Source organism: Dendrobates tinctorius, unplaced genomic scaffold (genome assembly GCF_039654945.1).
Source record: "Dendrobates tinctorius isolate UK_male_01 unplaced genomic scaffold, ASM3965494v1 ptg000243l, whole genome shotgun sequence".
NCBI lineage: Eukaryota > Metazoa > Chordata > Amphibia > Anura > Dendrobatidae > Dendrobates > Dendrobates tinctorius.
In genome coordinates this window covers 18,734,930-18,807,018 of record NW_027361910.1, presented here as the reverse complement: position 1 = coordinate 18,807,018, position 72,089 = coordinate 18,734,930, and positions in this window count along the sequence as shown.

Below are 72,089 nucleotides of genomic sequence, written 5' to 3'. Positions count from 1 at the left end.
TTTATTGCACTTTTTCCTTGAGTTTATCTTAACAAGTGTAGCAAGGCGACTTCCAAATACATGCTTTCCAGTCTTCGTAAGGTGCACCCCATCTCTAGCAAGTAGTCCATCGTATAAGTAGTTCACTCCGTGATCCAGAAATCCAAATCGTTGCTGACGGCACCATCGACGTAGCCAGTTGTTCACCTGAAAATTATTATTATTACCCTATTAGTATGTCTTTGGAATGTGACAAGAAACTGGAGATCCCAGAGGAAACCCACACAAACATGGAAGAACATACAAACTCCTTGTAGATGTTGTCCTTTGTGGGATTTGAACCCAAGACCCCAGAGCTGCAAGGCTGCAGTGCTAACTGCAGTGCTAACAGATCGTTTTACAATATTGTACTGTCAAGGTCAGATTTTAGTATCCTACATAGTTTGGTGTCATCAGCAAAGACTGACACTTTACTCTCAATCCCTTCCACTAGTTCATTAATAAAAATAAAGAGGTTTAAAAGAATGGGTCCTAGCACAGATCCCTGTGGGACCCCACTGCTGACTTAATCCCATTCAGAGAATGCACCATTTATGATGACGCTTTATTTCCTGTCATATAGCTAATTCCTTACCCATTTGCATACAGTTTCCCCAGTCCTTAATTCTGTAGTTTCAGTATAAGGCTGTCAAGTAAGGCCGGTCTAGGCCGTAGGCCGCTAAAGGGGAGGCCTGCATGACAGGGTTGAGGGGACAATTAGTGAGCTGGACAGGGATTAGTTATGGCACAGCTGGGGTTAATGGGTTCGAGGAGATATAGGGCGGGCACCAGAGGCTGACTGGCTTAGGAGGGGTAATAGGTGGAGCTTGATGAGGAGGGTTTTAAAGAGGGGGTTATCTTTGTAGGGGCAACCATTTGAGGTGCCCCTAATGCAAGAATAGCAAGCTCCCACCCACCCGTCCCTGTTTAGGGTTGGTGGGGATTTATAATGAATGGGCAATACGGTTGGGGTATGATAATCAGTTATTTCTTTTAACACTTAAGCAGAGTATAGGGCGGCACAGTGGCTCAGTGGTTAGCGCTGCACCCTTGCAGCGCTGGGGTCCTGGGTTCGAATCCCACCAAGGACAACATCTGCAAGGTGTTTGTATGTTCTCCCCGTGTTTGCGTGGGTTTCCTCCGGGCACTCCGGTTTCCTCCCACACTCTAAAGACATACTAATAGGGAATTTAGATTGTGAGCCCCATCGGGGACAGCGATGATGATGTGTGCAAAATGTAAAGCGCTGCGGAATATGTTAGCGCTATATAAAAATAAAGATTATTATTATTATTAGTATCCGCAATTTCATTGTTATTTGTCATTTCGTCATGGCAGCGTGGCATGGGGGGAGGTCCTCGAAGTTGGTGATAACAGCAAATGGCGGCTCGGGGGGGGGGGGGTTTCTCTACAGGTCCTGGACTCCCCCTTAGGTGGATTAAGTGGACGGGATCGTATTGGTAAAACTGTGTTCGTGGTGGACACTGGCCAGGAGAGTCTTGTTTCATGTCTTCGAGCTGGTGTTTAGCGGCTGAAGGCAGGACTCTACATCGGACCAGATTTGGGTTTTAATATGAGGATGTTTTTAATTTCGGGGCTTCGAGAACCGTCCCCTCCTTGGTAAAAATGTTTAAATTGATATGTTAATAAAACGGCTGCTGTGGACAATTTATCCAAAGGAGGGAGTTGTCTCATTATTTCACGCCTGGGACTGGCAAAGGTGGATGGATTGGTTGGGTGGCACTTGAGGGTATGGGGAGGCTCACAGGTATCACGAATACCCAATTGTCATGTGGTATAGTTTCAAATGCTTTTGCAAAGTCCAGATAAATCACATCAGCTGCATTACCAACATCCAGATTTGCACTTACCTCCTCATAGAAACCAAAATGTTGGTTAGACACTACCTATCTTTCATGAATCCATGCTGGTTGTCAGTTATTATATTATTCTCTGCATTATATTTCTACAGGTCATCTCTTATAATGCACTCCAAAATTTTGCACACTACTGATGTCAGGCTTACCAGACGGTAGTTACTTTATTACCTTTCTTAAATATCAGTACCACATCAACCATGCTCCAATCCTGTGGCACCACCCCTGTTACAAGAGAGTCTAAGAATATAACGTATAGCGGTCTGTTAATTACTGAGCTGAATTCCTACAGTATCCGTGGATGAATGCCTTCTGGGTCGGGGGATTTGTCAATGTATAATTTGCTCAGATGCAGGCATACTTCTTATGTTAAACTAGTTATATCAGATGGTGATCTTTGATTTTTGCCTTGTTGAATGATCCCTGGAAGAGTCAGTTCATTGGTGAACATGGATGAAAAGTGCCTGTTTAATATCTCATACTTTTCTTTGTTCTCTATTATTATCTTGTTATTATCATCTTTTAAGTGGCCTATGACATCTTTTTTTTCTTTTTGGCATTGATGTATTTATAAAAATTGTTGGAATTTATTTTAATGTTGCTTGAGATTTGTTTCTCTGTAGATAACATGATAAAGATGTCATTGAGATATATAATTAGTGCAGTGTATGTGTAGCTAACTGTACATGTCTTAGCTAATAATTAAAAAATTTTCATCAACCAGCTAAGGGAAAGCAGACTGCTGAGAAATGGTCATAATCATTTTGGAAAGGGGAAATAAACATCGAGCTTCCCAGGCTATTAATATCACCTCACAGTTATCTAATTAGCCTTTAGTGATTATTGAAAAGGGGGGGCCAAAAATGATGTACCCTCTATATTTTATAACCAGCAAAGGCTAAGCAGACAGCTGCAGGCTGATATTAATAGGCTTGGAAGGGGCCGTGGATATTGGCCCCCTCGCAGACTAATAATAGGAGCCATTAGCCCCCCGGAAATAGCGAATCAATTAGATGCGCTAATTCTGCCACTTAGCCTCGGCTCTTCCCGCTTTCCCTGGTGTGTTGGCAAGTGGGGTAATGTTTTTTGGATTCTTTTTGCAGTCGAAATGCAAGGAAAGAGTATACACTGCAAAACATGAATAGTACAAGAATTGTATCCATGTTTGGCACAAGCGTCTTGCCCATAGAGACCCAGAAGCAATAAAGAAAGTTAGTTCAAAAACAACTTGCTGATGGTATTACAGTCGATCTACGTAATAAGACAATGAAATGTACTAGTTATATTAAAGGCAAAATGTCAAGAAAATCCTTTCCTAAGAATAATACTACAAAATCAGAACAGCTTCTCGACTTTCTACACAGAGATGTTTGTAGTCCAATGAGTACTCAAACGCCTGGAAAGATGAGAAATTTTCTCACATTTATCTATGATTATTTAAGACTAGAGATGTGCCTGATGCTATCGCATCGGGAGGGAAGTGTGTGTGTTGGGTGTGTGAGTACATATGTGTACGTACATGTGTATGTGTACACGTGTGTGTCTCGCAGCTGCCTACCCACCCACCTCCGTGCAGTCACAGCCGGCAGGAAAGAGGGTGGTTTGCGGCCTGTGCTGGAGATGTGAGTACGTGTGTGTGTGTGTGTGTGTGTATGTATGTGAGTACGTGTGAGTACATGTGTGTATGTGAGTACGTATGTGTGTATGTATGTGAGTACGTGTGTGTGTGTGTGTGTGTGTATGTGTGTGAGTACGTGTATGTGTGTATGTATGTGAATACGTGTGTGTATGTATGTGAGTACGTGTGTGTATTGTAAAGCAGCGGTGTCCACGCTGTGCAGTTATGAGGCAGTGAACCAAGCAAGTTCAAGAACAAAAAGGTTTTTAATGTCCAACAAAACTCACTCAGTGCACAGCACGCTGTATCTTCCGGATCGCAGCCGGGAAGCAACAAAACAGTCCGTGGCCTGTTGCCATGAGCGACCGCATTGCCTGGGTATGAAAGGGGTGCCAGACCTTGGCTCAGCTTGGCCCTGTGTTGCCTCACACAGGGAGCTCTGCAGACCACTGCTCTGTCTCTGTGCAAGTCAAAACTGACACACCCAAAACCCTTTCTGCAGGGTTTTTTTTTTTCCTTTCTCCAATCTGTGGCCATAGGCCACTTATAAGACCTGGGCTGGAGGAAACGGACCAAACCCCACTACCTTCCTGCAGTCCGTTTAAAAAATAAAAGCCCATACTGGGTTTTCCTGAATAAACTCCTTGGTCCAAATAACTTGACCAGGCTCAAACTCACTTTTATTCTGCCCTGTGAGTCACAGGCACACTGCTGCGACGACAGGGCACTCCAGCGGATCTAATACGCTTCTGAGCGCATTCTGGGGAACACATAGTGACCCTCACATATGACTCCGGTCGCTGCCTCACATACCCCCCCCTCGATCAAGCTTGTGGGGTTGAACATTTGTCACCTTACAGGGGGCCCGTTACAGGGCATCTGCATTTCCCTGTGCCTTCCCCGCCCTATGTTCCACTGAGAAACTATTATTATTATTATTTATTTATATATATAACGCCATTAATTCCATGGTGCTGTACATGAGAAGAGGGGTTACATATAAAGTTATAGATATCGTTAACAGTAAACAAATTTACAATGACAGACTGGTACAGAGGGGAGGGGACCTTGTCCTTGCAGACTTACATTCTACAGGATAGTGGGGAAGAGACAGAAGGTCGGGGGTGCAGCAGCTCTGGTGGTGATGAGGCGGCAGCTCAGGCAGTGGTGAGGCGGCAGAATGGTCATTGCAGGCTGTAAGCTTTCCTGAAAAGATGGGTTTTCAGGTTCCGTTTGAAGGATCCGAAGGTGGTGGATAATCGGATGTGTTGAGACTGAAGTTTTGTAGGGACAGGAACCATCTGGTGACTGGGGCATTCCTCTCTTTTGCGTTTCTCATGCAGATGAGGGGGGAATGGTCCGTTACCAAACGAAACTGACGCCCGAGCAAATAATAGCGTATGGACTCCAAGGCCCATTTAATCGCCAAGCACTCCTTCTCCACTACGCTATAATTTTTCTCTGCCGGGGTCAGTTTCCTGCTCAAGTAGGTGACTGATGCTCATCCCCGTTCACCTCTTGCGACTGCACTGCTCCTAGACCTACCTCTGAGGCATCGGTTTGTACAATAAAGGTCTTTTTGAAGTCGGGGCTGATGAGGACAGGCTGTCCACACAACGCCGACTTCAGGGACTCAAATGCTTTTTCCGCCTGAGGATTCCATCGGACCATCACTGTCCTATTACCTTTTAAGAAGTCCGTTAGGGGTGCTGATTCCCCCGCAAAATTGGGTATAAACCGGCGGTAGTAACCAATGATGCCAAGGAATGCCCTCACCTGCTTAGTAGTTAAGGGCTTGGGCCAGTTTTGGATGGCCTAGATCTTGTTTACTTGGGGTTTGATCACCCCGCAACCGAACACGTAAACCAATTACCGAGCTTCCGTGAGCCCTTTCGCACATTTCTTTGGGTTTGCTGTTAACCCTGCGACTCGGAGCGAGAATAAAACTGCTTGCAGCTGGGACACGTGGGTCTCCTAGTTGGTACTAAAGATGACTATGTCATTTAAATAGGCCGATGCGTATTTCCGATGAGGTTCTAATACTATGTCCATCAGCCTCTGGAATGTCGCCGGAGCCCCATGTAACCCAAAGGGTAAGACAACATAGTGAAACAGACCCTCTGGCGTGATAAATGCGGTCTTCTCTTTAGCCGATTCTGTCAGGGGAACCTGCTAGTACCCTTTAGTGAGGTCGAGCATGGTGAAGTACTGGGCCTTTCCCAGTCTTTCAATTAGCTCGTCCACCCGAGGCATTGGGTAGAGGTCAAATTTTGACAACTCATTTAACTTCCTGAAGTCATTACAGAAGCATAACGACCTGTCCGGTTTCGGTATTAGCACAATGGGGCTAGCCCACTCACTCCGGGACTCTTCAATGACTCCCAACTGGAGCATTTGCTTCACCTCGACTGCGATGGCTTGCCTTCGGGCTTCTGGTACTCAGTACGGTTTCATCCGCACCCTTACCTGGGGCTCAGTGATAATGTCATGTTGTATCACCGAGGTCCGACTTGGCAGCTCTGAGAATACGTCCGTATTCCTCTGCACGAGGGTCCGAGCCTCCCGCCGCTGCTGTTTGGTGAGCGAATCATTTATTTTAACCTGTTCCCCGGCTATGTCCTTGGCCAGTGCCAGAGGGCCCTCTGTTGGTACGACCGGAGTCGCCTCCGTGACCAAACATTCCCGGTCCTTCCAGGCCTTTAGCAGGTTTACATGGTACAGCTGCTCTGGTTTCCTTTTTCCGGGTTGGTAAACTTTTATAGTTCACTTCCCCCACTTTCCCCCATATCTCATAAGGCCCTTGCCACTTGGCCATGAGTTTACGCTCTGGGGTGGGTACTAGTACCAACACCCATTCCCCTTCTTTAAAGGTCCTGACCGTGGCCCTTTTATTATACGTACTGCTCTGAGCGACCTGTGCATCCAACAGATGCTCCTTTACTATGGGCCACACGACCGCAATCTGATCCTGCATTTTTGCCACATACTCGATGACACTCTTATGTGGAGTGCCTGCCATACAGTAGCTCAAACGGGGAGAACCCTGTGGACGCCTGCGGTACCTCACGGATGGTGAACATGAGATAGGGCAGTAACATGTCCCAATCCCTTCCATCCTTGGCGACCACCTTTTTTAGCATGGCTTTAAGGGTCTTATTAAACCTCTCCACCAACACGTCGGTTTGTGGATGATACACCGATGTACGTAGCTGTTTTATTTGGAACAACTTGCCCAGCTCCTTGGTCACCTTAGACATAAAAGGGGTTCCCTAATCTGTCAAGATCTCCTTGGGTAGCCCAAGGCGACAAAACATGGCAAACAGTTCCCTGGCTATTAATTTAGCCGAGGTGTGGCGGAGTGGTATCGCCTCTGGATACCGGGTGGCGTAGTCTATGACTACCAATATGTGTTGGTGACCCCGGGCAGATTTTACTACTGGCCCTACCAAATCCATCGCAATCTGCTCAAAAGGTACCTCTATAATGGGCAGAGGCACCAAATGGCTCCGGTATTTCGTGGTGTGTGAGGTCAGTTGGCACTCTCGACACGTCTCAATACCTTTGGACCTCAGCATAGACACCTGGCCAGAAGAACCACTGCAGTATGCGCTTCTGAGTCTTTTTCGCTCCCAAATGCCCTCCCAGCATGTGAGTGTGAGCCATGTCGAGCACCACCCTGCGATAGGGCTGGGCCACCTCACCCCTGATTTTATCCACCCGGTACAGTAGCTCCTGGCATGGGAACTCCATCTCCGCATCCGGTTGCTGAGCCACCCAATTTATCTCAATTACACTTTCCCGTGCCCATGCCAAAGTGGGATCCTGGAGCTGAGCTGTCCCGAACTTACCAGAGGATAACTCTAGTTCAGGGATCGGTGGGGTCTCCTCGACCTCTCCTGCCAATACCTCTAAGGGAAACCTATCAGGGTTACAATCTGTCCCTAGGTTATCGACCCCTATGGCAGGTATCCCTGACTCGGCGCCTTCAGGTTCAGCGCACGGAATACCATTGTCCCTGAGAGGGTTAACACTGGTCTCCCATAGGGACCACAACAGGGGCAAGTCTCTTCCCAATATAGTCCCATATGGAAGAGACTTTACTACTCCCACCACATGTTTTACGTCCCCACACGAGGTGGAGAACGTGACCTCCGTGGTTGGGTACCCTCGGTGGTCCCCATGTATGCACACCACCCCCACCTTACGCCCATCAGGACTGTCCCCAGCAACCAGGGACCCATGCACCATAGTTACCAAACTCCCCAAGTCCAAGAAAGCGTCCGTCTGGTACTCATTAACGAGTACCTGGCACAGATGACGTTCAGTACCAGCAGGGTTTGTAGAGGAAGTGCAGACTGGCTGGGCATACATAGATACCCGGCGGGTATACCCGCAGTCCATGGGTTCGGTTGTTAGGGGGCAGTTAGCAACCACATGTCTAGGCTCTTGGCATCGCCAACACTTAAGAACTGGGGCACGAGGGAACCTTGGGGCCACGTTCGGGGACACGGGGCAGTTGACACTCTCCTTCCGAGATATCCCCTCAGTTTGGGCACGTTCCGTATTGCCCTTGGTGGAGGGTTGTGGACTTTTCCCAGGCTCCTGAGCTGATGGGGCCTTACGCGACAGCCGAAGTGGGGCAGTGTCCCGTATAAAGTCTAGTGTGGCTGTATACCTCTCAACCAGTCCTACCACCTGGTCCAGAGTGCCCGGGTCCCCTTGCCCCACCCAACACTGTATGGCGGCTGGCAGGGCCCTCACCAGCCGGTCGACCACCACCCTCTCTACCATCTGGATCGGGGATAAAGTCTCAGGCTGTAGCCATTTTTTTACCAGTTGCAGTAAGTCATAAGCTTGAGACCGAGTCGGGTGAGTCTCAGAAAAGGACCACTGGAACACCCCTTGGGCCCGCACATATGTATTAACCCCCAGTCGAGCAAGGATCTCACCTTTCAGCTTCCCATAGTCCAGGGCATCGTCCCAACTGAGGTCCAAGTAGGCCTTTTGTGCATCTCCCGTCAAGACGTTGGAGACCACCTCAGCCCACTGAGCTACCGGCAAGTTCTCCCGCTCCGCAGTGCTTTCAAAAATTGTGAGAAAAGCCTCCATGTTGTCCTCAGGTGCCATTTTCCTCAGCGCTGAACGGACCTTGTACCGGGCTTCCGATCGGTATGTGGTGGCTGGGATCCTGCCTCTTTCAGAGCCGCAATCTGCTGCCGAATTAAATTGTTGGTTTGCTGCTGTTCCTCTTGGAGCTTCTGCTGTCGCATTTGCAAGGCGGCCAACTGTCTCAGTATTTCCTCCATCTTATCAGTCAACTTAAGCTGCAGATTTGCAGGCCTAATATACAACATGCAGCATGCTTTGGGTATGTCTCAATTCACACTGCCCGCATTCTCCACCATATGTAAAGCAGCGGTGTCCATGCTGTGCAGTTATGAGGCAGTGACCCAAGCAAGTTCAAAAACAAAAAGGTTTTTAATGTCCAACAAAACTCACTCAGTGCACAGCACGCTGTATCTTCCGGATCGCAGCCGGGAAGCAACAAAACAGTCCGTGGCCAGTTGCCATGAGCGACCGCATTGCCTGGGTATGAAAGGGGTGCCAGACCTTGGCTCAGCTTGGCCCTGTGTTGCCTCACACAGGGAGCTCTGCAGACCACTGCTCTGTCTCTGTGCAAGTCAGAACTGACACACCCAAAACCCTTTCTGCAGGGTTTTTTTTTCCCTTTCTCCAATCTGTGGCCATAGGCCACTTATAAGACCTGGGCTGGAGGAAACGGACCGGACCCCACTACCTTCCTGCAGTCCGTTTAAAAAATAAAAGCCCATACCGGGTTTTCCTGAATAAACTCCTTGGTCCAAATAACTTGACCAGGCTCAAACTCACTTTTATTCTGCCCTGTGAGTCACAGGCACACTGCTGCGACGACAGGGCACTCCAGCGGATCTAATATGCTTCTGAGCATATTCTGGGGGACACATAGCGATCCTCACATATAACTCCGGTCGCTGCCTCACAGTATGTATGTGAGTACATGTGTGTATGTGAGTACGTGTGTGTGTGTGTATGTATGTGAGTACGTGTGTGTGTGTGTGTGTATGTGAGTATGTGCGTGTATGTATGTGAGTATGTGCGTGTATGTATGTGAGTATGTGCGTGTATGTATGTGAGTATGTGCGTGTATGTATGTGAATACGTGTGTGTGAATGTATGTATGTGAGTATGTGTGTGTGTATGTATGTGAGTGTGTGTGTATGTATGTGAGTACGTGAGTGTATGTGAGTACGTGAGTGTATGTGAGTACGTGAGTGTATGTGAGTACGTGAGTGTGTATGGGAGTACGTGTGTGTGTATGGGAGTACGTGTGTGTGTGTGTGTGTGGGAGTACGTGTGTGTGTGTGTGTGTACATGTGTGTATGTGAGTACGTGTGTGCATGTGAGTACGTGTGTGTGACGTCCGTCTGCGAGTCTGGGCTGCAGTAAGACAGCACCCCGAGCAACCCCGATACCCTTTACCCCTATACATGGATTTGGATTTACAGCAGAGCCCAAGAGGTAGCTGTCTGAATAAGAGCAGCGGACTAGAGCAGGACGGTCGCTAGAAAGGGGTTAAAAAACGGGACCAAAAGTGTAGTCAGGAATCCAAGTCTAAACCAGGCGGGCAGCAGAGGTACAAAAACGGCAGACAGTAGCAGAGTCAAATCCAGGCCAAGGTCAGAGTCGTAAACCAGGAGGGCGGCAAAGGTACAAAATCGTCAGGCAGGAGCAGAGTCAGAAATCTAGGCAAAGGTCAGAATCAAAGATAGCAAATAACAAACTAGCACACTGGGGAAACCAAGACTATATCTGGCGGCCTGCAAGACAGGCCCCAAGGTATTTGAAGGATCAGATCATTCCTCACAGGTTCACCGTCTGATGACGTCATTAGGACCGCCCCAAGGACCAGGCCAGATGGTGATGCACCAACACCTTCATGACGGACAGAGGAGCAGAGCCTGCACCCACCAGATGCCTGCGCCGGGGCCTTTTCCCTATTACCACCACCCACGGGCGAACCACGGCGCCTCCCAGTGGCCGAGATCGGAACAGCGGTCCTCGAGTCTGATGGCGACGTGATGGTCCGGTGCCTCCTAGTGGCCGAAGCGGGAACAGCAATCCCTGTATCCGACGGCGACGTGACAACGGTCCGGTGCCTCCTAGTGGCCGAAGCAGGAACAGCAATCCCTGTATCTGACGGCAACATGACAGTACCCCCCTTCTAAGAGGGGCTTCCAGACCCTCAAAACCTGGTTTATTAGGGTGAAGGAGGTGGAATTTCCTAATCAATCCCTTGGTATGAATGTCACCCGCAGAGACCCAGGACCTCTCCTCCGGACCATAGCCCTTCCAATGTACCAGATACTGTACGTACCCTCTTACAAGGCGGGAGTCAAGGATACCCTGGACCTCATACTCCAAGGTACCCCTGACCAAAACTGGAGGAGGAGGGGACTGGACAGGATGAATTGGGGAGCGGTACAATTTGAGGAGAGACTTGTGTAAGATATTGGGCAATTTAAAAGACTAAGGGAGTTTCAAATTAAAAGCTACCGGGTTGATCACCTCCATAATCTCATACGGCCCAATAAATCTGGGACCCAGTTTGGCAGACAGCACTTTAAGCTTAATATTTTTGTTAGATAGCCAGATTTTGTCCCCAACCCCCCGGTGCGGCCCCTTGGACAGCAGTCTATTAGCAGCCGAAGCTTGTCTAACCTGAGCCCCTTTAAAGTTTGTGTTTACTTCAGACCAGACAGTCTTCAACCGATGTATAGATTTTTCTACCCCAGGGAGCTCTGACATCCTGGCCGAAAAAGAACCAAAGCGTGGGTGCAGTCTGTGATTGCATAAAAAAGGGGTAGTCTTGATGGACTCCTGGTATTGGTTATTTAGGGCGAACTCAGCTAACGGTAGATGTTCCACCCAATCGGACTGATGCTCCGATACATAACAGCGGAGAAATTTCTCCAGGGCCTGGTTGATACGTTCGGTTTGACCATTGGTTTTGGGGTGGTAGGCAGAGGAGAAGGACAATTCAACGCCAATGCGTTTGCAGAACGCCCTCCAGAATTTAGAAAAGAACAGGGTACCTCTGTCGGACACAATATTCACCGGAGCACCATGCAGTCGTATTACATGAACAATAAACAACTTAATCAAAGTTTCAGAATTAGGTAATCCAGACAGGGGAACAAAATGGCACTGCTTACTGAACCTATCCACCACCACCCAGATACATGTCTCCCCTTCTGAGGGCGGCAGGTCAGTAATGAAGTCCATGGAGATGTGGGTCAATGGACTCTCAGGGGTGGGCAAGGACTGTAGCCATCCGGCAGTACAATTATGGGGGGACTTGACGCGGGCACAGATTTCACAAGCTAGCACATAATCTTTACAGTCCTTAACTACTGTCGGCCACCAAAAATTCCTAGTCACCAGTCTGGCGGTATTATTGGCACCTGGATGCCCTGCTAGGACAGAATCATGTGACTCCTTCAGAACTCGCAGGCGGAGTGTGGCCGGAACAAACAATTTTTGGGAGGACGTTATGTCAGGGGCTTGTTCTGGGGACCTACGGATCTCTTCCAGAAGATCCAAAGACACAGCTGAAACAATCCCGTTGGCCAATATTGGAACTGGTTCAGAGTCCTCGGCTTGTGAGGGGCAAAAACTGCGAGAGAGGGCATCAGCCCTTACGTTCTTAGTACCTGGACGAAAAGCGATCATAAAGTCAAATCTCGAGAAGAACAAGGCCCACACCTTGCCTGTCTAGGATTCAGTCGTTTGGCTGACTCCAGGTAGGTCAAGTGCTTGTGATCTGTGATCACTGTGATTTTATGTTTTGCACCTTCGAGGAAGTGGCGCCATTCCTCGAAGGCCCATTTTATGGCCAACAATTCCCGATTCCCTATATCATAATTCCTCTCCGTAGAAGAGAACTTTCGGGAGAAGAAGGCACATGGACGAAGTTGAGTAAGGGATGCCGTGCCTTGCAAAAGCACTGCTCCTACTCCAACCTCAGAGGCATCGACCTCTACCACAAAGGGGCCGTCTAGGTCAGACTGGATTAATATCAGGTCAGCCACAAAGCAATCCTTTAAAGCAGAAAATGCCTGAAGTGCCTCAGGTTTCCAATTAACTACGTCTGCCCCCTTCCGGGTCAAATCCGTGAGTGGTTTGGCGATCTCCAAGAAACCCCTGAAAAATTTATGATAGTAGTTTGCAAATCCTAAGAATCGCTGCAACACTTTTAGGGATTTGGGTTGTACCCAAGCTTTAATGGGTTGGATCTTAGCAAGATCCATGCGGAACCCTTTGCCTGAGACCATGTACCCCAGAAATTGTACCTCCTCAACCATAAAAGCACATTTCTCTAGTTTGGCAAACAAAGAATGTTCTCGAAGTCTCTGGAGAACAGAACAGACGTGTTGCGTGTGTGTCATAAGGTCAGCAGAGTAAATTAGGATGTCATCCAAATACACAACTACATACACCCCACAAATGTCTCTGAAAATATCATTCACAAAATTCTGAAACACAGCAGGTGCGTTACTGAGTCCGAACGGCATAACGAGGTACTCAAAGGGACCAAGGGGTGTGTTAAACGCGTTTTTCCACTCATCTCCCTCTCTTATACGGACCAGATTATATGCTCCCCAGAGGTCAAGCTTAGTAAACCAACGGGCTCCCATCAGCTGATTAAAAAGATCAGGGTTGAGTGGAAGCGGATATTGTTTTTTTACAGTGATTGCGTTTAGTTCACGGTAATCAATGCAAGGTCTGAGACCACCATCTTTCTTTTCCACAAAGAAGAACCCGACCCCAACTGGTGAAGTGGATGGTCTAATAAACCCTTTTTGTAAACTGTCTGCTATGTAGTCATTCATAGCCTGACGCTCTGGACCAGAGAGATTAAATATTCTCCCCTTAGGGAGATGGGAATCCGGAATCAAATCTATAGGGCAATCATATTCTCTGTGAGGGGGTAATTTCTCAGATTCCACTACAGAAAAGACATCCTCATAGTTTCTGAAAGCATAAGGTACAAAGGGGGTTTTAATTTTAACTTGGTTTACTACTAGCCATATGCAGTTATCCTGACACTGTGGACTCCAGCGCACAATATCACCAAGGTGCCAGTCAATGACTGGATTATGTTTGCGTAACCATGGCATACCCAAAATAACTGCAGCTGACAAATTATTAATCACAAAAAATGACATATGTTCAGTATGTAATGTCCCCACTGACATTGCAATTTCTGCAGTAACAAATTCCACTCCACCCTGGACAATAGATGTGCCATTGATCGCAGTGGTTTTAATAGGGGCATTAAGCCTTAGTAGTGGCACACCAAGATTCCTTGCAACCAAAGAATCCATGAAGTTTCCCTCAGACCCACTATCCACATAAGCCTTTAAATACAGAGATTTCTTAAAAGAGAGAGAGGTGGGTAAAAAGACTTTAGCCGCATCTGCAGGCAATACCGGAGCCCCCGGGCAGGCCTGACCAGAGCTGCCCAGGAGCCGATGTCCCAGGAATGTGGATTTCTGACGTCCAGCGTTTTCCCTGAAGTCTCCAGACTGCAGCATGCTTGTGTAGGAGGATGGCAGTGTTCCTCCAGACTGTGCAGTGAAGCAGGTAACAGGTGTTTTAGGCCAAAGAATCAGCTCAGGCAGGAGAAGGGAGAGAAAAAAAAAATTCAGGTGTTAGTGCCTTTATATGTACTGGATATATATAAAAGCGTTTTTTTGGGCCAGATATAATGTGACGTCCGTCTGCGAGTCTGGGCTGCAGTAAGACAGCACCCCGAGCAACCCCGATACCCTTTACCCCTATACAGGGATCTGGATTTACAGCGGAGCCCAGGAGGTAGCTGTCTGAAGAAGAGCAGCGGACCAGAGCAGGACGGTCGCCAGAAAGGGGTTAAAAAACGGGACCAAAAGCATAGTCAGGAATCCAAGTCTAAACCAGGCGGGCAGCAGAGGTACAAAAACGGCAGACAGTAGCAGAGTCAAATCCAGGCCAAGGTCAGAGTCATAAACCAGGAGGGAGGCAGAGGTACAAAATCGTTCGGCAGTCGCAGCGTCAAAAACCAGGCCAAGGTCAGAGTCCTAAACCAGGAGGGCGGCAAATGTACAAAATTGTCAGGCAGGAGCAGAGTCAGAAATCCAGGCAAAGGTCAGAATCAAAGATAGAAAATAACAAACTAGCACACTGGGGAAACCAAGACTATATCTGGCGGCCTGCAAGACAGGCCCCAAGGTATTTGAAGGATAAGATCATCCCGCACAGGTTCACCGTCTGATGACGTCATTAGGATCGCCCCCAGGACCAGGCCAGATGGTGATGCACCAACCCCTTCATGACGGACAGAGGAGCGGAGCCTGCGTCCACCAGATGCCTGCGCCGGGGCCTCCTCCCTATTACCACCACCCGCGGCTGAACCACGGCGCCTCCCAGTGGCCGAGACCAGAATAGCGGTCCTCGAGTCTGATGGTGATGTGATGGTCCGGTGCCTCCTAGTGGCCGAAGCGGGAACAGCAATCCCTGTATCCGACGGCGACGTGACAATGTGTGTGTGTGTGAGTACGTGTGTGTGAGTACGTGTGTGTGTGTGTGTGTATGTGAGTACGTGTGTGTGTGTGTATGTGAGTACGTGTGTGTGTACATATGTGTGTGTACATACGTGTTTGTGTACTTACGTGTGTGTACGTACATGTGTGTGTGTACGTAATGTACATGTGTGTGTACGTATGTGTGTATGTAATGTGAGGTAGCGCTGTCATTTACTTGGGGAATTCTCGCTTGGCAGCGAATAAAACACATCCAGCATGGGTTTTCCATCAAACATAGCAGTCCATGAGGTTTATTATGCAGCATAAACCAATAGAAGCAATCATCAAAACTTCACATAAACAGCAGAGCGTCCGTTATAGCTTCCCTCTGTAAACCCAGTGTTCACACAGATTGCTTAATATCCAGCATACAGGCTCTCTTAGCCTCATTTATCTCACCCACGTCAGGGTCTCCACATGGTTCCGTCACTCATGCTGCAGACGTCCATATCACTCCAGGGAACTTTCAGGCTCTGGCAGCCATTACACACAGCCACACACAGGCTGTTAGCCAGGAGACAATCCTGCGCACAGGACCTTCCGCTCTGGACCAACCAGATCCCTGCATTCACCACTTGTGACTCACCCTGGCCACATTATATCGTTCATAGCCACGCCCCCTGGGTCACATGACTCTGACCTCATCACAGGTCCTTCAGGCAATTTCACACTCTTTACAACCGTCCTTTAAACACACCCCCTGGGTGGGTTTGTAGGTAACTGGCCCGCCCAACTCTCTAGTTACCTGTAGACTTCTCCCTTATACCTTGAAACAGCACCTCAGCAATATGATTGCTGATCAATACGCATAACTAAGTCTCCATCTCAAAGCCACCCACTTTGAGATACATAATGGCCACTCAACACTCTGCCATTCATCCCTTCTCCTGGGATCTCCACACAGCGCCCCCTAGCGGACACAGTGGTTACTACACCACATAACTCCCCCCTCTGTTCAAACTTGTGGGGTTGAACACACAACATTACATCAGGCTCTCGAGACCGGGCACTCATTACACCTTGCCCCACAGGTCGAAAGGGCACTCATTACACCTTGCCCCACAGGTCAAGAGAACATTTTCCATTTGTCATACAGCCTCCTCTCTACGTTAGACCTCCCCCGCCCCCAGCGGCCAGAATATCGGTCCTGATCTTTGACCCTCCAGTTACAGTCTGTCTGCATCATCAGACACTGTCTAATCACCACCTTCGTCTCTCTATTTGTTCCGTTCCCCGACCAGCTCCCCCGGTTGGTACGGTCATCCATCTTACTTGAGCCTACTTTCTGGCCTGAGTCTGACCCACTCAGCGTCTCAAAGGAACTAATGTCTCTCAGCCTCGTACGGCCCGTCGAACTGCCACTCACTGACATTCTTCGGCCACTTCTTGGTGGAACCCTTCGGGTCCTTACATCTTGTTGGGTTGGAGGCTGCCGCCACATGGTATTCCGCACTTCTTCATTAATTCGCCGGCGGTCCAGACTCAACTACTCAATTTCTTGCAGGTACCCCACTCGATACTCCACGAGCATTCGAAAGTCTCTCAGGCTCTCCACGGAACCAACCACCATGATAGGAATCCTACCCGCTTGACTGGATATCTGGTCTTCATCATCAGGAGGGATCCTCACCACACAGGAGATATTCACAAGGTCTTGCATTACCTTCCCGGATCTTCCAATGATTCTTCCAATCAGAGCTTTGGGTACTGGAACCACATCTTTGCGCAAACCCTGCCGATCCATAGCCTCCCTTGCTAACTCTAGGCGTCGAGCAGCCTTCATAATACTCCGCCTGACCAGCTGTTTTGCGTGGAGACATTGTAGATGCATGATCGTGTTTCTACTTCCGTTATCTTCTCGACCAGGTTACCATCAGTCTTATCACGAGTTTCAGTCAGCACAGAACTAGATTCTGTCCTAGTGGTGGCTACTGGCAACAACACGTCACAGTCACACTACACCGTACGGTGAACTCCCAAGGCACTCTCTATCCGTGTGTCAGCTCTGCTCTTTTTGTTTACCACACCCTTTTCATTCATACTGTGGTACCCTTCACATGACGCCAGGTCAGTAAATTCGTCCGACGCCATTCTTTCTGCAGTCGCCCCTACGTCTGGCCTGTTCACGTTAGGAGGTGTCAGCGTCTCAAGGTCTGCTGGCCCCACAGTCGAAACGTCTTCCTCGTCTAACCGTACGTCATCAAACAAAACAAAGTCTAGGCTCCTCTCCAAGGCATACACTAAGTCTGGTGGTATGCCGCCCCCTTGACCCTCACCGCTATGGGACGGGTCAAACATTACTCTGTTTACCGCATAGTTCACCATGACCCCATGTTTACAGCGAACCTGTACCATTTTCTCAGTCAGCCAGAGAGTGAGCGAAGCTACTGTCAGAATCACCTGACTCTGAGTCCAGCCGACCAGAGACTAACTTCCGACGCCACATCACAGTACACACCTGCGGCCCATCGTCACTATCCGAAAAGGATAACCCACATTCTGTCCAAGTCATACACACACCCTGCGGTTCCCCAGACATACCCACTGTGGTACCCAGTGCTGTCATTTCTTGAACCACCCCAATTTGGGTCACCACCCCCCTCTGAGACTCCACCTCTTTTTTGGTTACCACCCCGCTTCGGGTCACCGCCCCTTCTGGGACTCCACCCCCTTTCAGGATCTCCCCATGTCCATTATACCGGTCTTCTCAGACCACAGTTCACACAACACAGTTTATGTCTTAACGATACCACACAAGTCCTTGTTGGCACCACCACAGCTCCTGCTGTCACCAATCACCAACACCACACAAGTTCCTTCTGGTGCTGCCACAGCTTCTGCTGCACAGTCTTCGTGGACCCGCCAATCCACCGGAAGCCGCTTGTCACCTTTGTAACCCCGCCGACTTACAGGAAGCCGCTTGTCACCTTCTTGACTCCCACTGAGCCACCGCAGACTGTGTTGAGAAAAGAAGAAGAAAAAAAAAAAACTCACACAAAAAAACTCACGTGTCCTGTCTGTGTGCTATTCAGGACGTACTGTCTCCGCCTGAGACCGTCCAACACACAGGGCATACCGGGTGCTATTCAGGGAGCCGACCCTCCTCCCAGGGTTTCCCAACACACCGGCCTCACCAGGTCCAGGGGTTCGGCGGGTGCTATTCAGGACATCCGTCTCCACCTGAGACTGCCCAACACTTATGCCTCACCAGGTCATACCACGTGCTCCAGGGATCCGATTTTTCTCCCAGAACCTCCCAACACTGACCTTCCAGGACCTTGCTCACTGAACTCTCCAGGTACACAGTCTTACTCACTGACCCAGGTCAGTACCACACGAACACCTGTCCGTTACCTGTGTCGGCCACACAGGTCCTCGGGTGCCTCTTCTCCACAGAGGCACCCTATAGCAATCACCAGTCTCTTGCTCACTGACCCTGGTCAGTACAACACGGCTTTCATGGCCGTCACCTGCTGGCCGCGCTGGTTCTCGGACCCCTCTACCGCAGAGGTATCCTATAAGTCTCTTTCTCCTGGGGAAATGGCCGCACTGGGCTCACCGATCCGGACAGTGCCTTACTCACTAGGCCGCCCCACGATTCCAGAACCACAGCTGGACAGTGGCTTCCCCAACCATCAGCCTTCCAGGCTCAGCGTTGCCCTTAGCAACCGACTTTGCAGTCCTCTTCCGTTGCTCCCAGCAACAAGGCTACAACAATGCCCATAGCTTTCTCCACCAATTGTGAGGTAGTGCTGTCAGTTAGGGAATCCTCGCTAGGCAGCAAACAAAACACATCCGGCACCGTGTTTTCAATAACCATAACATAGTCCAAGTGGTTTATTCAGCAGCATAAACCAGTTATGAATGGGAAACCGAGGAGGAAAAACAAGACAACAAGCTAAGTCTCAGAAAACCAGAGAAGTTGGTCCCTGATCCCTGATCTTAACCGCACAACTAGCAGCAGTCGTGGAGCATTCCTATGTTGGTCCTAGACGCCTCGTCACAACCGGAGAACTACATAAGCCTAAAGCAGGAAAAGAGGAAAACTAACTGCCCCAGAGCAGACCCCAAAGGAAAGACAGCCCCCCACATGTATTGACAGTGAAACAAGATGAAAATACAAACAAAGGCAGGAAAATAGGCTGAGCAAACGATGGGGCCCGGCTAACTAAAAAGGACAGAAAAGGAAAGACACTGTCTGCAATCTGCCAAAAACAACCTACAAAAATTTTGTCCAACACTTCTGATAGCAAAATAAACCATGAAGTCACTAGACTTCAAAACCTATATCAGCACTCTGAAATATTCTGAGACAGAGCAAAAAAGAGGCCAATCTAATAAGGGACAAAAAGCAGATTGGCAAATACTGATTAATAGGAGTGGAATTTCAGCATAGCCCCAGCAGGGGCAGGCTGATTACACAACAAACTGAATTGACCAACAAGCGCAAGTGTGAACATTAGCAAAATACAAACTTAACTTGAGAAGACTGGAAGAGAGCTGAAGTCCAGGACCTGAGAAGCAGACTGAATCACCAGCACCCGGAGAGGGCATCGGCTGTCTTATATCCAGCCTGATACTACAGAGATCCAATCGTTATCTTCCTCATCAGGTGGCAGATCACTACCACTTAAACCAAACGCACTACCTCCTGTCACCACTAGAGGGAGAATGGAAGGGGAACTCTCAACTGGTGGAGCAGAAAGTGAGTTCATGACAGTACCCCCCCCTTGAGGAGGGGTCACCGAACCCTCATCCATGCCACCAGGCCGATCAGGATGGGCCCGGTGAAAAGCACAAACCAATTTATTGGCATGAATATCAGAGGCAGAGACCCAAGAATTATCCTCCTGGCCATAACCCTTCCATTTGACCAAATACTAGAGTCTCCATCTAACCAAACGAGAATCCAATATTTTCTCTACCTCATATTCCACATTGCCTTTAACCAACACAGGACCTGGAGGTGCCGCCACAGGAACTACTGGCTCAACAAATCTCTTCAACAGTGACTTACATTATGGATTTTGAACTTAACTGGAAGAGCCAATCGAAAAGAAACAGGATTAAGAATCTCCAAAATCTTATAAGGTCCAATAAATCTTGGCTTCAATTTTGGAGATGCAACCTTCATAGGAATATTCTTAGACGACAGCCAAACCATATCACCCACTTTAAACCGGGGACCAATGGTCCTACGCCGGTTGGAAAAACGCTGGGCCTTTTCCTGAGAGAGTGACAACTTATCCACCACTTGGCCCCATATCTGCTGCATTCTCACAACCACAGTGTCCACACCTGGGCAGGACGAAGATTCCATTTGCCCTGAAGAGAATCGAGGATGAAACCCAAAATTACAGAAAAAGGGTGACTATGAGTGGCAGAACTAGCTCTATTGTTCAGCGCAAATTCGGCCAAGGGCAAAGATGAGACCCAATCATCTTGATCAGCAGATATAAAACATCTTAAATAAGACTCCAGGGTCTGGTTTGTTCTCTCAGTCTGCCCATTGGTCTGGGGATGAAACGCGGAGGAGAAGGATAACTGAATTCCCAGATTGGAACAAAAGGCTTTCCAGAATCTGGAAACAAACTGGACCCCTCTATCGGACACAATGTTCTCAGGAATCCCGTGTAACCGAACCACCTGTTGTAAAAACAAGGGCACCAACTCAGCGGAAGATGGCAACTTTGGGAGTGGCACAAGATGGACCATCTTCGAAAATCTATCACAAATCACCCAGATAACAGTCATTCTCTGAAAGACAGGAAGATCAGAAATAAAATCCATTGAGATATGGGTCCATGGCTTCTTGGGCACCGGCAGGGGCATCAGCAACCCAGTAGAACGAGAACAGGGTTTAGACCAAAAAAAAGTCCCAAAGGACTGTACAAAATTCCTGACATCACGAGATAAGGCAGGCCACCAAAACGACCGACTCACCAAATCTCTGGTACCAAAAATACCCGGATGACCAGCCAATGCGGAGCAATGAATTTCAGACATCAGTCTCTTTCTCCACTGGTCAGGAACATACAATTTTCCCATAGGGCAATGCTCAGGTTTATCCTCCTGAAATTCCTCCAGGGCGCGTCTCAAATCGGGCGAAATGGCAGAAAGAACTACCCCCTCACCTAGGATAGTAGTAGGCTCGGTCACATTAAGAGAATCAGCAAAGAAACTCCTAGAAAGGGTGTCTGCCTTAACATTCTTAGTGCCCGGAAGAAAAGAGACCACAAAATTAAAACGCGTGAAAAACAAGGCCCATCTAGCCTGTCTAGGATTCAAGCGTTTGGCCGACTCCAGATAAATCAGATTCTTGTGATCGGTGAGGACCACAAATTGATGTCTAGCTCCCTCCAACCAGTGTCTCCACTCCTCAAATGCCCATTTCATGGCCAACAATTCCCGATTCCCCGCGTCATAGTTGCGTTCAGATGGGGAGAACTTTCGAGAAAAGAAGGCACAGGGATTCATCTTAGAAGTCACAGGGTATTTTTGGGACAACACAGCTCCTGTACCAATCTCAGAAGCGTCCACCTCCACTTGAAATGGAAGTGAGACATCAGGTTGCCGTAAAACTGGAGCTGAAGTAAATCTCCGCTTAAGCTCCTGAAATGCTGAGACAGCCTCAGGAGACTAATTCAGCACATCAGCTCCCTTCTTGGTCAGATCAGTCAGTGGTTTGACAATACTAGAAAAATTACCTATAAATTTACGATAGAAATTAGAAAAACCCAAAAACTTCTGGAGAGCCTTCAAAGAAGTAGGCTGAACCCAATCATAAATGGCCTGTACCTTGGCCGGGTCCATTTCAATAGTCGATGGAGACAAGATAAATCCCAAAAATGAAATCCTCTGTACACCAAAGAGGCACTTCGATCCCTTAACAAACAGGGAATTCTCCCTCAAAATCCGGAACACAGTCCGGACATGTTCCATATGGGATTCCCAATCACTAGAAAAGATCAAAATATCATCCAGATAGATGATCAAAAACTTATCCACAAAGTCTCGGAAAATATCATTCATAAAGGATTGGAAGACAGAAGGGGCATTAGAAAGCCCAAAAGGCATCACCAGGTACTCAAAATGTCCCTCCGGAGTATTAAACGCCGTCTTCCATTCATCCCTGTGCTTGATGCGAATAAGATTATACGCCCTCCTGAGGTCAAGCAGGCACTCTTAACTCTGGAGAATAAATCAGACATCAGAGGTAACGGGTACTGATATTTAACCGTCATCTTTTTAAGGGAACGATAATCAATACACGGTCTTAATGAATCATCTTTCTTGGCCACAAAAAAAAAAAAAACAGCGCCTAACGGTGACGAGGATGGTCTAATATGACCCTTCTCCAACGACTCCTTAATATAGGATCGCATAGCATCATGTTCGGGTACAGATAAGTTGAAAAGCTGACCCTTGGGAAACTTACACCCAGGCATCAACTCAATTGCACAGTCATAACTCCTATGAGGAGGCAAAGACGCAGACTTACTCTCTCTAAAAACATCAGAGAAATCAGCCAGATAATCAGGAATATCATGAGACTGAGGAGGGGTGGAGAAAACAGGAGCGTCCCTAAGAACACACTGACAACCCCAACTCACCACAGACACAGATTTCTAATCCAAATCTGGGTTAAGAGTTTGCAACCAGGGGAACCCCAGAACATGCAAATTATGCAGCACCAAAAATTTACAATTTTCTTGGTGGTCTGGGGCAACTCGCATTATCACCTGGGTCCAAAACTAAGGTTTATTCTCCGCCAAAGGAGTGGCATCAATACCCCTCAAAGGAATGGGCGTCTGCAGAGGCGTCATGGACAAACCACAATGTTTAGCAAAGTTCAAATCCATCAGATTCAGAGCTGCTCCTGAATCCACAAAAGCCTTAGTGGAAAATGTGGACAAGGAGCAGATCAGAGTAATTGCCAAAAGGAACTTAGGTTGTACACTGCCCACAGCAAATGTGTGTGCAAAACGTTTCTCTCGTTTAGGGCAGACAGAAATAGTATGAGAGGCGTCTCCACAGAAAAAACACAGCTTATTACGCCTTCTAAACTCCCGACGTTGTGCCCTAGACAAAACCCTATCACATTGCATAGGTTCAGACATTTGTTCAAAAGGTGGCAGCGCCTCCCGTGTAGTTTTACGTTCACGTAAACGCGGATCAACTTGAATGGCTAATGACATAGAGCCATCCAGACCAGAGGGAACAGGAAATCCCACCATAACACCTTTAACGGTTTCTGACAAACCTTTCCAAAAGAGAGCTGCCAATGCACTATCATTCCATGTAGTAAGAACCGCCCACTTTCCAAAATTTTGACAAGGAGATGACAATTTTAACCTGCTGCACAGAGCTCCCCGATGAGTTAGGCTTCAAAGCAAAAAACAATTTACAATTATTCTTAAAATTCAGAAATTTAGACCGATCCCCAGAAAACACATCAGGAATAGGAATCTTGGGTTCAGCAGCATGTGACTGAATAAGGTAGGTGGAAATTCCCTGTACTTCAGCAGCAAGCTGCTCCACACGATCAGACAGTTGCTTAATCTCCATTAGGAAAAAAATCCTCCTACGGCCCCAGAGTAAAAGAGGAAAAAATACATAATTTAAAAAAAAAAAATTCTGACACTTTTTTTTGCAGTATGGCTGGCGATTCTGTTATGAATGGGAAACCGAGGAGGAAAAAGAAGACAACAAGCTAAGTCTCAGATAACCAGAGAAGTTGGTAACTATGCAGATTACAGATCCCTGATCTTAACCGCACAACTAGCAGCAGTCGTGGAGCGTTCCTACGTTGGTCCTAGACGCCTCGTCACAACCGGAGAACTACATAAGCCTAAAGCAGGAAAAGAGCAAAACTAACTGCCCCAGAGCAGACCCCAAAGGAAAGAGAACCCCCCACATGTATTGACGGTGAAACAAGATGAAAATACAAACAAAAGCCAGGAAAATAGGCAGAGCAAACGATGGGGCCTGACTAACTAAAAAGGACAGAAAAGGAAAGACACTGTCTGCAATCTGCCAAAAACAACCTACAAAAATGTTGTCCAACACTTCTGATAGCAAAATAAACCCTGAAGTCACTAGACTTCTAAACCTATATCAGCACTCTGAAATATTTTGAGACAGAGCAAAAAAGAGGCCAATCTAATAAGAGACAAAAAGCAGATTGGCAAATACTGATTAATAGGAGTGGAATTTCAGCATAGCCCCAGCAGGGGCAGGCTGATTACACCACAAACTGAATTGACCAACAAGCGAAAGTGTGAACATTAGCAAAAAACAAACTTAACTTGAGAAGACTGGAAGAGAGCTGAAGTCCAGGACCTGAGAAGCAGACTGAATCATCAGCACCCGGATAGGGCGTCGGCTGTCTTATATCCAGTCTGATACTCCAGAGATCCAATCGTTATCTTCCTCATCAGGTGGCAGATCACTACCACTTAAACCAACCGCACTACCTCCTGTCACCACCAGAGGGACAACGGAAGGGGAACTCTCAACTGGCGGAGCAGAAAGTGAGTTCATGACATAAACCCATAGAAGCAACAAAGTTTTGTGTGGTGTGTTGGTGTGGCCGGTGTGTTGGGAAACCCTGGGAGGAGGGTCGCTCCCTGAATAGCATCCGATGCGCCATGTGTGTTGGACGGTCTCAGGAGAGGAGACGGAACGTCCTGAATAGCACACAGAAAGGACACGTGAGTTTTTTGTGTGGTGTTTTTTTTTTTCTTTTCTCAACTCAGCCTGCGGTGGCTCAGTGGGAGTCAAGAAGGTGACAAGTGGCTTCCTTAACTTGGCGGGGTTACGAATGGGACAAGAGGCTTCCGGTAACTCTGTGGGGTTACGAAGGGGACAAGCGGCTTCCTGTAACTCGGCGGGGTTACGAAGAGGGCACCAGCAGCTGTGTGTGAACAGCAGCCGGTGGGGTCGGAGATCGGTGACAGCAGGAGCTGTGGTGGTGCCAGCAAGGACTTGTGTGGTATCGTAAAAGAGACAAACTGTGTTGTGTGAACTGTGGTCTAAGGAGACCGGTATAACGGACATGGGGAGGTCCTGAAAGGGGGCGGTGGCCCAAATCAGGATGGTGGCCCAAAAGCGGGTGGAGTCCCAGAAGGGGGCGGTGACCCAAATTGGGGTGGTAACCTAAAAAGAAGTGGAGTCCCAGAAGGGGGCGGTGACCCAAATTGGGGTGGTAATCCAAAAAGGGGTGGAGTCCTGGGAGAGGGCGGTGACCCAAATTGGGAAAGTTCAGGAAATGGCAGCACTGGTTGCCTCACTGGGTAGGTCTGGGGAACCACAGTGTGTGTGTATGAATTTTGAGGAGTGCGGCATGTATTTTCCTGATAACGACAGGACACAGGTGTGTACCGTGATGCTGCATCGAGAAGGAGTCCCTGGTAGGCTGGACTCAAAGAGTCAGGTGACTCTGACGGGAACTCCTCTCGTTTTATCTCTGACCAAGAAAAACGTCAGGGTTCACTGCGACCATGGGGTCATTGTGAATTATACGGTGGACAGAGTTATGATTGAGATGACAAAGGTGGTAGTATGCCACCAAACTTAGTGCATACCTTTGAGAGGGGCCGAGACTTTGTTGTATTTGATGACGTATGGTCGGACGATGAAGACGCTTCGACTGTGGGGCCAGCAGACACTGAGACAGTGACGGCTCCTAAAGTGGACAGGTCAGAGGTAGAACTGACTGGAAGAAGAGGTACATCTGCCCTACTGACGGACCTGACGTCTCGTGACAAGACAGATGGTGGGCTGGGAGATGAGACGACTGGACTAGACACATTGGTGGACGGTAACTGGAGGGTTCATTCGACTGGTGTGACTGACCCAGTGGTACCCTTTGACAATATAATTTAAGAGGTAGTGGTGAGACACATGCTGGCCAAAAGAGAACAGGATCGTGAGATACAGCTGATAAAAGAGACAGTGGAATGACATCTCGAACGGGAAAGAGTCCTGAGACAAATGGCCGAGCACAGGGTTGAGGAGCTCGAGAAAGAAGTCTTGGAGCTCAAAGAAACTGTAAGTGGTCTTCTGCGGGAGAACAACTTGGACAGAGATGAACAGCGGCCGGGTCCGACTGGTGGTGGAACGGAGCTGCTGGTGCCCGTCTTGGCAGATGGTCATGAAGAGATGAGATCTCGTGAAGTTGGGGAGCTAAGAACTGAAGAAGACAGTCACCCGGTCGGGTCAACTGTAGTGAGGGAAGTGTCCGTGGTAAAGCCAGAGCCTCCTGGCCAGGAAGAGAGCGAGGCCACGACCTTCAAGTTTGTGATTGATGTACCAAAAGACATGCAAGAGGCCTATGCTGAGGAAGGTGTGCATGAGGCTTTCAAAAGAGGCAGTCAAAGCGTGGAAGGTGCACTGGGCGCCTGAGACTCGGCAGTTGGTGATAGTATCAGCCAGAGAAGATACATCAAACCGAGTGGCTCAACACCTAGAGTTAGCAAGGGAGGCTATGGATCGGCTGGGTTTGCAGAAAGATGTGGTTCCGGTACCCAAAGCTCTGATTGGGAGAATCATTGGAAGATCTGGGAAGGTAATGCAAGACCTTTTGAATATCTCAGGTGTGATGAGGATGAGGATCCCTCCTGATGATGAAGACCAGGTATCCAGTGAAGAGGGTAGGATTCCCGTCCTGGTGGTTGGCTCCGTCGAAAGCCTGAGAAACTTTCGGATGCTCTTGGAGTATCGAGTGGGGTACCTGCAAGAGATTGAGCAGTTGAGGCCGGACCGCCGGCAAATTAATAAAGAAGTACGGAATACCAGGTGGCGGCCACCTCCAACCCAACATGTAAGGACCCGAAGGGTTCCTCCAAGTAGTGACGTGGCAAGTGGCCGAAGAAAGTCAGCAAGTGGCAGTTCGACGGGCCATACGAGGTTGAGAGACATTAGTTCCTGTGAGACGCTGAATGGGTCAGACTCATGCCAGACAGTAGGCCCAACTAAGACTGATGACCGTACCCACCAGGGGAGCTGGTCGGCGAACGGAACAAACAGGGAGAGGAATGTGGTGACAAGACAGTGTCTGATGACGCAGACAGGCTGTGACTGGAGGGCCAAAGATCAGGGCCGATATTCTGACCGCTGGGGTCGGAGGAGGCCTAACGTAGAGATGAGGCCATATGATAAATTGAGACGGTTCTCTCGACCTGTGGGGCAAGGTGTAGTGAGTGCCCGGTTGCGAGACCCTGGTGTAATGTTGTGTGTTTAACCCCACAAGTTTGAACAGAGGGGGAGGTATGTGGTGTACTAACCACTGAGTCCGCTAGGGGGCGCTTTGTGGATGTCCCAGGAGAAAGGATGAATGGCAGAATACGGAATGGCCGTTATGTATCCCAAAGTGGGATGGGATGGAGACTTATGTGTTGTTCAGCAAAGATATTGCTGAGGTGTTGTTTCAATGTGTAAGGGAGAAGTCTCCAGGAAACTAGAGAGATGGGCGGGCCTGGTTACCTGCAAACCCACCCCAGGGGGTGTGTTTAAAGTACTGTTGGAAAGAGTGTGTAAATGCTTGAAGGACCTGTGATGAGGTCAGAGTCATGTGACCCGGTGGGTGTGGCTATGAACCATATAATGTGGCCAGGGTAGGTCACAGGGGGTGAATGCTGGGACCTGGTTGGTCCAGTGTGGAAGGTCACGTCTGAGTGAGATGGGGCTGCCTTCTTACAGCAAGTGAACGCTGTGTTAATGGCTGCACGTGCCTGAGAGTTCCCTGGAGGGAATGGACGTCCGCCGAATGATGGGGAAGGAACCATGAGTGACCCTGACGTGGGCGAGATAACGCTGAGGCTGAAGAGACTGTGTAATGGACAATTACTTGACCTATGTGATATAAGGACAACCAGAGTGAAGCTATAATGGACGCTATGCTGTATATGAACTTTATGTTGCTTCTATGGGTTTATGCTGCTGAATATACCGCATGGACTATGTTATGGTTATTGAAAACACGGTGCCGGATGTGTTTTGTTCGCTGCCTAGCGAGGATTCCCTAACTGAATGACAGCGCTACCTCACAATATACACATATACACACATACCTATACACACACACACACACCTTCCTGGAATATAACACCTCAGGCCGCAGCTCTCCCGCTCTCGGTTTTGCCCTCACACCGCGGGATCAGCATGGGCTGCTGTAGGTGTATTCATAACGTGAGAAAACTACCAGTCCCGGGAAGCACTGCGACGTTTCCTGCTTCCTCCACTCAGAAAGGACGTGACTCGGTGACATTAGTCATTGTCAGGCTGAGGAAGACGTTTCCCTCTGCTGGTCCACGGGCCGCGGTTATGTCAAACGTAAACAAACTACATATCCCGGCATGCATCTCTATGTTGTCATCATAATGATCAACCTATGTAAAAAATGTGACTGAAGGCAGGAAGACAATGTACGGGCACAGAATGCTGGGATTTGTAGTCTTTCTGCTGGTTTAGTGTCCAGGAGGCATGAAGGGTTTGCAGGGCTGACGCTGGCACCAGGGTAGGTTTAGTGTGTGAGGAATGTTGGGCTGCCCTCTGCCACAGATATTATATGAGGGCGCATCCGCTGTCCCCAAATCCCATAAGGCACTGCGGCCACGAACTGTGCCTGTGCAAGTGATATACACGTCACCGCTATTCCCGTGCATGCATAGCAACGACGCGGCTGTTACTGCGTGGGAATATCGGAGAAGTGTATGTCTCTTGCGCAGGCGCAGTTCGTGGTTGCGGTGCCTTATGGAATTCGGGGACAGCGGCCACTGGCGATTATATATGTAGAAGATACACACACACAGTCTATGATACTGACACTCTATGACACTGACTGCCACTCTCACACTGCCTCCTTACTGCGTACAGACCTGTATAGTCCCCACTATGCTGACAGTGCACAGTAAGGAGCCTATACACGCCATGTGCAGAGGAGGCAGGGAGACCCCGCCCACAGTCCGGTGTCTGCAGCCCTCCGCACTCACCTGTAGCCGCCGCTATTTACGATCCCTGGAAGGGAAGAGACATTTAATAGAGCAGAGGGAGCTCAGGTCTGTCAGGACTTACACACCAGAGGTTAGGTGATTATAAACTTCCTGTCTGCGTTCCAAGCCTCACTACCACTGATGGCAGCTGGGCTGAAGGACCTGTGATGACGTCAGGACCATGTGCTCCGTGACATGTGTGGGCGGAGTCTGACTTCTGCTGTGCTGCTGCACTGTAGTCACATGATAAGGCCTATGTGCATGGGTATAGCGGAGACATGTATTTCACTTGCGCAGGCGCAGTTCGTGGCTGCGGTGCCTTATGGGATTTGGGGACAATGGCCACTAGCGATTATATATGTAGATTAGTGATGAGCAAGCATGCTCGCCACTACTCGGTACTCGCCCAAGCATATCACTGCTCGCTGAGTATTTCCGGGATTGCTCGGTAGGGAACTCGGGTCCCCTTCCTGCACGTTTGGCTCTCTTTAGAGAGACAATGAACATGCAGGGATTTTCTGCCACACAGTGTAATGCCACAGCGATGTTGGTTGTGGCATTACAGTGATTGGCTGACCGCACAGCATCATCAGGTCTATATCAGACCTGGCACTGCAATGCTTGTCATAGTCTACTCCAGAATCAGGCAGTGTAGGGAGAGATGCTGCTAAGCTAGGGAGAGATTTGCTTGTTTCTTAGTTAGTGTAGGTATACCACAATATGTTATACACATATCCATCTCAGCTAACATTCCTTCTGAGGACTAATCCAGCTGCATATCAAAATGAGGAAATTGTTGCACTCAATTGCATTAAGGCATGTCAATGTGAAATACATGAAGTATGAATAGCATAATGGCTTTTGAAATTTAGGAAAACACATGAGATGCTTAGCACAAAATTTGGCCAAAAAATGCGAGCCCATTCACCAACGTCAAGGTAATCTAATCACATTTGGTTCCGACCTTCCTATAAATATAGGCTTTACTAAGTTATTAGCCAGAAGTAAGTGTTCACGCTAGGCAGTTAAATTTCAAAAGCCATTACTAGAGTCGAGCGACTTTTGTTTTTTAAGGTCGCGTTTCGTTTCGTGAAACCCGACTTTTCCAAAAGTCGGGTCGAGCAAGATCGTCCGATTATAGGGAAAAGTCGGGGTCGTCCCGAAACACGAAACCCAATGTAAGTCAATGGGGAATAAAAGTCGGCAGTGAGAGGAGGACAGGAAACACACCTACAGTGCCCATTTGAATGCCAAAAGCATCAATTCTTCTTACTTAAGCTTGTCAACCTTAATTAACTTCATAATACAAGTTACGCACTGAAAAATGGGGGTTATTTGGCTAAAGTTGTGGGGGGGGAGGGCTGGCTGCAGGCTTTCATGTGCCCTGGGCGAAAGAGCGCCCCTTTAACACATACCACAACTCATCATGCTCCGATACGGCAGAGAAATAGCGGTATAGTACAATGAAAAATACCTCACTTTTTACATCTCATGACGAGGCCCATCTATTTCTCCATACAGAATCATTGGTCCCATATAATGTTTGAAACAGTATATGATGAGCTCCACATAATGCTACAGTATATGTTGGTCCCCATGGATGAAGCTCCACTGTCTTATGGGCCCAAATAATGCTCCAAACATAATGGGCCCCATTTCTAATGCTCTAGTGTATAATGGGCCCTGTAAATGCTGCTCCAGTGTCTGATGTCCACCTTTGGAATGTTCCAGTGTATGGTGGGCCCCATCTATCATTTTCCAGAGTATAGTGCTCCCCAAAAATTGCTGTCCCAACATTGAAAACAATCAAATAAGTCTCCTCGCTAGGGAATCCCTGTACTTGTCTGGACAGGTGCTGTAGCTTGCTTAACAGCTCGCCAGCCGTTCTCACGCCCAGTATGGATTACACGTGATTGCACAAAGGTGAGAAAGGGTACCGTATCCCTGGATAACATGTATGGATAGCGTACACATTCAAAATATATGTCTATACAGCATGAGGCAGGCTCAGACGGTGTTAGGCCCAGTATGGATTGCACGTGATTGCACAAAGGTTAGAAAGGGTACCGTATCCCTGGATAACATGTATGGATAGCGTACACATTCAAAATATATGTCTATACAGCTTGAGGCAGGCTCAGACGGTGTTAGGCCCAGTATGGATTGCACGTGATTGCACAAAGGTTAGAAAGGGTACCGTATCCCTGGATAACATGTATGGATAGCGTACACATTCAAAATATATGTCTATACAGCATGAGGCAGGCTCAGACAGTGTTAGGCCCAGTATGGATTGCACGTGATTGCACAAAGGTTAGAAAGGGTACCGTATCCCTGGATAACATGTATGGATAGCGTACACATTCAAAATATATGTCTATACAGCATGAGGCAGGCTCAGACGGTGTTAGGCCCAGTATGGATTGCACGTGATTGCACAAAGGTTAGAAAGGGTACCGTATCCCCGGATAACATGTATGGATAGCGTACACATTCAAAATATATGTCTCAGGAGGCAGGCTCAGACGGTGTCAGGCACAGTATGGATTTGACGGCCCAGATTACACAGCGGAGGAGCAGGGAGAGGTAAAGATTGCAAATGCTGGGGCCCTGCCCAAGCAAGGGGGGCCCACTCGTGGGCGTCGGTACTGGCACTGGGCCCCTCATAGTACAGCGGTGTGTCTGACGGCGGGTGTGCACCACCACCGTCAGAGACACTTGATTGCACTATGAGGGACCCAGTGCCCGCGCCCAAGAGTCGGCCTACCCACCTGTCCAGGGCAACGGCACTCGCACGGTGTCGTGCGGTAGGTGGTGACCCCGGCCATGGGGGGGGAGGCAGCACAGTTAGGGAGTTTTAGAAAGTGGCATATGTTGATGTTGGACATTCAGCTGATGCAAAAGGCGAAATAGGTGAAGTACCAGGAAGAGGTGGACCAAAGCAAGCCATTTTTCTGTCACCCTATGTGTCATCAGGGGAAGGTGGGACAAAATCCTTGGAAACCCATGCGTGGTTCATTTTAATGAAGGTTAGATCATCCACATTTTGGGTTGACAGACGGGTCCTTTTTTCTGTCAGGATTGATCCAGCTGCATTGAAGACTCTTTCCGATAGCACACTTGCAGCTGGGCAAGCGAGCTCCTGTAAGGCATATTGGGCCAATTCAGGCCAGGTGTCCAGTTTAGCAGCCCAATAGTCAAAGGGGAATGACCTGTGTGGGAGAACATCGATATGGGAGGAAAAGTAGTTTGTTACCATAGTTGACAACTGCTGTCTCCTGTCACTTTCCATCGATGCAGTATTACCAGTTGTGTGAGCGGTATTTGAAAAATCAGTCCACAACATTGTCATGAAACCCCTGTCTCCAACGCCACTTCTGCTGTGTGCACCACGAACACCTCTGCCAAGCTGCCCCCGGCCCGTACGGCTCGTGTGAGAACCATCACCGCTGCTGTGTGCTGGGAATGCCTCAAGCAACCGATTTACCAGAGTTGCTTGTTTATTAGCCAATATTAGGTCAAGGTTCTCCTGTGGCATGATGTTTTGTAATTTGCCTTTATAGCGTGGATCCAGGATGCTGGCCAACCAGTAGTCGTCATCGTTCATCATTTTGGCAATGCGGGGGTCCCTTTTTAGGATCCGCAAGGCATAATCTGACATGTGGGCCAATGTTCCCGGTGTCAATGATGCACTGCGAGTGCTGGGTGGAGGAGCACTTTCTGGCAAATCCACATCCCTCCAGTCACGCACAAACCCTGTACCAGACCTTGCCACGCCAACATTTTCACTTGCCCCACGAGATGCATCCTCCTCCCCTAAGTAATCATCCCCATCATTCTCCTCCTCCTCCTCTTCTTCCTCCACCTCGTCCAGGAGAGGTCCCTGAGCAGACAATGGCTGAATGTCATCAAGGATTCCCTCCTCCTCTTCCTCCTCATCAACATTGGCTGCAGACGCCTGCTCCTTAAGGTGCGTCAAAGTTTGCATGAGCAGACGCATAAGTGGGATGCTCATGCTTAGGATGGCGTCGTCTGCGCTTACCAGCCGTGTGCATTCCTCAAAACACTGAAGGACTTTACAAAGGTCTTTCAGCTTCGACCACTGCACGCCTGTCAACTCCATGTCTGCTCTCAAAGTGCCTGGCCGTGTATCCTCCCACAAATGCATTATGGCCTGCCTCTGCTCGCACAGCCGCTCCACCATGTGCAGGGTGGAGTTCCACCTTGTTGCAATGTCGATAATGAGGCGGTGGTTGGGAAGGTGGAGCAATCGCTGCAGCTTCTGCATACGAACGGAGTGTACAGGCGACCGGCGGATGTGCGCGCACAGTCTTCGCACCTTCTGGAGCAGGGCTGTTAACTCCGGATAATTTTTGAGGAAGCACTGCACCACCAGGTTCAAGGTGTGAGCCAAGCAAGGTATGTGGCTGAGTTTTGAAAGGGCTATGGCTGCCACAAAATTACGGCCGTTATCACTAACTACCTTGCCTGCCTCAAGATGTACACTGCCCAGCCATGACTCAGTTTGTCGCTTCAAGTACTCGGCCAGCACCTCGGCGGTGTGTCTGTCACCCAAACACATCATCTGCAACACAGCCTGCTGACGCTTTCCACTAGCTGCTCGATAGGGGGACACATCGTGTGCAACAGTGGCAGCTGCAGATGGAGTGCTCGTACGACTGCGCTCTGTGGACGAGCTTTCGCTTCTGGAGGAGGAGGAGGAGGGTCGAACGCCTACAGCCAACTGTTTCCTATACCGTGGGCTAGGCAGCACTGTCCCACCACCGCTGTCCCCTGTGGACCCTGCATCTACCACATTAACCCAGTGCGCAGTGATGTACACGTAACGGCCCTGGCCATGCCGACTGGACCATGCATCAGTTGTGAGGTGCACCTTTCCGCTCACTGACTGCTTGAGTGCATGGACAATGCGGTCTTTCACATGATGGTGGAGGGCTGGGATGGCTTTGCGAGAGAAGAAGTGGCGACTGGGTAGGTCATAGCGTGGTACTGCATAGGCCATGAGTTTGCGGAAAGCTGTGCTTTCCACCAACCGAAAGGGCATCATCTCAAACGAGATTAGTTTGGCAATGTGGGCGTTCAAACCCAGTGTACGCGGATGAGAGACTGAGTACTTTCTTGACCTACTCATAGTGTCTGGGAGGGTGAGCTGGACTTGAGAGCTGCATATGGTGGAAGTAGCGGTGGACAGGGCGGACTGAGAGAGGGTTGATGATGGTGATGGAGTTGGTGTTTTTTCTGATGGCCTAGAATCAGTATTTCGTTGATATAACAGTGGGATTCCCTGACTGCTGTGGTCTTGCAACGACACCTCAACATTTGCTGCTGTGCTAACCGGTGGGCTTACAGTGGGGGAAACAATGTAGCGTTGCTGACTACCTTCGTTGTGATCAGTTGCACATGTGGCACTTGAGGTTTGGTGTTGTGTCCACGCTTGCAAGTGCATGCTTGTTAAATGTCTAAGCATGCAACTGGTATTCAAATTTTTCAGATTTTTCCCTCGGCTAAAGGTCTTTGCGCACTTCTTACAGATAACCTTGGCCTGATCATGAGGATTTTGTTCAAAAAAGTGCCACACTGCACTCTTCCTACTTTGGCAGACATTTTGCGGCCTAGCACGCTGTGATCTTTTGACCCTCTGGACAAGCTGTCCAGCAACTCTTTTGATGTTTGGAACCTGTCTTTGGAGTGCTCCGGGCCTGCCAGATAACAGCTGTTGCGATGTCGATGTCTGCTGTGGATGCTCCTCATCTGAGCTATTGGAAGCAGCACCCTCTTCCCCCAATGGATGCCAATCTGGGTCAACAACTGGGTCATCCATCACCTCCTCTTCTATGTCATGTGCACCTTCCTCTGTGTCACCGTGTATGGTGGTATAGTGTGCGGGAAGGGGCACCTGAGTCTCATCAGGGTCAGAATCTGGCTCTGTACACTGCGAGGACAATGTAGTGCTCTGAGTGAATGTACCAGCAGAATCATCCATCAGCGGCTGTGCATCAGTGCACTCCATGTCAGATTCATCTTGGCCTGGGTAATTCATCATTTCACTTGATAATCCAGGCATGGTATGTGAAAACAGCTCCATGGAGTAATCAGTAGTATGGCCTGCGTCATCCTTCAATCTTGGTTGGGGTGAAGGACACAAGGAAAGGTGTGGTTCATGAACATGAGCCTCCAATGACGACTCAGTGCTTTTACTTTTTACAACTGAAGAAGAGGAGGCGATAGAGCTGGAGGCTGAGTCAGCAATGTAAGACAAAACTTTTTCCTGATGCTCTGGCTTTAAAAGCGGTTTGCCAACTCCTAGAAAACTAAGCGTTCGAGGCCTTATGTAGCCAGACGATGACGCAGGGTCAGCACCTCCTGCATTCGGTCCTATTTTGCTCTTGCCACTACCATCAGATCCACCACCAACACCATCATTACCAGCTGCCAACCCCCGCCCAATTCCACGGCCTCTTCCACCAGCCTTCCTCATTTTTGGTAGAAATGTAGACAAAATCCAACAAACTATATAGTAATGTAAAACAAGGTACAAGGTGTCTATAGGACAGGGGAGATTTTGAATTTCTGCACACACTTTTGGACACTGGACACTTTTGGATTGTGTGAGGCCCACTGATATCTGAGCGCTATGTGACAGGCTCGATGGCACTGCTGTGACAAAAGTGACTAGAGGATAAGGGAGATTTTGAATTTCTGCACACACTTGTGGACAGTGGACACTTTTGGATTGTGTGAGGCCCACTGATATCTGAGCGCTATGTGACAGGCTCGATGGCACTGCTGTGACAAAAGTGACTAGAGGATAAGGGAGATTTTGAATTTCTGCACACACTTGTGGACAGTGGACACTTTTGGATTGTGTGAGGCCCACTGATATCTGAGCGCTATGTGACAGGCTCGATGGCACTGCTGTGACAAAAGTGACTAGAGGATAAGGGAGATTTTGAATTTCTGCACACACTTTTGGACACTGGACACTTTTGGATTGTGTGAGGCCCACTGATATCTGAGCGCTATGTGACAGGCTCGATGGCACTGCTGTGACAAAAGTGACTAGAGGATAAGGGAGATTTTGAATTTCTGCACACACTTTTGGACACTGGACACTTTTGGATTGTGTGAGGCCCACTGATATCTGAGCGCTATGTGACAGGCTCGATGGCACTGCTGTGACAAAAGTGACTAGAGGATAAGGGAGATTTTGAATATCTGCACACACTTTTGGACACTGGACACTTTTGGATTGTGTGAGGCCCACTGATATCTGAGCGCTATGTGACAGGCTCGATGGCACTGCTGTGACAAAAGTGACTAGAGGATAAGGGAGATTTTGAATATCTGCACACACTTGTGGACAGTGGACACTTTTGGATTGTGTGAGGCCCACTGGTATCTGAGCGCTATGTGACAGGCTCGATGGCACTGCTGTGACAAAAGTGACTAGAGGATAAGGGAGATTTTGAATTTCTGCACACACTTGTGGACAGTGGACACTTTTGGATTGTGTGAGGCCCACTGATATCTGAGCGCTATGTGACAGGCTCGATGGCACAGCTGTGACAAAAGTGACTAGAGGATAAGGGAGATTTTGAATCTCTGCACACACTTTTGGACACTGGACACTTTTGGATTGTGTGAGGCCCAATGAATATCTGAGCGCTATGTGACAGGCTCGATGGCACAGCTGTGACAAAAGTGACTAGAGGATAAGGGAGATTGGATTGCTTTTAAAAAAGCAGTTTGCGGAGCAGTGGGTAAACAGCAATGCCAGCCTGTCAGGAAGCCTTAAAAGGCAGCCCAACAACCAACACCACTGATACACCACTATATAGCCTCCCCTTGCACTGCACACACAGTGACTGGTGTGTTGTGCAGGCCAAATTGCTAGCAGCAGAAGCAGTTTTTTTGTCTTCTTCCCTGCCTAACGCTCTCCCTACAGAATGAGCAGCAACCTCTCCCTATACTAAGATCGGCAGAAGTAAGATGGCGGTCGGCGTGCACGCCCTTTTATACCCCCTGTGACGCCCACCAAAGCAAGCCAATCACTTGCATGCCCTTCTGAAAGATGGTGGTGACCCGTGCCTATGTCATCACGTTGCCCACAGTGTCCGTGGATCCTGATTGGCTGAAAAAGAGCGCAAAACAAACTTTTGAAACGCGACTTTGGCGCGTAAGTCGCCGACCTCGTGGCCGACCTCATCCTAGGGTCGGGTTTCGTTTCATGAAACCCGACTTTGCCAAAAGTCGGCGACTTTTGAATTTTTTCGACCCGTTTCGCTCAACTCTAGCCATTACGCTATTCACACTTCATGTATTTCACATTGACATGCCTTAATGCAATTGAGTGCAACCATTTCTTCATTTTGATATGTAAGCTGTAAGCATCATACCCTGCACGGTTGTGCACTAACCAGGCGCTGTCATTCCTTCGTATGAATATCCTACTGCTCAATGATACCTGATATACTATTGTCGCCTCCTGAAACTGAAGACAATTTCTGATGAAGGCCTAGTGTGGGCCGAAATGTCAAATATTATACAGTGGATATACCAATATCAATAAATTACGGTATATCTTTTTGTTTTTCGTGCATCAACCTTGGAGTGCCGAATTAATTTTTTGAGTGTGTTAGAGAAGTTATTGACACCAGTTTCCTTTTAAAATAGTTACCTACAGGCCAGCTATTTAAAACTGTGGTTTGTCCATCACACGGATCACATATAAGTGCGCTCAAAATTCTGCCATTTCTGGTCTCCATTTAAATTTTGTTGCAGTGTGTTAGCGAAGTTATCGACACCAGTTTGCTGTTAAAAGTAGTTACCTACAGGCCAGCTATTTAAAACTGTGGTTTTCCTTCACATGGATCACATATAGGTTCGCTCCAAATTCAGCCATTTTTTAGTGAACGTGGAAAATATTGTCCTTCATTTAAAATGGGCAAGGTGCGTGGCAAGGGACGAGGAACTGGACGTGATGGTGATGGTGCACACAGAGGCCGAAGCCGTGGGCAAGCTGAAATTGTGCCCCAACAAACATCCACATCTTCTTGCCCGACCTTCCTGTCCCAGTTACTAGGGGACCACAGCACACCACTATTGAAACCAGAGCAGTGTCAAAAGGTTGTTGGTTGGATAGCGGATAATGCTTAGAGTCACTTTGCCACCACCACCACCACCATGTCTTACACACGGTCAAGTCTCAGTAGCCGTGAGCCTGGACCGCATATTCCACACCCTGATCCTCCTTCCTCCCATCATGCTGTGTGCCCGGAGACAACGGATTCCATTTTTAGACAATCCGAAGAGCTGTTCAGTTTTTCATTTATAGATTCGGGCCTCTCACCGGGTCCACTTGTAGCGGGACAAGAGGAGATCGCATTTAGCAATGCCCAAATATTTCAGCAGCCACAGTCACACGAAGGTGACAGTGGAAAAGTGTCACAAGAGGTGGACGATGATGAGACACAATTGCCAGAAAGTCAGTAGGAGGACCAGGGTGCGGAAGTGGAAGACGAGGTGGTGGATAGCAACTGACTCAACCTGGCAGGAGGACATGCAGAGCGAGTAAACCAGTGTGGCACCCCTGAGGATCCGGTCGCCACAGAGGTACTGCACCTCATCCAGAGGTGTGGTATCCCACCCTCAGGTAAGGAGGGATCACAACCCAGGACTCCTAACACTGCACTCAACACACACTAGCTAGTCAGGGCACCTGGGTGTACCCTTCGGGAGGATGGACTCATCCCAGACTGGCTAGGAAAGGGTGTGGGGGGTTAGTGTAGAAGGTAGGTAGAGTGGGAGGAGCTTAGGTAGTGGAGTGATAGTTGGGCATCCAATCAGAGTGAGAAAGGTGACAGTTGGTGGGAGGAGCTAGTTCTGAGGTAAAGAGATCCTTCCAGAAACTAGTCAGTCAGTGACAGGACCAGTGAGACAGCAGGATTGCTGTAGAGGACTGTGGGTGGTAAAGAGAGAAACATCTTGACCACGCTCCTGGACTGGGAAGAAGGGGTCTTAGGGGCACGGGTAGTGCGACTGGCCACTCGTGGGGCCCGCATCCTGGAAGGGAAGGACCAGGCCAGAACGAGGGAGCCAGCCCCTGAAACTAGTGGAGGATTATAGGACTCAGCTAGGAAGCCGGAGGCTGAGGTAACTTTAAGTGCCTCAGCCACAGCCACAAGCACCCTCCAAAAGGCAGCGGTATGAGTAACGGACCTCGGGGCCTGACCCATGTCGCCTGAGGAGATCCGTGGCTACCAGCTGGGGGCACTACTTGTGAAGGCGCAGGGCAGGGAAAGTAAGGAGAATTCAGCACAGAGACACGGCCTTGAGAGAAGATACAAGGAGGAGTCCTGAAAGGTGTACTCAATCTGCCTGGGAGTTTGCCGGACCCCTCCCTCGGCGGATGCAGCACTAAGTCGACCAACGTGTACACAAAACTTGTGAGTAAAAACCCAGAAACTGCACCCAAACGTGTCCTTTGAGTTATTTTACAACTGGCTGCCTCACACTGCAAACACCATCACCGGCTCAACTGCCCTGGGACACAGCTCTACCCGTGGAGAGCTTCACCATCTCTGCTGCCCTAACACCATCCCAGTGGATCTGCACCGCAGTGTCGGCTTAACACCTTCATTGCCGAACACCACAGGTGGCGTCACGAATCTCCTTTTCCCCTATTAATAATTCTTCCATCTTCCCCCTTCATCTGAACTTCCATCATTTACATTGGACACCCAGGGCCACGGACTGGGTCACTATCACCACCATGACACACTTTCCCCCTTAAAAGAACCTGAATGGCCGGGAACCGAGTACCCCCGGCCCTGGGGGGGCGCTCCATTTTGGCGTCATGACGAACAGGATCATCGAGCTCAGCAAAGCTGGGTACTTGGGGGGGCGTGGCTATGGCAGCGATGGAGAAGGGCGCACGCAGTGGAAGCTCCTGCCATCCTGATAGAATCCGGTCGGCGGTCTCTTAACCCCGCGGCACACTCACCCCTTTTCTGACCCCTCTGAACTCTGGGTCGCTCCTGGACCCCCGCGGGAGAGCGGGGCTGGACTCTTGGGAGCCGGCGGCTCTGGAAACCTGGGCGGCTGGCGGGGCCTGCAGGGAGCGGCGGCCATCTTGGAGGCGCGCGCTCTGCTGAAGAGTGACGTGGCGCTGAGTGTCATCGCTGCAGCGCTGAGGGAGCAGGACGGTGAGCTACAATTTAACTATTTGTGAGGGACAAGCGGTGTGAGCCCTGGAAAATTGGGCCCCGCGTCCCCCTCCTTACCATATTGCCTGCCCTGCGCCATAACTATTGGGGCCTGGATCCCTCCCTGGCTATAGCCCCTGTGAGAGTCGCTCCCTGGGCTGTGGGGGCCCTTGCTTGCCGCCTGGGGCTGAACTTTGCCCCCCTTGTGAGACGCTGCGGGTCTGTGCTGTGCCTTGGTCCCTGCAATCACCCTCTGTGCACAATACCCTGTCTGCCACATTAATTTGGGGACCCCAAAGTGCACGATCTCTGCCATCCGGCTGTGCCCTATTGCCTTTACAATGAGTCGTTCCAAAGGGTCCGGAACGGCTGCAGAAAAGCTAAAGGAATATGCCAGGATAGACCGTGCTGAGGGCTCTAGATCTACAAAAAATAACCCCCCACAGGTTCAGCATAAGAGCCGCCCCTCTGAAGGTGGGGAGGAGTGTGAGCAGGGGGAATTAACCCTTAAGCAGGCTTCTGAACAACTCATGCAGGCCATCTCCTTGACCAGGACGTCGCTGACTGGGAAGATAGAGGACGTATATAATGAAGTGGGACGCCTCCGGCAATATATGTAAGCCATGAAGGGCCGCATTACGGAGGTGGAGACGCGGGTATCCCTGGTGGAGGACAATATCACACCCATGGAGGCTAAACTAACGAAAGTGGCGGGTTCCATAAATGCATGGAGGCAAAAAGCAGATGACCTGGAAAATAAGATGCGTCGAAATAACATCCGAATTATTGGCTTGCCGGAGCGATCGGAGGGACAACATCTGGAGCAATTCCTAGAAGATTGGCTTAAAACCACTTTGGGCGACGAATTCTCCTCGATTTTTGCGGTGGAGAGGGCCCACAGAGTCCCTACTAGGCCTCTCCCTCCAGGAGCCCCGCCTAGACCCTTTCTGGCACGCATTCTCAACTGCAGGGATAGAGACGTGGTTTTACGACTGGCAAGGCAAAAGAGCCCTATCAACTTCAACAATGCCACGATCTCGATCTTCCCGGATTTCTCTGCGGAACTCCAGAAACAACGGGCGCAGTTTACGGAGGTCAAAAGACGTCTGCGGGAGAGGAACATTATGTACTCGATGATTTACCCGGCCCGGCTCCGGGTGGTCCACGGGGGTTCTACTTCATTTTTTACAGATCCGGCGGAGGCGGCGGAGTGGCTGCGATCCCATGGAGGGTCTGCCGAAAAGGAATCCTAATGCATCTTTTGTCAGTTGGTATTTTTCTATTAACCGACTGATTGGAGCTACACTCGGAAGCGTCCAAGATACCAACAATACCGGACACTGGGCTCAGTGATGTTATCCCCTTGTTTGTTCCGTGATGGGAGTACAGGACTCTACTCGAATGTTGTTCGTTGTTTATTTACTTTGTTTTTTTTCCGTAGAGGTTTTTGGTATTTTTTCTTAGGTTGTAACCGCAGTCGACAACAATTTCAGTCTACAGGTGATGTCTCTAAATTTTGCCTAGGTAATACCATGCACCATGTTCAGAGTAGCAAAGTATGGGGTCGGAGTTAATATGTATGACATGGAACGTGAGGGGAATAAAAACACCTCGAAAAAAGATCAATGTCTTTTCACAGGTCAGACATTATCGCCCTCACATTGTGGCCTTGGTGGAGACGCACCTGACTAGGGATACGGTACGGTGCGTGCAGAAGCCCTGGGTTCAATGGTCTGCCCATACATTCCACACCAGCTATTCCAGAGGGGTCTCTCTGTTGGTACATAAAGACGTCAGATGGGAGGCGGGGGAAACTCGAAGGGACCCTGAGGGTCGTTGCAGAAAGCAATGAGCTTTGCCCTTAACTACCCAGACGCAGATGTTATTTGTATGGGCGATTTTAATATGGTTATGAACAACCGCCTGGATAAATTGAGGCTGGATGATGTAGCGACCGGGGGGTCCTCCCCAGCGTCTACAACCCCGTTGTCATCATTTATGGAGGGTGGCGGGTGGCTGGATTTGTGGAGGATGCGGCACCCTGAGTTAAGGGAGTACACTTGTCACTCATCCACCAAACGCTCTCTATCACGCCTAGACTATATATTCGGTTCTAGCGGTTTGGCAATGTGGGTGGCTGATATAGAACAAGGCAGTAGAGGGATCTCAGACCATAGCCCGGTCGTCCTTAAACTCAAATATGGGCAAGTAAACAGTGGGATAGCTTGGAAGTTAAATCCATTCTGGTTAAAACTGATGGGATCTCCGGACAGAACGATTGATCAGTTGAATTGCTTCATCGCGTCCCACCCGGGGCCCCAGGATATTAATTTATTCTGGAATGCCCTTAAGGCATACCTGAGGGGCTGTTTGTCCTCCACGATCTCTTATATTAAGCGGGTTACCGCAGGGAAAGATGACGAGGTGGAGCAACAACTGAAAGACGCGGAGGCAGCATATATATCTAGCCAGACCAGCGGGAACAGGAGTGAGTGGCTGGCTGCCCAGAGGTTATATACTCAGCACGTGGACACTAAATCTAAGCGTAAATTGTTTTTTACCCGTCAATCCTATTTTGAATTGGGGAACCAAACGGGCAAATTTTTGGCCTACCTGGTGCGCCAACATAACACCTCTAATATGATTTTGCAAATTCGCAAGGTAGACGGTACACTGGTGTCTTCGACCGAGGATATTCTCGGCTGTTTTCAAGATTACTACAGGTCACTATATAAATCTAAAAGTGACTTTGATACTTTAGGTTACACTATTTGTCAGATATATCATTTCCCACATTAGATCCTGAGCAGCGGGCCCTTATGGACGCTGAGTTTACTCCAGAGGAGATTGATAACGCTATGACAGATATGGCTTCTGGGAAGGCCCCTGGACCTGATGGGTTGCCTATTGAATTATATAGGAAGTACCGGGATATATTGATGCCACTCCTAGTAAAGGTCTATCGGGGAATATGGGAGGGGAATTCTATGCCTGAGTCCTTTTACGGGGCTAATATCATGGTGCTTTGGAAGGAGGGGAAGGACCCTTTAGAATGTGGATCCTATCGTCCCATTTCATTAGTGAATGTGGACTATAAAATTTTTACCAAGATTCTAGCTACTAGGTTGAATTCCATTATATTGAATCTCATACATCCGGATCAAACGGGCTTTATGCCGGGCAAAAGCACTTCCATTAACATCAGAAGAGTCCAGTCAATAGTCCAATATAGCTCCTTGGTACCAGACAACAGATGGGCATTGGCATCGTTAGATGCTGCCAAGGCTTTTGACTCTCTTGAATGGCCTTTCCTTTCCGCATGTTTGCAGAGGTATGGCTTTGGCACTCAATTTATTACATGGATCAAAATATTATACATGAAACCTAAGGCCCGTATTATAATAAATAATTCTATATCTGAATCTTTCATGTTGCATAGGGGAACCCGCCAGGGTTGCCCTCTTTCCCCGGCTCTATTCGCTCTTGCGATTGAGGCACTAGCAATACGTATAAGGTCCTTCCCCAATATCCGAGGTATAGATATAGCAGGTCGGGTAGACACCATTGGCTTATATGCCGATGACATGGTGATATTCTTGAATAATGTGGAAGACACTTTGCCACAGGTGATATCCCTTATAGATAGATTTAGTAAATATTCAGGTTTACATATAAATTGGGAAAAATCTGCCCTGTTACCCCTTTCCCATGCTCCGATTCCCCAGCTAGAGGATCTCTCCCCGTTGCCTATTGTATCTAGTTTTAAATATTTGGGCATCTACATCTCTAATAATAGTACACTTGATCTACAACTTAATGTCCACCCGTTGCTGGACCTGGTTAAAGCTAAATTTGCGTCTTGGAGTAGGCTCCCATTATCTGTGGCTGGACGCATTAATCTGATTAAAATGATATTACTCCCTAAATTTGGCTACTCGCTCCAGCACAGTGTGGTAGCGGTGCCCAAGTCCTTTTTTGTTAATCTTAATTCTCTGGTCACGTCCTTTATTTGGGGGAAAACTAGGCCCAAACTTAAATTGTCCACTTTACAAAGACCAAAGAAGGGAGGTGGCAGATTTTTTCCTGTACTACTTAGCTGGGCAGGTTAAAGCTTTAAATAAATGGATGCTGGGTAACTGCCTCCCTAATTCTGAAAGCCATCTGCTTCACGCTGCACAAGCGGATTGCCTATTGGGTTTCCTTGAGTTGGAAAAAACTAATGCTCCACGTCTGCTGCCCCTGCTCCGGCTGGCACGATTAATATGGAGACAAATCAAGAAGGTAATAGGGTTTAGGGGTGTTGTGGCTGAAATGCCCCTGTGGAGTAATAACTATTTTTCGGAGCTACTGAATCACCCATCCGCCGTTTTTTGGGCTCAGCATGGCGTTTCTTCAGTGGGAGACTTGTATGACCAGGGGACCTTAAAGTCTTTTGAACAGTTACAAGCCGCGCATGATATTCCAAGGTCTCAATTTTTTCGCTATCTGCAGCTGAGATCGGCTCTCCAGTCATATATGAGGGATGGGGGTGAGGACCGTACTATTTCGTCTTTACCTCTGATAGGAACTCTTAACTCGCAGGGTCCCCAGGGTCTCATATCCTCTTTATATACATATATGCTGTCAGTAGGGGCAGAATCGGCCATAAGCTCTACAAGGATGAAGTGGGAACGTCTCATCCCTGATGCGCAAAGAGAGGAATGGGAGGAGATTCTGGAGTCTCCGATTGGAGTATCACCATCTATCAATAACAGAATGATACAAATGTATATAATAAATCAATCATATTTGACTCCAGTGCGACTTTTTAGGATGGGTCGGCTTCAATCATCAGAATGTATGCGATGTCACTCGCCAGATGCTGATTTTATCCATATGGTGTGGCAATGTCCCATTATCCTACATTACTGGAAAGAGGTCACCACACTACTGACGTCCTTGATGCAGGCCCCTGTCCCTCTAGAGCCATTGATTTGCTTGTTTGGGATATGGGAGGAGGAGATCTGGGATCGATATGCTGGAGTCTTCTTGCGCGAGACGCTGTTTATGGTGCGGAAAGTGCTGGCACTGAGGTGGATGGGGGGGCTCAGATCCTTCCCTTAGATTTTGGATCAAGTTGGTGAATTCGGTTGTTCCATATGAGCGCACGTTATATCACAATAGGGGATGCCCGGGGAAGTTTGAGAAGATCTGGGAGAGGTGGAATTCCTCTCACCTTACTCTACAAAACTGAGACATCACGCATGACACAACGTGATCTAGGCTGCGGAAATAGTAGATGTTAGTTGAGATAGTGGTAGATGTAGTTTAGGAGTTCTAGTTAGCTCTTACTGTTACATGACAAGGTTTGTGAAATTTAAATTAAAGTGATACATGTATGGGGAAACACAAACAGTTATCCTTTAAATATGTTCGGATGGAAATGTACACATTACCTTGTTTATTTGTGAGTGTGCGCAATTTCTTTGTATTCTGTTATTACAACTCTTTATGTATGATGTGCATTCTCTGTACTCTGGTGTTTAATAAACAAATTTAAAAAATAAAAAGCTGGGTACTTGGAGCTCGGCAAAGATGGGTGCCTAGAGCCTAGCAAAGCTGAGTACTGTGTGCCAGAGACTGTAACATACTGAGTGCCAGAAGCCTTAACCCCTTCACTACCAAGGGTGGTTTGCACGTTAACTCCCGGGCCAATTTTTACAATTCTGACCACTGTCCCTTTAGGAGGTAATAACTCTGGAATGCTTCCATGGATCCCGGTGATTCTGACATTGTTTTCTTGTGACATATTGTATTTCACGTTTGAAGTTCAATGGTTTGCCGGACCCCTCCCTTGGAGGATGCAGCACTAAGTGGACCAACGTGTGCACGAAACTTGTGAGTAAAAACCCAGAAACTGCACCCAACCATGTCCTTTGAGTTATTTTACAACTGCCTGCCTCACACTGCAAACACCATCACCATCACCGGCTCAACTGCCCTGGGACACAGCTCTATCCGTGGAGAGCTTCACCATCTCTGGTGCCCTAACACCGTCCCAGTGGATCTGCACCACAGCGTCGGCTTAACACCTTCATTGCCGAATACCCCAGGTGGCGTCACGATTCCCCTTTTCCCTATTAATTATCCTACCATCTTCCCCCTTCATCTGAACTTCCATCATCTACACTGGACACCCAGGGCTACGGACCGGGTCACCATCACCACCGTGACACACTTCCCCAATGAAAGAACCTGACCGACCCGGTACCGAGTACCCCCGGCCCTGCTGGACTCTCCAGTTACATTGGCATAAACCTGTCACAAAACGTTAATATGACAGTGAGTGAGCATGTGCAGTAAAAACTCTACCACTCTCTTTATGTACAGTAGAGGGAGATGTTCTCCCAGTAGACATTCTGATGTAATACGTGCACTACCAGGAATGATGAGGCAAGAAGAGGCTGCTCACACTGCTGTCCAGCCTGTATTTCTGATCCAATACTGGAGATACCAGGATACCAGGGGTTATGAGGTAAGAAGAAGCTGTTCACACTGCTGGCCATCATACCCTTCTGGTTTAAGAAAGTGATACCATGGGTACTGCAGTAAGAAGAGGCCACTCACACTGCCGTATACCATGTCTTTCTGGTTTAATACTGGAGATACAAGGGTCTGAGCTAAGAAGAGGCTGCTCACACTGCTGTCCATAATGTCTTTCTGACCTAATACAGGTGATGCCAGTAGCACTGAGGCAAGAAGAGGCTACTCACACTGCGGTCTATCCTGTCTCTCATCTGACACTGGAGATAAGTATCATGACCCACTATGGTCGGACCAGTGGATAGCACTACAAACACCAACAATGGGGATGGGAAAAGGGGGAGGAAGGCCCAATTCCCTTCCAACAAGGGAATGAGAGGGATGGGGCACCTCCTATCACATCCTGTGCCTATCCCTAAGCTTCCCTGATGCCCTATGTGGGTCCTTCCCCCCACCGCCGTCACTTGTCACCTCCCTAGCTGTCACCTCACTATACCCAGGCTAGTGTACTGGCCAGCAAGGATGCTAGCCTCACCACTGCAGATAGTTTAAACACAGGTGGTAATAACAAGCACGAGACAGACAAAGACAGGGAATAAAGAAGCTTAGCTTTCAAGCCTCTGCTGCAAGCTCCACACAGCAGAGGATTCGGAACCAGGACCTCAAGCAGCTGATTCACACTGACACCAGAGAGCGTCATACTCATCGGCTGGTCTACGGAGAAAAACTCCATCACCAACAGTCAGCTGATGCATCAGGTGACTATTTAAAGGATGGTGGGAATGGTCACCACCCACATCAGCTATCCAGCAACACATCAGCTGCAGCAAGCTGCCAACAAGGAGCACTGACATTAACCCTTGCTGTCCTGAAAGGAAAAAAGCTACATTTAAATTATAGCGGAACCAGAGCTGCCACGAATCCAACAATGAGTCATGACAATAAGTGTGCTTAAGTAGGAAGAGGCCACTTAAACTGCTGGCCAACTTATTTTTTTTTTATATAATACTGGAGATACCAAAGTGCTGAGGTATGAAGAGTCTGCTCAAACTGATGCCCAACCTGTCATTCTTCCCTTATGTTGGAGATACCATGGGCAATGACACAACCACATGCTGTTCACATTGCTGTCCATACTATCTTTCTGACCTAATACTGGAGTACTGGAGATACCAAGGATAAAAAGGGCAGATCACATTGCTAACCTCCAGGAGTGCTGAGGTAAGAAGAGGCTGCTGTCCACCACCCTTCTGATCTAATGCTGGAGACACCAGGAATGCTAAAGTAACAACAGGCTCATCACACTGCTATCCATCATGTCTTTCTGATCTAATACTAGAGCTACCAGGAGTGCTACCCTAAGGCTGGGGTCACACAATGTATACAAATATGGTCCATTTTTCACGGACCAGAATCGCACAAATGTTTCATGAACAGTGATGCCTATGTCATCCGATTGTAATGCAAGGATGCGATTTTCTTGCATCTAAGCATCCATGTGACATCCATATGGTGAGATTTTCTCATCGGCTTGCAAAATGGACATATAATGGATCCCAATGACAAGTTAAAAACAAACGAAAGAATAGATATATACACATAGAATATATATATACACACACTGAATATATATATATGTACACACCTCATTGAGACACATAGTTATATATATTTATAGTTCATAGAGTTCTAGATAGCATAATAGCCGCTAAATCAATTGTCGGCTTCTGTAAAATCATTACAGAAGCCAACATGATATGACACATGGTTTACATATAGTAATCCATGTCATATCAAAAGGATTTATATATGTCAGTGTTTACTAAATTTATTAGTTTGTGTTAGGAAAAATTTGGAACTCTAGGGGTTAAATTTAAGGCTATAATCGCAGAAAAAATTGTGTGGGTTCCCGCGCAATTTTCTCCGCCAAAGAGGAAAAGCCAGTGACTGAGGGCAGATATTAATAGCCTAGGGAGGGACGATCTATAAGATGCACCTTTTCTGGTACTTAGCCTCTCTATTCCCATTGCCTTTAGCATCACCTTGCTATTGAAAGGTGACATTAAGCCGTGTTAATAATGGAGATGTGTCAATAAGACACCTCTCCATTATTAATCCTATAGTAAAAAAGGATTAAAAAAGACACACAGACATTAAATAAAAATTATTTTAATTAAATAATTACACAAAGTTTTTGACCACAAAGTTAGGCTATTAATATCTGCCCTCAGTCACTGGTTTTCCCTCTCTAGTGGAGAAAATTGCAATTACAGCCTTAAAAACTTTGTGTAATTATTTAATCCTTTTTTACTATAGGATTAATAATGGAGAGGTGTCTTATTGACACCTCTCCATTATTAACACGGCTTAATGTCACCTTTCAATAGCAAGGTGATGCTAAAGGCAATGGGAATAGAGAGGCTACGTGCCAGAAAAGGTGCATCTTATAGATTGTCCCTCCCTAGGCTATTAATATCTGCCCTCAGTCACTGGCTTTTCCTCTTTGGCGGAGAAAATTGCGCGGGAACCCACACAATTTTTTCTGCGATTATAGCCTTAAATTTAACCCCTAGAGTTCCAAATTGTTCCAAACACAAGCTACTAAATTGATTAAACACTGACATATATAAATCGTTTTGATATGACATGGTTTACTATAAGTAAACCATGTGTCACATCATGTCGGGTTCTGTAATGATTTTACAGAAGTCGGCAATTTATTTAGCGGCTATTATGCTATGTAGAACTCTATGAACTTATATATACATATATATATATATATATGTGTGTGTGTGTCTCAATAACATGTGTATATATATATATACACAGTATATATATTTATGTATTCTATGTGTATATATCTATTCTTTCTATTATTTATTAAGCATGTCAGTGTGATTTTACTGTATAGTGCACTGAATTGCTGGCTTTTGTAAAGGACACCGGTGCGTATTTCTCGCAAGTCACACGTCTGGTCCGTGTGTAATCCATATTTTCTCGCCCCCATAGACTTGCATTAGCGATTTTCGGGCGTAATACGGTGCAAATCGCAGCATGCTGCAATTTTCTCAGCGCGTATAATATGGCTGAGAAAAAAAAATCGGCTGATGAGAGGTGCCCCATAGATTAACATTAGGACGAGTGCAATGCGATTTTTTTGGGCCTAGCACTCGTCCGTATTTCTCGCTAGTGTGACTCCGGCCTAACAATGATATCCACCCTGTTTTTCTGAATGCTGAGTGGCTGCTGTGACCTGGGGATAGCTAATCAAAATGGGATATAGATTTTCTTCAGGCAACATCAGCAAAGCTTTTTACTGCACATGGGCAAAGGTACCTGTTCTATTGGTATTCTTGGACAGGTTTCTGACAGTATAATAAAGTGGCAGCCTTTTAATGGACAATAGTTCATTATCTGTACAGATAAATTATTATTGTGATTTGCTAAATAAAATGAATCTGTTAGCAGTTTTATATGTAATCTGAGAGCAGCATAATGTAGGAGCAGAGACCTTGATTCCAGTGATGTGTCACTTACTGGGCTTTGTTTTGCTCTTTGAATACACTCAGTGTATTATCAGCAGTAGATCATCACTACAGGGCAGATTGCCTCTTTCCTCTTACTCCATATCTATGCCTCCACCATTGATTAGCAGCTTTCAGTCACCCTATATTGTAGACAGGAAGCTGCAATGAGTGGTGTGAGTGGGGTTATACACAGGGATCAACATCTCAGCATGGCTAGATCTGCTACAGAGTGAACTGTGATTCTATCACAATGTTTGCACCCAGTAAACTAAGTGATATTTTGCTAGAATCAAAATCTCTGTCCCTACATCATGCTGCTGTCAGATCACACAGCAAAAGCCTGCTGACAAATTTCCTTTAGATATTTAGGAATTAAATTATAAATGACATTTTCATTATTTATTTTTATTTAAGAATTGAATTTACATTTAAAATATGTGCCATTATGAGGCAGTGACCCAAGAAAGTTCAACTTAAACGACTTTATTTTCCAACTTACAAACAAATCCAGAACTTTATCGTCCAGTGTGCAGCTGGAACGTCCATGTCACAGTTCGTATCAGTCCGTTGCCATGGATGACTGGATCACTATATAAAGTCTCTGGCCTGTGTTTAGTTTCACACAGATAGGCCTGCACAGAGCTCTTGTTCTGTTGCTTGCAAAATCCAATAGACACAACTAAACCTTAACTGAACATGGGAATCATGGACATGGGCCATTCCCAAGACCCGGAGTGAAGGGAGAAATCCGTCTCACTACCATCCTACAGATCTCTCCAAAAATAAAAGCCCGTGTCTGGTTTTCTGAAATCTGACTTGGTCAAATAGTTTGACCAAATCCACATTACGGCTGTAATTACAATGCTCTCCTAGTATGTTTCTATGCACATCCTGGGGGGACACAACAGCCCTCGTATATAATCATGGACGGACTGGGGTGTCTGGGGCCCACAGGGAGAATGGACTCTAGGGGCCCACTCTACAGCTATATGCAAATATCTGTATATCTGTAAGCCGTTATCCCTGTTATAGTGGAGCATCAACTGTAAAACACAGGAGGCTCCTGCACATCTACTGTGCGTCACTGGGATGTACAATTACGGTAGTTTACGTTAAAGGGGTTCTTTGGTTAAAACAAGTTATCACCAGTCCATGGGCTCTACAGGATAGGTTATCACATAGGTCCAACCATTAGAAACTGCACCGATCGGAAGTATGAGGAAGTATTATCCCTGATAGGACACTTATCCCCATTTTAAAATGGAACAGTAGGTGGGATGTCTGACCGCAGCTCCATTCTTTCTCTTTGGGGCTTCCAGAAAAAAACAAGTGCAGTGTTCACAGCCACAGAGTGAATGAATGGATCAGTAGTCAAGTCGAACATGCCACTCCAGTCCAAAGGGGATAAAATCTCCACATTCTGTCGATTGGATCCAAGCAGTCAGACCCCCACCAATCAATACGTTATCACTTATCCTGTGGAGAGGTGATTACTTTTTTCACAGGAGAATCCCTTTAACTATATCTCTGTCACTGTGCTCCAAGTATTTAATCTCTAATGGGAATAAAGAATATTCTGCTAATTAATATCAGAGAGAACAAATAACCTCCATACATAAAACAATTCATTATACCAAGACCAATACTACCACATACAGGGAAGAAATTCCACCACACCATGACCAGACCACATAGTGTTCGAATAATACAACATACATGGAACAAACACGCTACATCATGAATAGACCACATAGTGACATACCACATACTACCAGCATATAGCGACCAACTAATACCACAAACAAGGAGAAATACCGCCATACCATAACTACATATTCCACCACATAGTGATCAAATAATACCACATACAGGGGATAAAAACCACCACATGACCAGACCACAAATTACCACTACATAGTGACCGAATACTACAATACTGAACATGAATACAAACCACGATACAAACAACACTGTTATTACCAGCAGTAACATTATACACAAGAGCTGTGTATACAGTGTCAGTGTACAGGTAATACAGTGATCACCGGACACATCATACACAGGAGCTCTGTACATAGTGTCAGTGTGCAGGTAATACAGGGATCACCAGTGACATTATACACAGGAGCTCTGTATATAGTGTATAGTGTACAGGTAATACAGTGACATTATACATAGGAGCTCTGTATATAGTGTACAGGGATCACCAGTGACATTATACAGAGGAGCTCTGTACACAGTATATAGTGCGCGTGTACATGTAATACACTGACTCACCAGTGACGTCTGTAGTTGAAGTCCTTCATCTTTGCTTTTCTTCTTCATCCAGCGCAGACCGCCATCATTTCTTCCAGCCAGGACTCGTCTCTGCAAAAAATAACAGACAGTCATCAAAAGCTAATCACTTCCAGAGCACATTCTCCACTTTTCCCCTGACTTCCACACTACATAAGAAGAAGAAGAAAAAAAAAAAAGCGACAAAGTAACGACTCCCTTTTGTTCTCTCCATGGAAAACAGTTTCCTAAAAGTAAATTATATTACAGTAGTAATAATGTCCCTAATTGGACCCTAAAGAAATTATGATCCCCACTTGTCACCATAAACTAAACAAAGCGATATCCCTAGCAATATCGCTGCCGCGTCACAAAAATCGGTGACGCTTAAGCGATATCGCTAGCGATCTCGCTTAGTGTGACGGGGCCTATAGTCACATGTTTACACTCAGAACGTGTCACCGCAGGAACGATGCAGCGCTCCTCAATCAGTCCATCTACTTCTCTTAGGGACTCAGGTCTGTCACTGCACACACCGGGCCTGCACTCACTGGCAACTGACTCTGACCTGTCAGGAGTGTCTCCTCCAGTCACGGAGGCTGGCGGGTCCACGTTCATATAAAGGGCGCTCACAGCGTACTGCCTGTCTGTCTCAGTCCTCAGCAGGAGGGCCCTCACACTCCGGGAATGCGGTGCAGCTGACAGCTCTCTCTCCTGCACGCTGTACTTTCCCACCCTGACTCTGCTCTACTTCCTGCACGCAGCCCATTCTAACAGGTCACCGCCCCCCACTGTCACATGGAAAGGTCGGTCCAGGTCCGATAACCTTCCCTCAGGAAATGCTGCTGCCTGGGCAGGTGGTTCCGGACACGCAGCAGGAGAGGTAACCCCATTTAAGTTCGTCCTTCTCTTCACCCCCCTTACATTCCCACCACCATCTTCTTGGTCCACTGCAAGGGCCCACCAGGGATTTCACCGATACCCCGCCAGGTCGGTCCGACCCTGTATATGATCCCCTCACAACACATATATACTTGTTCAAATCTAAACCACTTTGCTGCCACTGTATTCTGTTGCAGATTTTCTGCCCACAGCATTTCCATTATGTTTGAACCCAACCATAGTGTAATCAAAGGAATGTTTGTCCACTAAACTGGTGTTCACCAAGAGGGGTTGTCCTAGCCCTGCTTTTTTGCAGTCTGTGTTAAAGGGAAGCTATTATCACAAAATTACCTGTTATTTCAATCATGTTTTTGTGTTACATGTATTTTCTTTAGAAAATTTGTTAATTTTTCATATTGCATATTTTATTAACCCCTTTCCGACATCGGGCGTACCTTTACGCTGATGTTAGACTCCCTCCCTTGATGTGGGCTCTGGCGGTGAGCCCAAACCTTTACCGGCAGATGTCAGCTGTTTTGAACAGCTAACATGTGCCCGCAATAGCCGTTGGAATTGTGATCGCAGCTTCTGGCTGTTAGTGCAGGAAGCTCAGCCACCGGCAGCGCTGAGCTCCTGCACTTACCGGGCAGGAGATGCTGAAATTTCAGCATCTCCTGTGCGGTCATGCTGTGATCGGTCAGTCAGATTGAATGACCATTCACAGCGCTCTGGATGCAGGGACCGACTGCAAGGGTCCCCGCTAGTGTTGAGCGATACCATCCGATATTGAGAAATATCGGGTCGGATTGGATCGGACCGATACTCAAAAAGTATCGGTATCGCCGATTCCGATACCGGAACTCCCATGCAAGTCTATGGGACAGAAATATCGGAAGTAAAAAAACCCCTTTCTTTACTTGCACATCCAGTTCGGGAGGAGGGGGAAGAGTGTGGGTGGTGCGTGGGTGGACACTATGCGTCTGTACGGGCCTCTCGGGGGTCTGTGCGGGCCTGCCGGGGGTCTGTGCGGGTCTGCTGGGGGTCTGTGCGGGCATCGTCCGATGGGACTACAAGTCCCATCGGGCGATGCCTGCTACAATGACAGTGATTGACACATTAGCCAATGATGGGACAGTAGTAGTCCCATCATCCGGCTAATGTGTTGAAAAAAAAAAAAAACATACATACTACATACATAGTACATTCATACAACATGCTACATACATACTACATACAATACATACAGTACATATAACAGAGTACATACTCACCATCACTTTTCACTTTGTTCCCCGAAGCCAGTGTCATTTATAAAAAATATTAAAATAACAAACAACCGATATACTCCCTGATCTGCAGAAATCCACGAGTGTCCCACGGCAATCTCCCGTGGAGAACAGCAGCATCAGCTGATGCCACCGCTCTATAGGGGCCTCAGGAAAACAATGACGGGAGGTAGGTATCCTTCCGCACTGTATTCCTCCACCACTGTAAAAAAATAGTCCCTAGTCTCACTTTTGGCATTGCTGTGTGAGAAAGTTCCCACGCAGCTTTTGCCATAAAGTGAGACCAGTGAACTATAGTAACCTCTCAGTGATGCAGTGCAGGAGATCATCGTGGAACACTCGTGGATTTCTGCGGATCAGGGAGTATATTGCTTGTTTGTTATTTTAATATTTTTTACAGTGAGAATGACACTGGCTTCGGGGAACAAAGTGACAAGTGATGGTATGTACTCTGTTATATGTACTGTATGTCTATATGTATGTATTGTATGAATGTATTGTATGTAGTATGTATGTAGTATGTATGTAGCATGTTGTATGTATGTTGTATGAATGTAGTATATATGTAGTATGTATGTAGTATGAATGTTGTATATACTGTATGTAGTATGTATGTAGTATATATGAAGTATGTATGTAGTATGTATGTATGTATGTATGTTGTATGAATGTTGTATATATGAAGTATGTATGTAGTATGTATGTATGTTGTATACATGTAGTATGTATGGTTTGTTTTTTTTAATTCAACACATTAGCCGGATGATAGGACTACTACTGTCCCATCATTGGCTAATGTGTCAATCACTGTCATCTTAGCAGGCATCGCCCGATGGGACTTGTAGTTCATTCGGACGATGCCTGCACAGAGCCCCGGCAGGCCCGCACAGAGCCCCGGCAGGCCCGCACAGACCGCGCATCATGATGACATCATTTCAAAAGCCAATCACAGCCACAACACTGGCTCATTGCATTATGGGAACTTCAGATTCCGGTATCCGATATTGTAAAAATATCGGTACTCGGTATCAGAATTCCGATACAGTGAGTATCGGAATGCTCAACACTAGTCCCCGCACCTCCTGCCGTGCCTGCCAGCTGTCTATGACAGCTGTCGGCACTGAACTGTCACTGTGTGTTTACACGCAGTGACAGTTTAAATGCATGACGTGCATAGCCCATCATGGTGCGGGAACTTACATCCTGCTGTACACATCAATGGACGTTAAGGAGTTAAAATGATCTTTGCAAAGGTTTATTAAAGCACTTATACACAAAAGATAGGGTTTGTATCCAACCACTTTTGCTATGTACTTGTGTTATTTCCTGAAACAATAAGAATTTATAGTCTAAAAATGCTCTAGTGGCCAGTGTGAAAATTGCAAGATTACTATTTTTGATTTATTTATTTTAATACACATAGTGATATGTGAAAAAAACAAAAATTACTAACATTTTTTTAAAATTCAATGAGTCCATGGAAATCATTAGACTTCATGCAGATGACATCTGAGTGCAGTCCGATTTCCACAGACTGACAGAATGGAGACAGTTTTACGCCATCTTCTCCTCATCTGAGAGAATCGGATCACACTATGATCACACTCTTAATAAACTCTCACATCACAGTGTGATTTGCTTCATCCAGATTCTCTTGGATGAGAGAATATACGCTTGTGTGACCCTAGTCTTAAAGGTAATACATCACCCAAAGCATTGCGATACTTCCGGGCCATAGAATGTAATGGCGTATGCCGGCGCATGCGCAATACTGATTTTATGCTTTTACCACAGTTGGGCAAAGCATACTGCGCACGTGCGAGAGGCCATTTCAAAGCACACGCGCAGCAACTCTACGGGATCTGTGATATTCACAGATCACAATACGTACAGTAAGCCAAGGGGAGGGAGAGAAGAATAAGCCCCGCCCATCGGACCGGACTGCGGAGATTTACATACACCGCAGGAGAGCTAAAAACGGTAGTTATGCATTAAAAGGTGGGAAGTCAGGGGGTATGCAAAGTACTGCTATAATGCTTATGTGACATTAAATTGAATGATATCTTTACATCATATCACAAAAAAAAGTGACAGTTTCCCTTTAAAATGAGCATGATTTTAAATCTTTGTTTTGATAAGGCACAAAGAAATGAACTGACTTATCTATAGTGTTTTTTTATGTACAAATGTAAAATCCTATATGTTTTATGGTGTTATCAAAGACGCCTATCAACTTGAATTACATTTAATATGTACAGTCATATGTAAAAGTTTGGGCACCCCTATTAATGTTAACCTTTTTTCTTTATAACAATTTTGGTTTTTGCAACAGCTATTTCAGTTTCATATATCTAATAACTGATGGACTCAGTTATATTTCTGGATTCAAATGAGGTTTATTGTACTAACAGAAAATGTGCAATCTGCATTTAAACAAAATTTGACCGGTGCAAAAGTATGGGCACCCTTATCATTTTCTTGATTTGAACACTCCTAACTACTTTTTACTGACTTCCTGAAGCACTAAATTGGTTTTGTAACCTCATTGAGCTTTGAACTTCATAGCCAGGTGTATCAAATCATGAGAAAAGGTATTTAAGGTGGCCACTTGCAAGTAGTTCTCCTATTTGATTCTCTATGAAGAGTGGCATCATGGGCTCCTCAAAACAACTCTCAAATGATCTTAAAACAAAGATTATTCAACATAGCTTTTCAGGGGAAGGATACAAAAAGCTGTCTCAGAGATTTAACCTGTCAGTTTCCACTGTGAGGAACATAGTAAGGAAATGGAAGAACACAGGTACAGTTCTTGTTAAGCCCAGAAGTGGCAGGCCAAGAAAAATATCAGAAAGGCAGAGAAGAAGAATGGTGAGAACAGTCAAGGACAATCCACAGACCACCTCCAAAGACCTGCAGCATCATCTTGCTGCAGATGGTGTCACTGTGCATCGGTCAACAATACAGCGCACTTTGCACAAGGAGAAGCTGTATGGGAGAGTGATGAGAAAGAAGCCGTTTCTGCAAGCACGCCACAAACAGAGTCGCCTGAGGTCTGCAAAAGCACATTGGGACAAGCCAGTTACATTTTGGAAGAAGGTCCTGTGGACTGATGAAACAAAGATTGAGTTGTTTGGTCATACAAAAAGGCATTATGCATGCGCTGTATTGTTGACCGATGCACAGTGACACCATCTGCAGCAAGATGATGCTGCAGGTCTTTGGAGGTGGTCTGTGGATTGTCCTTGACTGTTCTCACCATACTTCTTCTCTGCCTTTCTGATATTTTTCTTGGCCTGCCACTTCTGGGCTTAACAAGAACTGTACCTGTGTTCTTCCATTTCCTTACTATGTTCCTCACAGTGGAAACTGACAGGTTAAATCTCTGAGACAACTTTTTGTATCCTTCCCCTGAAAAGCTATGTTGAATAATCTTTGTTTTCAGATCATTTGAGGGTTGTTTTGAGGAGCCCATGATGCCACTCTTCATAGGAGAATCAAATAGGAGAACTACTTGCAAGTGGCCACTTTAAAAACCTTTTCTCATGATTTGATACACCTGGTTATGAAGTTCAAAGCTCAATGAGGTTACAAAACCAATTTAGTTCTTCAGGAAGTCAGTAAAAAGTAGTTAGGAGTGTTCAAATCAAGAAAATGATAAGGGTGCCCATACTTTTGCACCGGTCAAATTTTGTTTAAATGCAGATTGCACATTTTCTGTTAGTACAATAAACCTCATTTGAATCCAGAAATATAACTGAGTCCATCAGTTATTAGATATATGAAACTGAAATACCTGTTGCAAAAACCAAAATTGTTATAAAGAAAAAAGGTTAACATTAATAGGGGTGCCCAAACTTTTACATATGACTGTATATATTTTTTAAAAGGCTTTGCTTTGTGAGCTACAGTATTGACCTTCAGAAACGGAACCATTTCAATATTTTGTAGCAATGTGTCATCAGTAGTGAAGGGCAAGTATATATTTTTAGACAAGTTTATACCGGACATTAAGCAATAAAAAAAAAAACAATGATGTCTGTACTTACACAAGATGCGTGATGCTTGAAAGGAGTGACGTACTTCCATTAGGCCTTCAGTTACGGTGTGAAGAAAATAAGTGACATCAATATTATCCTTTCCTACTAGTAAAGATCTTCACAATAAGGCCAGGGTCACATGAGTAGTGTATGTTCTCTTGTGCAAGAGAATCGAGGCCAGTTATGCAAAAGACACTCGGCTCAATCTCTGCCAGAGTTTGAGTCGTGTCTATGGCGTCAGGGCGCACACCTGTCAAATGCACAGGGCACAAAACCGTTGATGAACGCATTCAAGCGCTATACCCTGCGGCCGCCATGTTAAAGATAGGGTACCATTGCACATGCGACCTATAGCGCAGGATGTGCTGCGCGATAAAACGTAATGTGAAACCAGCCTTACCTCCTCTCTGTGGCGATTAATGTTTTGCAGCATAAACCACAACAAAAGGATTCTATATGGCCTGCGGAGCAGGCATGGCTGTGTGATCTGGTTCTCGGGCTGCGGGGCAGTATGCTGGGCGCTCCAATGCTGGATATTTGTGCTACTCATACTTGCTTTTGGATAGCAAAATGGAGAATGGGGGTTGGACAAGGAAATGACATCACCTTCCTTTTTTTTTTCCTCATTCAAGTTGACTTAACTTTATGTATGTTTTTTGCTGTTAAAAACGCTGACAAAACTGCATCAGAAACCGCACTCAAAACCTCAGAAAAACCGCACCAAAATCTCCAAAACCGCACATGCGTTTTCTGCCAAGAGCTGCGGTTTATTGGTAAAAAAAACCGCACCAGAATCCGCAGCGTGTGCACATACCCTTTGGGTTGGTATGGCATATAAATTGCAGATAAAAAAACATTTAAGTTTGTGGGTGTAAGGTGGAAAATTTCACGTGGCATGAATATTTATTCAAGGCATTGTACCTGCTATCCACAGCTGAATTTGTGAGTACTATAAAAACACTGTCTACAAAGTTTAAAATAATTAAAAAAAAACTATACTCACATATCCTTACTCTTCACCTTGGATCTCTAGTAATGACAAGGCATCATTGAAGGCCACAAGACAGCCCATTTGACTGCCAAATGACGGACTCACAGAAAAGCTAGTCCTTATTCTTTGGCTGTACTAGGCATTTTAAAACACCCAGGCGCATTCTGCACACCTCAACCACCACCCCCTCCTTCCCCAGGTTACTATTATTAATATTCTTTAGGAATTTAAATTTTGCTACAACACCTGTATTGTAATGACTCTATATAATATGTGGTTCACTTTTTGTATTGAAGAACTGAAATAAATTAACTTTTTGATGATATTCTAATTTTGCGAGAAGCACTTGTAGATACTTGCTTGTGATGTTTGCACAAATTTGTTTTGCTGCCCAACTCCTGCCTCTCCCTGTACCTAAAAAACTGTTCATGGATTTCATTGCTGATCTTCCACCATTTGAAACGAATAATTTTGTTTGGATAGTGGTTGACAAATTCAGAAAAATGCGCCCCTTTATTTCATTATCCAAATTAACATTAATTTGAATAAATAAATCAGGCGTTAAAAAAATATCCATTTTCTTTTATAACTATGATTTTCATCCAGATAATAAAAATGAAACTTTAAAAAAAAAAAGATCAGATGATTTTCAAGTCACATGAAATCTATGTATGCAAATTAGGTTGGAAGTGCATTGGGGGGTATAGAACTTGGAAGAATTAGAATACAGTATGTTCTCTTACATGCCCCCAGTGCTAGATGTGTAATTTTTATTAAGGGATTAGTGTTTACACAGCTATAACATTACTTTCTAGCATAGCTACTAGGGGACAGAGTGGGAAATCGACCTGGCCCCTCTTTCATTGAGGCCATCATACAGTGTCATGGGCATTGTATTATTTATAGGGGAACTTTAGGGTCATTTTACTGTATACAATGGAGTGCACCTTACGAAGACTGGAAAACATGTATTTGGAAGTCGCCTTGCTACACTTGTAAGGAGAGCTTTAAACTAGAACAACGTGGGAAGGGAAGCAAAAGGCCAGAAAAAGACATACACCTGACAAATGCTATTGAGAACTCTGGTATTAGAAGTGGAAAGGAAGAACAAAGACAAAAAAAATCTAAGTAATAAAAATATTGGAGAAAGAGAAACCAATCACAAACTAAAATGTTTCTATACTAATGCACAAAGCATGGGCAACAAACAAGGAGAACTGGAACTACTAACACAGGAAAAGAAATATGATGTCATTGGGATCACTGAAACTTGGTGGGACGATACACATTATTGGAATACAAGACTAGAAGGATACAACTTATCTGCAAGAAACAGACTTGATAAACGAGGAGGAGGTGTCGCATTGTATGTTAGAAACGCGTATATCTGCACAGAGATTGAAGCTTCAGAGACTGGGAGTTCAGTGGAAACTGTTTGGGTAAGAATACAAGGACAGAACAATGGAAAGGACACCATTGTAGGCATTTACTACAGGCCGCCTGTGCAAGCTGAAGATATAGATGAACTCTTTATGCATCAAATGGCCAAGTTCTCCAAAAAATATGACATAGTTGTCATGGGAGATTTCAACTATCTAGACATTTGTTGGGAATCTCTCTCAGGCAAAACTAACAGGTCAAGGAAATTCTTATCCTCTCTTGCTGACAACTTTATCTTCCAAAAGGTAGGGGAGAAAAAAAGGGGAACTGCTACCTTGGATCTAATCCTTATAAACAGGGAGGAAAAGCTGAGGAGGTAAAAGTGGCTGGGACCCTAGGAGGTAGCAACCATGCTATTTTAGAATTTTGGATAACTAGAGGAGGAAGACCTGTGAAGACTCAGACGTCAAGGTTAGATTTCAGAAAGGCAGATTTTAAGGGATTCAGAAAGAGAATTGGAGGGATCCAATGGCTGGATATCCTTAAAGACAAAAATGTCCAGGAAGGATGGGAAATCTTGAAAAATGAAATTCCCAAAGCACAATTGTTAACAAATCCAAAAAGAGGGAAGAATAGGAAGCATTTAAGGATACCAGGATGGATGAACACAGAACTTAAGCACATGCTACAAAGGAAGAAAGAAAAGTTCATGAAATGGAAAGAGGGAGGAATATCTAAATAAGAATATAATGCTGTCTGCAGAACCTGCAGGGCACAAATCAGATTATCTAAAGCTGACAATGAATTGAGGCTTGCAAGAGACGTCAAAAGCAATAATAAAGGATTTTGGGGATATGTCAAAAGTAAAAGAAAAGTCAAAGATGCTATAAGATTTTTACAGGATGAAAATGATGAAATGGTAAGACAGGATGTTGAGAAGGCCGAATGTTATGAATGGGTCACCGAGGAGAAAAAACAACGCAAGCTAAGTCTCAGAAAACCAGAGAGGTTGGTAACTATGCAGATTGCAGATCCCTGATCCTAACCACACAACTAGCAGCAGTCGTAGAGCGTACCTACGATGAATCTAGACACCTCGTCACAACCGGAGGACTACATAAGCCTAAAGCAAGAAAAAGGGAAAACTAACTGCCCCAGAGCAGACCCCAAAGGAAAGACAGCCCCCACACATGTATTGACGGTGAAACAAGATGAAAACACAAACACAGGCAGGAAAATAGGCTGAGCAAATGATGGGGCCAAACTAACTAGAAAGGACAGGAAAGGAAAGACACTGTCTGCAATCTGCCAAAAACCCTACAAAAATAATGTCCAACACTTCTGATAGCAAAATTAACCCTGAAGTCACTAGACTTCTCCCTCTATATCAGCACTCTGAAATATTCTGAGATGGAGCAAAAAGAGGCCAATCTAATAAGGGACAAAAAAGGCAAATTGGCAAATACAAATAAATAAGAGTGGAAATTCAGCACAGCCCCAGCCGGGGATGGCTGACCACACAAAAAACTGAATAGACCAACAAAAGCAAGTGTGAACATTAGCAAAAAAACTTAGCTTGAGAAGACTGGAACAGAGCTGAAGTCCAAGACCTGAGAAGCAGACTGAATCACCAGCACCAGGATAGGGCGTCGGCTGTCTTATATCCAGTCTGATACTCCAGAGATCCAATCGTTATCCTCATCATCAGGTGGCAGATCACTACCAAGTAAATCAACCTCACTACCTCCTGTCACCACCAGAGGGAGAACGGAAAGAGAACTCTCAACTGGTGGAGCAGAAAATGAGTTCACAACAGTACCCCCCCTTTGAGGAGGGGTCACTGAACCCTCATCCACGCCACCAGGCCGATCAGGATGGGCCCGGTGAAAAGCACGAACCAATTTATTGGCATGAATATCAGAGGCAGAGACCCATGAATTATCCTCCTGGCCATAACCCTTCCATTTGACCAAATACTGGAGTCTCCGTCTAACCAAACGAGAATCCAATATTTTCTCTACCTCATATTCCACATTGCCTTTAACCAATACAGGGTCAGGAGGTGCCGCCACAGGAACTACTGGCTCAACAAACCTCTTCAACAGTGATTTGTGAAATACGTTATGGATCTTGAATGTAACTGGAAGAGCCAATCGAAAAGTAACAGGATTAAGAATCTCCAAAATCTTATAAGGTCCAATAAATCTTGGCTTAAATTTTGGAGATGCAACCTTTATAGGAATATTCTTAGACGACAACGAAACCATATCACCCACTTCAAACCAGGGACCAATGGTCCTATGCCGGTTGGAAAAACGCTGGGCCTTTTCCTGAGAGAGTGACAACTTATCCACCACTTGGTCCCATACCTGCTGCATTCTCTCAACCACAGTGTCCACACCTGGACAGGACGAAGATTCTACTTGCCCTGAAGAGAATCGAGGATGAAACCCAAAATTACAGAAAAAGGGTGACATCAAAGTGGCAGAACTAGCTCTATTGTTCAGCGCAAATTCAGCCAAGGGAAAAATGAGACCCAATCATCTTGATCAGCAGATATAAAACATCTTAAATAAGACTCCAGGGTCTGGTTTGTTCTCTCAGTCTGTCCATTGGTCTGGGGATGAAACGCGGAGGAGAAGGATAACTGAATTCCCAGATTGGAACAAAAGGCTTTCCAGAATCTGGAAACAAACTGGACTCCTCTGTCGGACACAATGTTCTCAGGAATCCCATGTAACCGAACCACCTGTTGTAAAAACAAGGGTACCAACTCAGCAGAAGATGGCAACTTTGGGAGTGGTGCAAAATGGACCATCTTCGAAAATCTATCACAAATCACCCAGATAACAGGCATTCTCTGAGAGACAGGAAGATCAGAAATAAAATCCATTGAGATATTGGACCATGGCCTCTTGGGCACCGGCAGGGGCATCAGCAACCCACTAGAATGAGAACAGGGTTTAGACCGAGAACAAGTTCCACAGGACTGTACAAAATTCCTGACATCACGAGATAAGGCAGGCCACCCAAATGAACAACTCACCAAATCTCTGGTACCAAAAATACCTGGATGACCAGACAATGCGGAGCAATGAATTTCCGACATCACTCTCTTTCTCCACTGGTCAGGAACATACAATTTTCCCAGAGGGCAACGCTCAGGTTTATTCTCCTGAAATTCCTCCAGGGCACGTCTCAAATTGGGCGACATGGCAGAAAGAACTACCCCCTCACCTAGGTTAGTAGTAGGCTCGGTCACATTAAGAGAATCAGCAAAGAAACTCCTAGAAAGGGCGTCTGCCTTAACATTCTTAGTGCCCGGAAGAAAAGAGACCACAAAATTAAAACGCGTGAAAAACAAGGCCCATCTAGCCTGTCTAGGATTCAAGCGTTTGGCCGACTCCAGATAAATCAGATTCTTGTGATCAGTGAGGACCACAACTTGATGTCTAGCTCCCTCCAACCAATGTCTCCACTCCTCAAATGCCCATTTCATGGCCAACAATTCCCGATTCCCCACGTCATAGTTGCGTTCAGATGGGGAGAACTTTCGAGAAAAGAAGGCACAGGGATTCATCTTAGAAGTCACAGGGTCTTTTTGGGACAACACAGCTCCTGCACCAATCTCAGAAGCGTCTACCTCCACTTGAAATGGAAGTGAGACATCAGGTTGCCGTAAAACTGGAGCTGAAGTAAATCTCCGCTTAAGCTCCTGAAATGCTGAGACAGCCTCAGGAGACCAATTCAGCACATCAGCTCGCTTCTTGGTCAGATCAGTCAGTGGCTTGACAATACCAGAAAAATTACCTATAAATTTATGATAGAAATTAGCAAAACCCAAAAACTTCTGGAGAGCCTTCAAAGAAGTAGGCTGAACCCAATCATAAATGGCCTGTACCTTGGCCGGGTCCATTTCAATAGTTGATAGAGACAAGATAAATCCCAAAAAAGAAATCCTCTGTACACCAAAGAGACATTTCGATCCCTTAACAAGCAGGGAATTCTCCCTCAAAATCCGGAACACAGTCCGGGCATGTTCCACATGAGAATCCCAATCACTAGAAAAGATCAAAATATCATCCAGGTAGATGATCAAAAACTTATCCACAAAGTCACGGAAAATATCATTCATAAAGGACTGGAAGACAGAAGGGGCAATAGTGAGCCCAAAAGGCATCACCAGGTACTCAAAATGTCCCTCCGGAGTATTAAACACCGTCTTCCATCCATCCCCATGCTTGATGCGAATAAGATTATACGCCCCCTGAGGTCAAGCTTAGTAAACCAGCATGCACTCTTAACTCTGGAGAATAAATCAGACATCAGAGGTAACGGATACTGATATTTAACCGTCATCTTGTTAAGGGAATGATAATCAATACACGGTCTTAATGAACCATCTTTCATGGCCACAAAAAAAAGGCACCTAAAGGTGACGAGGATGGTCTAATATGACCCTTCTCCAACGACTCCTTAATATAGGATCGCATAGCATCATGTTCGGGTACTGATAAGTTGAAAAGCCGACCTTTGGGAAATTTACACCCAGGCATTAACTCAATTGCACAGTCATAACTCCTTTGAGGAGGCAAAGACGCAGACTTACTCTCACTAAATACATCAGAGAAATCGGCCAGATAATCAGGAATATAATGAGGCTGAGGAGAGGTGGAGAAAGCAGAAGTGTCCCTAAGAACACACTGACAACCCCAACTCACCACAGACACAGATTTCCAATCCAAAACTGGGTTATGAGTTTGCAACCAGGGGAAACCCAGAACAATAGTATCATGTAAAATTATGCAGCATCAAAAATTTACAACTTTCTTGGTGGTCTGGGGCAACTCGCATTATCACCTGGGTCCAAAACTGAGGTTTATTCTCCACCAAAGGAGTAGCATCAATACCCCTCAAAAGGAATAGGCGTCTGCAGAGGCGTCATGGAAAAACCACAACATTTAGCAAAGTCCAAATCCATCAGATTCAGAGCTGCTCCTGAATCCACAAAAGCCTTAGTGGAAAACATGGATAAGGAGCAAATCAGAGTAATTGCCAAAAGGAACTTAGGTTGTACACTGCCCACAGCAAATGTGTGTGCAAAACGTTTCTCTAATTTAGGGCAGACAGTAATAGTATGAAAATCAACAGCCGCGGAGACACCATCACATGTTTCTCAACGCAAGCAATGACTAGCCAGGTCTTTCCCCGGGAAGGAACAACCACGGGAAGGGCAGTCTCCAATGAAGGAAACCACCTATGCCAAAACATGGTATCCATCCACAGACAGCTGTTTCGGGGTATTGCCCCTCATCAGTGTGGAGTAGGAAACTGGCTAGTAGGAGCAATGCCTAGTGAAAGGCTATGAACATAAGGATGAGTGACCTCATGGAGATCAACATCCAACACTGCGGAGACACCATCACATGTTTCTCAACGCAGTGATCTAGAGCAATGCCCCCATCCCTTATGGGAAATATGCAAAAGCATGTAAATCAACAGCCGCGGAGACACCATCACATGTTTCTCAACGCAAGCAATGACTAGCCAGGTCTTTCCCCGGGAAGGAACAACCACGGGAAGGGCAGTCTCCAATGAAGGAAACGTAATAGTATGAGAGGCGTCTCCACAGAAAAAACACAGCTTATTACGCCTTCTAAACTCCTGACGTTGCGCCCTAGACAAAACCCCATCACATTGCATAGGTTCAGACATTCGTTCAAAAGGTGGCAGCGCCTCCCGTGTGGTTTTACGTTCACGTAAACGCCGATCAACTTGAATGGCTAATGACATAGAACCATCCAGACCAGAGGGAACAGGAAATCCCAGCATAACATCTTTTACGGTCTCTGATAACCCCCTCCGAAAGAGAGCTGCCAATGCACTTTCATTCCATGTAGTAAGGACCGCCCACTTTCGGAATTTTTGACAGTATAACTCAGCAGAATCCTGACCCTGGTTTAATGCCAGCAGGGTTCTCTCAGTTTGATCAACAGCATTAGGTTCATCATACAACAACACCAAGGCTTGAAAAAATGCATCCACATTAGTCAGAATAGGATTTTCAGGTGTCAGAGAAAAAGCCCAATCCTGGGGATCGCCGCGCAGCAAGGAGATGACAATTTTAACCTGCTGCACAGAGCTCCCCGATGAGTTAGGCTTCAAGGCAAGAAATAATTTACAATTATTCTTAAAATTCAGAAATTTAGACCGATCCCCAGAAAACACATCAGGAATAGGAATCTTGGGTTCAGCAGCATGTGACTGAATAAGGTAGGTGGAAATTCCCTGTACTTAAGCAGCAAGTTGCTCCACACAATCAGAAAGTTGCTTAATCTCCATTAGGAAAAAAAAATTCTCCTACTGCCCCAGAGAAAAAGAGGAAAAATTACATAAAAAAAAAAACTCTGACACTTTTTTTAACAATTTTTTCCTGCTTATGAGTACCCTAGAATCTGCGGTATGGCTGGTGATTCTGTTATGAATGGGTCACCGAGGAGAAAAAACAACACAAGCTAAGTCTCAGAAAACCAGAGAGGTTGGTAACTATGCAGATTGCAGATCCCTGATCCTAACCACACAACTAGCAGCAGTCGTGGAGCATACCTACGATGAATCTAGATGCCTCGTCACAACCGGAGGACTACATAAGCCTAAAGCAAGAAAAAGGGAAAACTAACTGCCCCAGAGCAGACCCCAAAGGAAAGACAGCCCCCACACATGTATTGACGGTGAAACAAGATGAAAACACAAACACAGGCAGGAAAATAGGCTGAGCAAACGATGGTGCCAAACTAGCTAGAAAGGACAGGAAAGGAAAGACACTGTCTGCAATCTGCCAAAAACCCTACAAAATTAATGTCCAACACTTCTGATAGCAAAATTAACCCTGAAGTCACTAGACTTCTCCCTTTATATCAGCACTCTGAAATATTCTGAGATGGAGCAAAAAGAGGCCAATCTAATAAGGGACAAAAAAGGCAAATTGGCAAATGCAGATAAATAAGAGTGGAAATTCAGCACAGCCCCAGCCGGGGCTGGCTGACCACACAAAAAACTGAATAGACCAACAAAAGCAAGTGTGAACATTAGCAAAAAAACTTAGCTTGAGAAGACTGGAACAGAGCTGAAGTCCAAGAACTGAGAAGCAGACTGAATCACCAGCACCAGGATAGGGCGTCGGCTATCTTATATCCAGTCTGATACTCCAGAGATCCAATCATTATCCTCATCATCAGGTGGCAGATCACTACCAATTAAACCAACCTCACTACCTCCTGTCACCACCAGAGGGAGAACTGAAAGAGAACTTTCAACTGGTGGAGCAGAAAATGAGTTCACAACAGCCGAACTTTTAAATTCCTGTTTTGCATCTGTTTTCTCTCAGAAAGGAAATGTAACATCAACTGTTCTTCACTGTCCTATTAAGGGAATAGAAGAATCCAGGACATCTATAAACAGAAAGATAGTGAGGAAACACTTAGCTAACCTAAATGAATTCAAGTCTCCAGGCCCAGGTGAATTACACCCCAGAGTACTGAAGGAGATAGCAGAAGAAATTTTTGAACCCCTCTCCATAATCTTTGAAAATTCTTGGAGAACAGGAGAAGTCCCAGAAGACTGGAGAAGAGCAAATGTTGTTCCTATCTTCAAAAAGGGGAAGAAGGTGTACCCAGGCAACTATAGGCCGGTGAGTCTGACTTCTATACCAGGAAAGATCTTTGAACAAATTATTAAACAACATGTATGTCAGTACCTGGATAAGAATGAAGTGATTAAACAGAGTCAGCATGTGTTTGTAACTAATAAGTCATGTCAGACTAACTTAATTTGCTCTATGATGGAATCACTGATTGGGTGGATCAGGGAAATGCTGTAGATATAGTATATCTTGACTTCAGCAAAGCATTTGACAAAGTATCTCACACAATCCTTATTGAAAAAATTACTAGGTCTGGAATGGACAAGGCAACTGTTAGGTGGATTAATAACTGGTTTAGTGATCGGACCCAAAGAGTGGTCGTAAATGGCTGCACAACCAGTTGGAAGAATGTCTCAAGTGGGGTACCACAGGGCTCTGTCCTGGGCCCTGTATTGTTCAACATCTTTATCATCGATTTAGATGAAGGAATTGAGGGTAAACTGGTTAAATTTGCTGATGACACAAAGCTAGGAGGGATAGCTAATACTAGAGAAGAGAGAGGATTCAAAAAGATATAAATAAACTGGAGCAGTGGGCAGCAACTAACAGAATGGTTTTTAACAGGGAAAATGCAAAGTACTACATCTGGGCAATAAAAATGAAAAAAGCATATACAGAATGGGAGGAATAGGGCTAAGCAACAGCACATGTGAAAAAGACTTGGGTATACTAATAGATCACAGACTGAATATGAGTCAACAGTGTGATGCAGCTGCAAAAAAGGCAAATGCAATTCTAGGATGTATTAACAGAAGCATACAGTCTAGATCACGTGAAGTCATTATTGCCCTCTACTCCTCTTTGGTCAGACCTCATCTGGAATACTGTGTCCAGTTTTGGGTACCACATTTTAAAAAAGACATCAACAAACTGGAGCAAGTTCAGAAAAGAGCGACCAGAATGGTGACCGGTCTGCATACCCTGTCTTATGAGGAAAGGTTGCATGATTTGGAAATGTTTAGCTTGCAAAAGAGAAGACTGAGAGGAGACTTTCTACAAATATCTCAATGGCTGTCACATTGTAGAAGGATCATCTTTATTCTCATTTGCACAAGGAAAGACTAGAAGCAATGGGATGAAACTGAATGGGAGGAGACACAGATTAGATATTAGAAAAAACTTTTTGACAGTTAGAGTGATCAAAGAGTGGAACAGGTTGCCACGAGAAGTGGTGAGTTCTCCTTCAATGGAAGTCTTCAAACAGAGGCTGGCCAGACATCGGTCTGGGATGATTTAGAGAATCCTGCTTTGAGAAGGGGGTTGGACCAGATGGCCCAGGAGGTCCCTTCCAACTCTACGATTCTATGATTCTATGAAAGCCCATCATACTGTGTATAGGGGAGTTATTGAATCATCAAACTGTGGATAAGAGACGAGGGTGTCCATCATACTGTGTATTGGAGAGATGTGACTGCATTACAATGTGCATGAGCTGTGGGCCTATCATACAGTGTATAGGATAGCTGTGTGGACATTATACTGTGCATAGGAGAACTACGGGGACATCATACTGTGCATAGGTGAACTGAGGGATCATTGTACTATGGGGATATTACACAGTGTATAGGGAGCTGTAGGGGCATCATACTGTGAATTGAGGAGCTGTGAAGACATTATACTGTGTATAAAGGAGCTGTGGGTTCATAAGACTCTGTGTAAAGGAGCGGTGAGTATATTGTGTTTAACCCCTTTACCCCCAAGGGTGGTTTGCACGTTAATGATGGGCCAATTTTTACAATTCTGACCACTGTCCCTTTATGAGGTAATAACTCTGGAACGCTTCCATGAATCCTGGTGATTCTGATGCTATTTTCTCGTGACATATTGTACTTCATGTTAGTGGTAAAATTTCATTCATATAACTTGCGTTTATTTGTGAAAAAAACAGAAATTTGACAAAAATTTAGAAAATTTTGCAATTTTTCAAATTTGAATTTTTATGCCCTTAAATCACAGAGCTATGGCAAACAAAAAACTTAATAAGTAACATTTTCCACATGTTTACTTTACATCAGCACAATTTTGGAACCATAATTTCTTTTGTTAGGAAGTTATAAGGGTTAAAAGTTGATCAGCGATTTTTCATTTTTACAACACCATTTTTTTTAGGGATCACATCACATTTGAAGTCACTTTGAGGGGTCTATATGATAGAAAATACCCAAAAGTGATACCATTCTAAAAACTGCACCCCTGACGGTGCTCAAAACCACATTCAAGAAGTTCATTAACCCTTCAGGTGCTTCATAGGAATTTTTTTAATGTTTTAAAAAAATGAACATTTAACCTTTTTTCATAAAATTTATTTCAGGTCCAATTTTTTTTATTTTACCAAGGGTAACAGGAGAAATTGGACTGCAAATGTTATTGTGCAATTTGTCCTGAGTATGCTGATACCTGATATGTGGGGGAGAGCCACTGTTTCGGTGCATGGCAGGGCTCAAAAAGGAAGGAGCGCCGTTTGACTTTTTCAACGCAAAATTGGCTGGAATTGAGATCGGACACCATGTCACGTTTGGAGAGCCCCTGATGTGGCTAAACAGTGTAAACCCCCCACAAATGACACCATTTTGGAAACTAGACCCCCCCAAGGAACTTATCTAGATGTGTGGTGAGAACTTTGAACCCCCATGGGCTTCACATACTGTAAGTTTATAACGTACAGCCGTAAAATTAAAAAATAATTTTTTCCACAAAAATGATCTTTTCACCCCCCAATTGTTATTTTCCCAAGGGAAACTGGACCCCAAAAGTTATTGTGCAATTTGTCCTGAGTACGCTGATACCTGATATATGGGGGTAAATCACTGTTTGGGTGCATGGCAGAGCTCCGAAAGAAAGGAGCACCGTTTGATGCAAAATTGGCTGGAATTGAGATCGGGTGCCATGTCGCGTTTGGAGAGCCTCTGATGTGACTGAACAGTGGAAACCCCCCACAAGTGACCCCATTTTGGAAACTAGACCCCCCCAAGGAACTTATCTAGATGTGTGGTGAGCACTTTAAACCCCCAAGTGCTTCACAGAAGTTTATAATGCCCGGGCGTGAAAATAAAAAAATCATATTTTTTCCACAAACGTGATCTTTTAGTCCCCAAT